The sequence below is a fragment of the Phaenicophaeus curvirostris genome, chromosome 3 (genome assembly GCF_032191515.1).
Source record: "Phaenicophaeus curvirostris isolate KB17595 chromosome 3, BPBGC_Pcur_1.0, whole genome shotgun sequence".
NCBI lineage: Eukaryota > Metazoa > Chordata > Aves > Cuculiformes > Cuculidae > Phaenicophaeus > Phaenicophaeus curvirostris.
In genome coordinates, this window is record NC_091394.1 from 72962811 (window position 1) to 73034899 (window position 72089).

Genomic DNA, 72089 nt, shown 5'->3' on the forward strand with positions numbered 1-72089 from the left:
GGCAAATGAGCAATTTACCAACTTGACTGTCTGTTCTTTGTTTAGAATCTTGCAAAATTTTCCCTTTAGGCTGTTATTTTGAAAGTTTCATTCGTAACAAAGACTGGGAAAAACTAAAAAGCAAAATTTTTAATTCAAGTGTCTTTCTGCTTTGCTCCTTTCAGAATTAAATAAAATACTATAACCGGGTTAAGAATACATTTTAATGACACCGTTGTTCTGAATTTCGTAATTTAATGTACATGAGAAAGCTGCTACTGTAAACACTACAGACCACTATGAATTAAATATTTTAATAATGTGTACACAATACAGTATCTTTCAATATATTCAAAGGCTGCTTATCACAACCCTAATTTATGATCATCACACTTATGATCATATAAGTAGTGTTCAAGCAGATCAGGAAAAGTAAGTTCAGCTGGAAGTAGAAAAGAGTGAGCTTTTTGCAGTGGTTCACTTGTGAAGGCAGGCTGATTACAAAGCCTGGGGAAAACTAAGAAGAGAAGCTCCCCAGACCCTTCCCAAAAATGAATATCCAGCAGAACACTGCAGTAACTGCAGCCTCGTCAGGAGAGAGTGTTTACGTGACTTCAGAATGTAACTTAACAAATGATGGCAAAAAGTTACTTTCCTGAGTTTAAAGTCAGTTAATAAGTCTGTAATGCCACCTACCGGCTGCTTTTACAGTAGTTGTTCATTACATTAACTTTTTATCAAGTTCTTAGTATTTTTACTTTTTACAATTTGCTTTCAGATAAATGAGGAGAAAAAACTATAAATCACATGAATTACTGCTTATTACAGTACAAAATATAATCTGATAGCAGTTTTCAAGCACATCAGTAGCAAGATGAGCAATTTCACACTTGGGCGCTCAGGGAAATACATATATATATACACATGTATACACACACACCCCCCCCGTGCAATATATCTAAATAACCAGTTTGAGTACCCAAATGTGTAACTACACTAAATGCTATAAAGCTTTTATGATCAAGATAATAAGCAGGATGATTCTGTGTAGAGAGTTAGCCAATATTCCGAAGGTCATTTTTCTCCCATGGTAAATTGTTAGTTGAATAGCATAAGAACAAGTAAATAGTACTCAAAAGTAACAGTCCATCTGCAGCAGACATCAGCCTATTTGGCTTTATACTTCATTAATATTTGCTTTCAAAGCATCTATGCTCTATGCTGCTTCGATGCATTTCTCATACAAGAGGATGACTTCTCACAGTGCAATTCTTCAACAAAACAGCAGAAGTTAGTCTATAAACTTACTTGAACTATTCTCTCTGTAATATGCTCTATTAGCTGGTTTTCCCTGAGCCACGATTGTTTGATTAATTTTCTGTTACTGATTTCTTTAGATAAATTACACTACTGTAGCAATATGAAATTAGTTTCATAAATAGGATTCCATCATAAATGTAGTACTATAAGTTATGAATGAATGAAAAAAAAACATTAACATACTCCAAGAGGGGTTTTTTTGTTTTAGTTTTTTGTAAAAAAAAAAAAAATCACTGCCTTTTGTTCCTACTCATGAACAATTTGGAATAAGATGTATACATCACATAACTTTGTCACATTTGATTGAGTTCTGTCCTACAATCCTCAGTGTTGCCATACAGAAGCTTCCAAGTGATTCCCATTTCATTTTTTATGAGTTCTGGGATAATAGGAATGCCTGGAATTGGTGGGTTTTGGTTTATTTGGATTTATATTGCAATACAGAAAGCCTTGAAGGTTAGAAAGCAATTGTTAGAAAGACAGAATACAAACTACATACTGCTAACCCTGGTTAGGTCTAGGGTTTAGGGGTTAGGGGCTACAGGTTAGGGTTCAGGGTTAGGGGTTAGGGTAGGGATTAGAGGTTAGAGGTAGTGTTTAGCATTAAGGGTAAAGGGTTAAGGGTAAAGAGTTAGGGCAAGGGCTTAGGGTTAGGGGTTTGGGTTTCACGTTTATGGTTCGGGTTTAGGATTTTGGTTAAGGTTTAGGGGTTAGGGTTTAGGCATTAGGGTCAGGGGATTGGGTTAGGGGTTTAGTTGTTAGGGTTTAGGGTTTGGGTTAAGGGTTTGGATTAAGGCTTAGGTTTAATGTTAGGGATTGGGGCTTAGGGTTTAGGGTTAAGGGTAAAGGGCTAGGGTCAGGGCTAGAGCTATGGCTAGGGTTTCGGATTTAGGGTTAGGGTTTAAGGTTAGGGTTTACGGCTCAGGTGTTTGGGTTAGGGGTTTAGTGTTTAGGGTTTAGGGGTACAGGGCTTAGGGATTGGGTTTAGGGGTTAGGGTTAGCGTCTGGATTTAGGGTTAAGGGTTTAGGGTTAGGGTTTCAGTTGCTAAAGACTAAAATATACTGAAACATATAAATAACAATGTCAGAAAGACAGAGCTAATTTGAAAAGAACACAAAAAGTCAGAGCTATTCTAGAAAGGTGTGGCATCAGATGGATATTGGTTGATCAGAGACAAAAGATTTGGGAAGCAGCACTATTACCACAGTTTAATGATAAAGAAACAAACAAAAGGAGCTAGTGAGTGAGACAGGAGGTGTGCTGTCCAGCAACACATTTAAGCATGCCAACAGTCTTGGGGGACTCTCACAAGTCCACAAAAACCCATCTGATAGATTTCCAAAATGTCTTTTGGGCCCAAAATAGAACTTGTAGTGGCTAAAAGTCTTACCAGGTGAACTCTAGCCTGCAGCAAGCAGACAGCTAAGAAGTTGAGTACAGATTTTCCTTAACTAATAAAAAAAACCCAGACAAACTGTGTGATCCTAAATCTGTAGACAGAAACCATTCTGAATGAAGAATGAAGTCTATTAAGATTAGTTTCTTTCCTTCTGAACAAAAACCCAGTTCAAAGTTAAGTTCCATAAAGACTCAAGAACATTAACACACTATACTGGGTCTCAACCAGGAGATGAGCATCCGAGTAACAGTTAACCATACAGAAGAAAATCTGTGTTTAATATAACATCCAAACACTTCATAGCTTATCTGACGTTCTCTCCCACTGCCACCACTGCCTACGTTCTGAAGCATAAAATCAGTTACAGCATTACTTGTAACATTTCTGATGGTCATAAAAATTTAGCCCCTTTAAGAAACTTAAATTATTATTTTTTACAATTATTTAGCCACCTTCAAATGAATCACAGCAAGACATTCCAAAGAAGTAATGTGGACTTCTTGGAAAATCCAGAGCTCATCACAACAATGCTAGGCCCTGGTAAATAACAATTTTTCACAATATTTCTGTTTTTCCATGTCAATAGTTTTGCTGTATTAGTGTGTTCCATATATAGAATCACGGCATAGATGGATATCACCTTTAAATGGAGAAAAGGGAGAAATGGAAACACACAATGCTTTATTTTATATGGTACAAAGTTATGCTAGCATGTATTATTTAAAGAAATACCTAGAATAAACAACACTATTTGTGAACAGTAAAATAGACCTGTTTAAGATTTTCAGGTAAAAACTTGCTTGCTGATGAGGGCTTTAGTTTAATAGCTTTTAAACTGACCGACATGAATCTTAATTACTAATAGTTGATATTTACTAACCAATTTATTTTACTGGCTTCCTGCTATGTTAAAACAGGGAAAAAGCAAACTACTTTGAAAAAGCAAGGTGTTAATGATTCCAAATCACTATTTCTAATACAAACCAATGAGCATGCCACATCATCTTTCTCAGAGAAATGATAGTTAAGAGACAGTGCAAGATGATGCAAAGAGAGCATTACTCACACATTTACAGGGGGAGGACAGCAGAATTTTTATCTTAGGCAGATCTACTACAATGAAATTCTACCTCCTCCTGTATTTAAAATAATAAAATCCCACCTATTAAAAAAAACCCCACATAGTCCTAAACCTGGGGTTTCTCCTTAAAAGAAACCATCCAAGACATTTTCAGACATCACAAGCCTTATCTGAACTTGTAATTATATGCCAGGGATTCCTGCAGTATCAGGAGGTTGCACTTAATGAACCAACAATCCCTTCAAATCTTGTGTCTTACGGGGAAATTGCTGGGTTTAAGACAAACTTGGCTGTAGGAAACAACATGACCTTTCCACAAACTTCTTTGTGTCCACAAGCTAGACTGGGTATGATCTAGGAGTGTTTCAGGAATGGTATACTCACAGCTAAAGCACAATCAATGTAAAATAAAATGGAAACATCATTTATAAATGCCTAAATATAGAAGTGTCTGAAACTGGATTCAAAATGCTCATTAAAGCATTGTCTCTGCCTGCTAAGGATTTCAGTCTGCCACACTCTATGCTGGCAGACAGTTGCCATAGAAACAACATTTCTCAGTGTGAACTCCTTAGGGGGGAAGGGGGAGGCAGGCAGCAAGGGCAAGTAATGTACTCACAGTTATTTTTACAATTTTAGAGATTATCTGTAATTTAGAAATCTGTGCAGACATTTGAACTTCTGTTTCATGGGAAGTACTTTCTATGTTTGATCTATACCAATCGTATTTGTAAGACAGAAAATGGTCATGAAGTAAAAAATGATGGCTGGAATGACACCAGTATACTTTATGAAAGAATTTTAGACACCGCAAAATTATAACACTCTAAAATCAGAAGGAAAAAAACACAACCTGTCTGCAACTAGCACATGGATAGGCTCTATTTTAAAAACAAATTTACCCTAGCTCAGACACATCTACAGCTTATTACATATCCATTTAATAACAACTGGAACTATTCTAATTTGTAATCTGAGTCTGATTCAAAGATTACAACCCTAGTCTTTACTCAGCTGATTAATTAAAGTTAATAAGAATACACTTACCTGGCTAAGAATGTTTCAGGAATACATGGGATTTCAGGACTGCAAGATCCAATATTATCCTAAAGCAAATTCATTTACCATCAGTTAATAGGAACCACAAACTACTATGATCACTTGCACACCTATGAAACGACCAAGTTGCTTCAGGCCAATCTGCCAGAGTGCCATGAATCACTCAGTTCATCTTCAGTGAATGCTTGATCTTTATATAAAGACTTGAGGAGACTGGAGAACCTTTCCATGAATAAAACAAAAGTTAGGGGGAAAACTTGCAACGCTTATGGCACTGTGATCCATGAAATAAGCTGTTGAATTGACATATTTTTGCCAAATTCATTAATTCACTGATGTGTCGGAGACTACTGGGCTTTAGTAGCCCAAATTCAGGTAAGATCCTTAAGATTATCTTCTCAATGTTCTTTTTCATGAACAACAGTTTTAAGAAAAATGCTGTAAATGCCATAAGTGCCATAAATCGAAATTCACAGAAGTTGTGTTAATGAATTTAATCCCCAAATTGCATAGTGCAAAATCTACTGATCTCAGAACGTGCCTCTGCTAAGGGGACCTGGAATCTGAGATAAAGTGACAATTCCTTCCCTTCCTTACTATTTTTGTCCATAAATCTTATGGTCTCTGCATAAGGTTCAATTTCAAAAGAGCGAAGCGTAGGGACCGGTGTGGAAGAATGTGTTTCACACCAGCCGTGTCTATAATCTGGTAATTACAGATCTTCTTTTATGGGAATGACATTATACAAGTCCATCAGTTCTGTCACTTCGGGAGCAAAAAGCTCTGACCTAGAGTTATGTAAAAAGAACATCAGGTTTGAATAATGTCACCAGGAAAAAGTCATTAAAGGCTGCACAACCACCCAGGGGACACAGTGCCCAGCTAAAATACTGACACACACACAGAGCAGAACAGGAGTGAGGGTTTATGTAGTTTGGTCTCTAGGATCTGGGCACTTAATTCTACGCAACTGCACCTATGACATGTTAATGCTCCTTTGGATGTTATCAAAGATAGATACGAATTTTTTCCACCTCACACAGCAATACCCCAAAAGGCTTCCAACCACTTCAAAAGTAGCCCAGGAATCTTAAATTATACCAAAACACTTTGCTGTGTTATATGCTCTTTAATAGTCTCCTTCCCTGTGGCAGGGTACATGTTCCATTTCACACCTCAAAATATTTATCTTAACAAAATTCAGCTTTTCCCAATAGATTTTTAAACCATAAGCCACACACTTGGTACTTCGATGCAACAGAGGCACTATTTTACAGTTTCAGTGCTCTTAAGCTGTTGAGTTGATAGAATATTGAGTTCTTAGATGCAAGAACATCACACTGATCTTAAACACAGCAGCCTATCTCAGGTCAGCATGACAAACAAGCAGCTGAGACTGCTTGGCCTAAAATCACTGCACACACTTCATTTTACCTGTAGTTTGAGGGGAAGGAGGGACAGATCTCCATCTCCTGTTCTAGAAACAAAGAAATAGCACTGCTGTTTTTCTGTTGGGTTGGAAATGGAAGCCTTCAACTCTTACTCCACCTGTTTCTCTCTCATACGCAGGTGTTTTTCCCCTGTACTACATGATGGAAGCTGCCCACTCCTGCCCTAGTCTCACTGCAGCTTTTCCATCTCCCTATTATTCTCTAGTCCAAACAAGCAGTTGAAGAGGCACTTTGCTTAAAATTACTGCACGTTTCACATTACCTGAATCTTTTGGTTCTGTAGTCACATGGTGAGAGAAAAAAAGAAAACAAACTACTTCTTTGAATCTTTGTATGTTATTGAGCTCACACATTCAATAACAGGATGCACATCTGTTTTGTTTTACATATAATGTCGTAGTGGTTAGGACCACCAAGTGAGAGGGGACAGGACGGGAGGGGGTGGCCTTGGGCTCCGCCGGGGGAGGTTTGGGCTGGACGTTGGGAGGGAGTTCTTTACAGGGGGGGTCGTTGGGCGCTGGAGCGGGCTGCCCAGGGGGGTGGTTGAGTCACCTTCCCTGGAGGTGTTTGGGGCGCGCGGGTGGATGGGGTGCTGAGGGATATGGTTTGGTGTTTGGTGGGAACGGTTGGACTCGATGATCCGGTGGGTCTCTTCCAGCCTGGTTATTCTGTGATTCTGTGAAATTCTGTGTTAAAGCCATCACCTCACCAGTTATACTCAGCTCTCTTAGCATTTTAAGCATTTGTTCCCATGGCTAGAGAGACTTTGTCCTTGAAATTATGCAGCTTTCAAGTAAAGTAGTATTAATGGCACATATATAAATGAATTTTTCTTTATATATGTTATAGCTATTTACTTAGGATTTTTACAAGAGGTAGAAAAAGAAATACTGCTTATGTTAGCAAATACACAAATAAAATTCTCCTCTCTTTCAGCATCATGGTGGGTCCTCAATAACAACTAGAAGCTGTGGTTCCAAGTAACAATAATGTTGCATTGTTTTTCATTACAATAACATTCATATAGCGTGTACACATTTGCTTGGTTATGAAATTATGATGTAATAGTATTTGTTATTATGGATGTGATCTTTTCCATTTTAAAATATGATAAATTGCACATATATTGCCTTCTCTTCTTGTGACTAGTTCAGTGAAACAATACATTCTAAAAGCTGAAATAAGACAATATGCTAAACTGCTCATTCAAACTGTCACAAAAAATAGCATGTCTTAATTGGTATGACTAAATATTTGTGAAAAGTTTTAGTCTTATGTTAATAAACAATTGCTGCTCAAGGCTGCTGCTTTCTCCTTTTACAGAAGAAACAGGTATGAACATTAATATGCATTTTCTTAAATATGTTATGCTTCAGAGAGGCTGCAAGTCGTTAATTAGGAGAATAAATGTAAGGATAACTTCTTATGTTAATACAGAACTTCATTCATACATGAAATATTCTGTCCATAAGAAGAATTTTTCACAGCCTCTAGCCCCTACCCTTGCAATAGTAAAAATGTCTGTCTGCCTGTCAAGTCACTTTGGATTCGCAGACATAACATTTCACAGGCAATTTGATTTGAACCCTGTCCTGAACACTAGGAAAATATTTTCATTAGATCAGTGGCAGCTCGCTGAAAAGTCATTAGAAAAAACAATGCTAAATAAATAACCATAAACCCTGGAAGCAGAAATACTTTCTTCCCTAAGAAGTCTTGCTGTTGTCCCCTGCATTTGAGCAGTCAGTGTATCCTCCAGCCAAGTATGAAGGGCAAGTGAACTATTGTAACCTCACACCTATCTGACAGGCTGATCAGCTGTACACATGAAATGACCATTCTTTCCACTCATCTAGTAGACCAACGTTACAAACAATACCGAAAAAAGCAACTTGAAAGTCACACATAATCAAATATCTTCTTCACTGTAGGATTTATCTACTTTTTTTTCAACTTGACCAGAACATTACCATATATCATTAAAAGGGGAGAATTTAAACCGCAAACAAGCAATCTACACTGTGGTAAGGTTCAATAGTCCAGAAGCCATGACCAAGACTGAGCTCAAGATGAAGAAAGATGCCACATTTAGGTACCTGCATGCAACCAAAGCATCTCGGCTCCTATTGTATGAATGGAGTCCTGAGGCAAAGTTAGTTGCCTAAACAAAGGCACACAGGTTGTGTGTTATTTATGCCAGCCCCTTGTAAACAACAGAAAAACAGAATATACTTGCAAGCTTACTTTAACTGACTAACAGCTGCTAAACAAAAAAGAAACTTAATTCAAACATGTTTATTTGTATCGTTTAGGGAAAGAAATCTAGTTTCTATCAAATATAACTTCAAAATTTTCTGCACTATTTCAATTACCACTCAACACATTCTCATATAGCTTCATATGATCATTTGTGACACAGGTTAAAAATTTGCCTTCAGTGCCCAAATGATGTTATTGCAGGTCTGAATACAGGTTTTGGAAGTAATTATATTAATACGAAATAACTATTACAGATGCTTGCCAACCGAAGAATACTTTCAGGAAACACTCAAACTACTGCTTTTCACTTCACTATTAAACATTATTCTAATTTAAGGAAAAGAAATATAGAATCAACTACGTATTGGAATACTCATTTACCCATGTAAGATGGGACTAAAACCTGTCTTGTTCCTCAATTTTGCCCGTTACTTTTTGCCCGTTATACATTTCTCATTTTAGTAAAACTGCTAGTCACAAGAGACTTCATACCTTGAAAGAAGGTATGTATCCGCAAAATGGTAAGGAATCTCTTGGGTCAAGATGGAGATTTCAAGTGAAGAATTATAGAATCATAGAATCACCAGGCTGGAAAACACCTCTTAGATCATTGAGTCCAACCATTCCTATCTGCCACTAAACCACGTCCCTGAGCACCTCGCCTACTTGTCTTCCAAATGTCTCCAGGAATGGTGATGCAACCACCTCCTTGGGCAGCCTGTTCCAGTGCCCAATGACCCTTTCTGTTTAAATTTTTTTCCTGATATCCAGTTTGAACCTCCCCTGGCACAGCTTGAGGCCATTCCCCCTTGTCCATTTACCTGTCACTTGGGAGAAGAGGCCAGCACCCACCTCTCTGTGACCTCTTTTCAGGTAGTTGTAGAAAGCAGTAAGGTCTCCCCTCAGCCTCCTCTTCTCAAGGCTCAACAACCCCAGTTCCCTCAGCTGCTCCTCATAAGACCTGTTCTCCAGCCCCTTCACCAGCTTTGTTGTCCTTCTCTGGACATGCTCCAGAGCCTCAACATCCTTTTTGTAGTGAGGGGCCCAGAACTGAACACAGTATTCAAGGTGCGGTATCACAAGAAGAAATCAAGTTAGTCAAGTTTTGGGGGAAAAAATCCCACCAAAACCAAAACAAGCAAACAAAATACCCACCCAAAACCATTAAGCTAGGAGTTCATGCACTAAGACACCTGTGATTTGACACAGCCAGTATTTGTTGTTCCATTATTAACTGATAAGGAGGCAATATGGGAGCAAGTAAAAAGCCCCAGTCAAGTATTTGTTTAGAGTTTACAGTCAGACAAACTATATGGCTACATAACACAGATAATTCAAGGACAAAATTCTTTCACAGCAAAATGTAAAATTCTTTATTTTCACTGTAATTGTATTACCATCTCAGGCATTACAAACTAAACCATTGACTTTTAGAGCATTCAGGCAATTACAGAAATAAACAGGAGTTTCTGTGAGTTTCATGGGTTCCTACTTTCATCTGTAGACATCCAAATACCTCCAAAAATCTTCAAGATATATATCATATGTAGGTCCTTCATTGATGGATTCCTCGCCTTCCGAATAACCTGTCACTTCCTGCATATGTCACGACAAGGGTTGCTCTTTTCCTGTAAGACAAAAAAACCCTCTAATTACTTCAGGTATATAAAAGTTTTCATGGATCTGCCTATAACCCTTTTCTATTCTAGGTACATTTAACAATTTGATATTTTTTTCATTGATGCAAACATTCTACTTTCATTAATCATAGAGACTTAATCTGAAACATTCCTGGTAGACTTTGTCAACACAGTAGTATCAGTTCATTTCAAATGCTGAGCTATGTACAGGTAGGCCTGCGCCCCACATCTCAAAAAACCCCAGTGTCTTTCAGGACAAATGCAACCCACAGACCACCAACTTTACCAACAGCATCTCCCTTGTACAAGTCACTCTAGAAAGCCTTCCATCTGAAAACACAGCTTTCACTCATAGATGGGCATATACTTTGGCGTGACCTCAAAAATTCAGAACTAGGGAAGTCTTAAGATGGATAAGAATCACGTGAATATTCAATTCAGCAACCAAACAGTTGACAACCACCGGCTCCTAAATACAAGCTCATTTATTCTAGTCAATTCAGAAAAAAATAGACTACCACTGACCAAGTTTCACTCTTATAATGAGGAACTAACTTCTGAAGTATGACTTGCAAGCTGATATCACCTTTACATACTAATCGGTCCAGAATACTTGCAGTACCCTTTTCAACACTGTCTCCAAGATTACGCAGCAAAATCACAAGCTTTTGCTTTCTCTTAATGAGAACAGGATTTTCTCCCGTTAGCTTCCTACTCAACCACCCGTACTTCGTGCTTAAGACACCAATGATAGCTATGTGATATACTTTGTTATTCTAACACAACATCCCAACAAATAACACTTTGACATTTACCCACCCCCTTTTGCAGCTGAATAGAACCAAAACCTCAGTGCTTTTTTATCTGTATGTGCAGGTGGGGACTTACATACAGATGACTAACATAAAGAAGAGGAAAGGCTTTTAATAGCAGGTTTCACAATGAGATACTCTTATTTCTAAGACAAGAGTGCATATGACTGGATACGTTTATGACATCATCCTACAGACACAGATCTTCCAGACCTAAAACAATCTCTTAAAACACAGGCAGCTCACCTTGCCTTGCACCAGTTTTTACACCCAAACTGTTTGCAGTTTAGCCATGTCATGAGCAATTTTAGAGCTCATCTGCCCACTGATTCCATTCCATTCCTCTTTTACCTATGCATATAACCATGTGAAAGTGTATATATTACCAAAATTTGCCCCTCTTACAAACTCAAGTGACAGGATGAGGCGGGGAAAAAACATCAGGACATTCAAGAGTTGAAACTTCCCTGTCTGCAGGCAGGGTCCCAGACAAGTAAAGCTGTCATATTGAGGACAAACAGAAAGACGTAAAAATTAAGATCAGGGAAGGCTGACAACCGTCATTTATTATTTTAACTTTGTTTTTCCAAAGAACTGAAATTTTACAAGTTTAAAACTGCCTTGAACTGTAGCCAATACAGCAGTCATTTGTGCATATTTGTCCAGGTTAGGAGTCCTATTTCTAGAACTATACTGTGATGACCTCAAAAGCAGCCTAGGTTGTAGCTTGATTTGATATTATAATGTATCATAATGGCCCAAGAACATTTTCCCACACTTGGTGTGCAGAATGTGAATCATTAGATTTTTTCTGAAGTATTTGAGGAATTATTTCATCTCAAAGGTTAAGGTGGCACTCTTAGGTATTCTTCACACCCATCATTCATTTCTGCTCACTTCTCCCAAACAACACAGACCAGAAACAACAATGACACAAACTGGATTAAGCTCATTAGTAGTTCTATAGTGGACACTGATGCACGGGCAACTTAAACACTAGAACCAGACATTGACCAAGCAGAAATTTATCAAGACTGTTCTCTTTTATTTTGAAAAGACAAGTAATATTCACATAGAATATCAAAGCTATGTACTGTGACTTCACAGTAGAAAGCATTAATATGATGTCATATTGACTTTAAATTTGTAAACATACCTGAGCTTTTTCCTGAAAACAAGGGAAAAACCCTTTTCCTTTGTCTGGTACTCGCCATGGTAAGCTGCCAAATACTGACTAAGGAAGTTATGCACAGAATTAACAGAGATGAACTACACAATCTGTCTTTGAAGGCTCTATCAATTTGGCAGGCTAGTCCAAAGAAAAATGTTTCCTATCAAATGTGTTGTCAAAGCCTCCATGACTATTTTTATAGCTTAACTTAAAGTGAAAAATGCACTTACTGGCTTTTCAAGTACAATTGGATGATCAGGAAGAAACTCTGGCTTCTTCAGAGAGGGAGAAACACTTGAAAGCTTCAAAAGGAAATCTCTGCTGTATTTGATCCTTTCTGTGAATATACAAGATCACAAAGTTCAACATTGTTGTTTAAGGCATTAAGATCGGGAATTCAGAGAACTGATTTTGTTTCTTCTAGATTGGTGGAAATGCTGCCTGTAGAATACAGAAATCAGTTTTAAGAGAAGCAGCAATTTAAGTCTGATCTTGCATCTTAACAATTTGGAGTAAATTACAGAGCATTTAATTTTAACTCTATCAAATTGACCTAGTGCTGAGGATTATTCCAAGCTAATAAGGGTCTGGTGTTTTAATACAGAAGAGCACAAAAGGTGAATCCAACCTTACGCTAGAGACAGACTCCTCATATCTTGTTCTAATTAATAGAAACAGCTCAAACTTGACTTGAAACCTCAAAAGAAAATCCGTTTCTGTCCCACACCAAAGTGGCATATGTTTCTATAGGACAGATAACAAAAACCATATCTCTTTCTTAGAACTAGTAAGTTGATGTCTTTCAACAGTTAAAATTATGACAGCTGCTGCATGTAAACTGGCAAACAAATTCTCACCAGTGAAACAGTTTTGAGAGTTTTATGCTGAATCAACAGGAGTCACAGGCTTTGCTTAGAAAATACACGCTATTGAAGTTTGTACCAGTACGTTTACATTAGCATAGCCTCAGATATTGTAAGTCTATCCATGTCCATATTTTAGGCTGATATTCTTAAAAGAGGAAAAACAAGAAGAAAGGAATTAAGCAAAGAAGGGGGAAAAATTATCTCTGGTCCTTAGTGACAAAAAAGTTTGTTCCTTTAGGAATAATGGGCCTTCAGTAACACTGTTACACAATCACCTGATTGACTGACTACAGTTTTCGTCTCTCAAACTGTAGGCTGTTGACAAGAGAATCCACAAAGACAACCATTAACGGGATCTTTTTCTGCCTTTGACCACAAGTGACTGCAATAACTGCTGAACGTGTGTGAGAGCATGAGGATAAACTTAAAAAAAAAGTTTGAAGTATATGAGCATATTTGAAAATTTACCACTTGGATTTTTCCCCTTATTTAAAAACACATGAAGAAAACAACTTCTGTAAGGCTTTAACAAGAAAGATGGGGGTAGATTTTTTAGAAAGGCCTACAGCAATAGGGAAAGGGTTTATAGTCTTAATCTAAAAGAGGACAGATCCAGGCTAGATATAAAGAAAGTTTTACTGTGAGGGTGGTGAAACACTGGAACACGTTGCCCAGATTGATGGTAGACGCCCCATCACTGGAAAAGTTCAAGATCAGGCTGGATGAGACTTTGAGCAACCTGATCTATTTGATGATGTCCCTGCTCATTGCAGGGGAGTTGGATTAGATGGTCTTTAAAGTCCTTTCCAACCCAAACCATTCTATGATTCTAAGAGAAAACAAGGAATTGACTGAGATAGCAGTAAAAAAACAGTTAAGAATTGCCAAGACAGATAATTGAAAGCACACCAACACTGAATTGGTATCAAATGAAAATTATTATCTAGAACTTAAGGTACAGCTGGAGATAAAAGCTGAGTTCCAGTGGCAATTTCACAGTGTGACGGAAGAGGAGAAGAAGCTAGAGGGAAAATTGGCTGGGGGGGCCACTGTCCAGCTACTGAGTAGGCATCAGTTGGTTAGCAGCAAGTAGTTGTTTTTTTGTGTTCCTGGGTTTCACTTCTCTCTCCTTGTTTTTTAACTTCCATGAATCACCTTAAGGCAAATCAAGGGTGTTCCACTCTGAAGGTGATATGGCCAACAGCCCAGATGAAGTGCCTCTACATAAACGTACACAACTTGGGCAACAAACAGGGGGAGCTGGAAGCTACTGTGCTGCTAGAAAGCTATGACCTGACTGCCATTACTAAAACTGGTGGGATGAATCCCTTGACTGAAGTGTCGCTATCAATGGCTACAGGCTGCTCAGAAGGGATAGTCTGGGAAGGAGGAGTGGAGGCATTACTCTCTGTATCAGGGAACAGAAAAGAGTGTGAAGAGCTGCCCCTGAAGAATAGCCACAAACAGGTTGAAAACTTATGGGTGAGAATAAAAGACTGAGGCAGTGGTCTTTGACATGGTTCCCCACAAAATTCTTCTCTCTAAGTTGGAAAGGCATAGATTTAATGAGTGGACTGTTCATTGGAAAAGGAATTGGTTGGATGCTTGCATTCAGAGAGTAGTGGTCAATAGCTTGATGTCCAGTATGGACCCCTGAGGGGTCCATATTGTGATCAGTACTGTCTAAGACATACATCAGTGATACACACAGCAAGATGGAGGGCATCCTCAGAAAGTCTGCAGATGACACCAAGCTCAGTGGTGCAGTTGTCACACCAGGACAGGATAGCATCCAGAAGGACCTGGACAAGCTGGAGAAGTGGGCCTGTGTGAACCTCGTGAGGTTCAACAAGGCCAAGTGCAAGATCCTACACCTGAGTCAGGGAAATCCACAGTTTCAATACAGGACGGGGGATGATGTGATTGACAGTAGCCCTGTGGAGACAGTCTTGGTGGTGCTGATTGATGAGCAGCTCAACATGAGCCAGAACTGTGTGCTCACAGCCCAGATAGCCAACTGTATCCTGGGCTGCATCAACAGAAGCATGGCCAGCAGGTCAAGGGAGGTGATTCTCACTCTCTACTGTGCTCTCGTGAGACCCCAGTTGGACTATTGTGTCCAGTTCTGGAATGCTCAACATAAGGATATGGAAGTGTTGGAATGGGTCCAGAGAAGGGCCACGAAGATGATCAGAGGGCACCTCTGCAATGAGGACAAAGCCTGGAGAAGAGAAGGCTTCAGGGAGACCTTATAATGGCCTTCCCTACAAGAAAGCTTGTAGCGGACTTATTACAAGGACATGCAGTGACAGGACAAGGGGGAATGTCTTTAAATTGGAAGGGGGAAGATTTACATTAGATATTAGGAAGAAATTCTTCATGATGAAGGTGGCAAAGGCACAGGAACAGATTGCTGAGGCAAGTTTTGGATGCTCCCTCATTGGAGGTGTTCAAGGCCAGCTTGGATGAGGCCTTCAGCAGCCTGGTCAAATGGGACATGTCCCTGTCCATGGCAGGGGGTTGGAATTAGATGATCTTTAAGGTCCTTTCCAGCCCAAACCATTCTATGATTTTCCCTTTCATAATGATTTATTATCATCATTATTATTTTATTTCAGCTATCAAACTGTTCGTATCTCAACCTATGAGTTTTCCTCTCATTTTTTCCTTTCCAATTCTCTTCTGCCTCAATCAGCTTGTGCGGGAAGGAAGTGAGCAGCTATGTGTTGCTTCATTGCCAGCTTGATTAAGCCATGCTAATCAGAAAAAATAACGTGCAGCCCACTCATGTTCAAAGTTCAACTATCCTCCATACAGAAAATACAGCACTGGCACAGATCTCCATTCAATATTTTACCTTTTTTTGCTTCTGATTCATGCTGGTTTGGTTGACAAGGCATCACAGTTTGAGTTAAGATCTTCACTTCAGTCATTTCAGATAACTAAAATAGGAGTAAAGAGTCAAACATTTTTCATATATTCCACAAAATTAAGTCATGAAGCTTTTTTCCTTTAAGCGTATTAAAGCAAGGACATATATTTCTGGGTTTCTTAGTTAAAAATAAAAGTTGTAGCACAGTTTCAGTTGTTGAAAATTTTACTTTTACCAGTCACCAAGATTTTGGACAATTAATACTTTCTGTTCATGAAGAAAACTGGATTCTGTTCATTTTTTCTACTCCTTGCAACTGAATAATAATTCTTTGCAGTATAAAAACAGTCTGAGAAGAAAGAGTCTTGCACAAATCAACCTGTAGTCAGAACTATAGCTATTTATAACAGCTGATGCATCTCTAACTTGAAAGATGAAGGTCCTACAAAATAACTGCAGAAAACTGTACATTAGGAATACCAGTAATGTAAAGTGCTTCAGAAGTTCAATTTGAACCTGTAGAATGCTTATTACTCTTGATAACTTATAATAAAGAAATAGTAGGTAAGCACAGTTGAGACACAGAATGTTACAGTGCTATAGCTAGCTTTTAAAAAGAGCACAATTGTATCCTCCATTTCTCTAATCTCACCCAGAACAAGCCAGACGTTGCTTCTCTGGGGAATAATAAAAGCAGGAAGGACTTCCCTTAAGACCAAAAGACAGACTTGGATCCTCTCACTTAGCAAAAGGTTTGATAAGAATCAAGACCCAATGTCAAGAGTATAATGTTGAGTTCTTTCCAGCTGCCAAAACTTTGAGGTAAGAGTTTTGGAAAGTAGGAAAGCAGCGTTTACCCTCAACAGTTTGTTTTGGCCCCCAAAAGACTCCACAGGTTTGGCTGTAGAATTTTAATCTTATTCTTAGACAGAGATTTTGGGGGGAAAACAGGGGCAAGAAGAACTGAAAATTTTGGGAAGCATTTGTCAGAAGCTGGGCAGAGACAGCACTGAACCTCGAAAGCCACATTGTACCACATCTAAACCCAAGTATTTCTGGCACTAAAGCATTACAGTGCTTCTGGTTTTTTTGAATGCTAAGGCCCATTTATTGCCTGGTCCAGCAGAGTCAATGAAACAGAACTACAGAATGCACTGGCGCTAATTAACTAGTTTTGTGAAGTCTGCTTCCTCAAACAAATTTGTGCCTGTGCTAGAAAAAATTTTTAAAAAAAATTTCCAATGCTACTGATACACAATAAGCAATGACTGAATGTGTACTTTAATATAGTTGTCTTAAATTCAGTGAAGACTAAATAAACACCACACAGACTTCCATAAGACTGTTACATAAGTAACTTGTAAGATGTATTTTTCAACTATTAGTGCATGCAAATAGCAGGGAAAGGCATTCCTGAAACTTCTTTTTAAGATTTCTGACATTGCTGGTTTATAATATATGGCTTCAAGGACACTCCTAGCTGGAAATAGAGTTTACTTTTCACTGGGTCATGTAAGAGATCAGCTGGCTTCCAATTTAGAGCACTCTAAAACACATTCCATCAACTCTGCCATCTACTATTTACTCAATACTCACCCAGTCAACCTTACTCTGCAAACATACTTCAGGGCTGCTAGGTATTTCAGTCTGAAAGTTTATTGCAATGGCTGATGCTGATGAAAAGAAGAGAAAACGTTAAGTATTTTAAAAGTAATCCGTGCTTTTATTTTGTGATACTTGCCACAAGAACACTACTGAAATCCAACTACAAAGATATTATAGGGGCATTCACTCACAACTTAAAAGCTCTAAAGTGCCATAGGATCACTTTCCCAAGAATTTTAAAGAAAGTAAAATTTATCACGTCACTTAGCTTCTGTCCACGTCAACACTGCTCTCATCATTTCTCTGGCCACCAAAAATTTCTAACTTAACAGTAAGTAATAGCTGCAATACTGCAATATCTACAAGGAATACAGGAATTTAAAAACAAACTCAAAATATAGACACCTGACATAAATACTGCATTTTTTAAATTAGGCCTTTTTTCATTTGTTTTAAATGTGTATGAGGGCTAGACAAGAACAGTATAGTGCAGTATATCATACTTGTAATAAAACCTAAAAAATAATCTATTAGTTAAACCATGCGTATTTTATATTTTTAACGGCAGGAGTCAACTAACTCAAGAAATCCCAGTTTAACAGAGAAGCCTGATCCAGCTTTCTGAAGCCAGAATTTCAGATACTGAGACTGAACAACACCAAAAAGAGTTCTGCATAAAGCTAATGTAGTTTAAATTCAGATTTTATTGCAGAGGTGATATAGTAAGATCAGCACACAGCGAGATATTTATACATCACTGTACTTTCAACAAAGGCATTAAAGAAAAAATCCCAGTCACCTTACACATACTTGCTATCTCCTTAAAAGCAACTGTAGCTTTGGAAAAATGAACTGTATGTTAGCCATCTTAGCCAACTCACCTTGTTTTGAAGACAGATGCTGCACAGGTCGTGCTGGCTGAAGGGATTTACCAATAAACTTTTTAGTTAACATTTTGAAGCCTTACACTATAAAAAAGCAGTAGAAATAAATACAGAGCATTCAGTTTCACATACAGACGTTAAGTCAGAAGAACAGTCTATTTACCACCAGTCAGTTGCATTTGACAAGAGGATACACTTTTTTTCAGTATCTAGGCAAGAAAAAGAAGGCCCAATATAACAGCCTTCTTAGATGACAGAATAGGCTGGATAAAATTTGCACGAAGACAGAATCAGACACCTCTCTCATTTTTCCTTCCAACTGAGTGACCAGAACTTCTTCTCAATAAGATTATTTTTTCCCTGTATGTATATCTGTACACTTGGAGAAAAGAGATGGGGACATATGATAGAAATTAAGGTATTTTCTAACAGTTAATCTAATAGGTTAACTCTGAGTTAATTCAATAGGGTTTTAATTAATTAATATCAATGTACAGTCTGCGGGCTACACAGGAGTTCCTTATATCTATCTACATAGACATTCATAATTGTTTTTTAATATCTACCTCAGTTAAGTTAATACATTTTTGCATCTTCCCACTCAGGCTGCTACAGATGCACCAAATTCTGCTAAGGTGGTGCTGAGCTGACAAAACTACTCAAGTAAACCATCAGTCATAGTATCTTAATTTGTAATATCTGTATTTTAATTCTGCTTCCTGCCCCTATCCCTTTTGTCAACTGGGGGATTTCATCATTTCATAGAATCATAGAGTCATAGAATAACCAGGTTGGAAGAGACCCATTGGATCATCGAGTCCAACCATTCCTATCAAATATGAAGGAATTTCAGCTTCTTTTAGAGAAAAAGAACAGCAGAATAAACACGGTATTCATGGTACTGAAAACCTCTTTAAGAGACCTTGTGAGACAAGAGAAGAACTGTTGTAATAAAAAAATAAAAAAATTCAAAGGAAATATCTTGACTTGAGAATTAAAATTAGAGAGATTACTATCCAATTCCAGTATGGAACACGAAAAGAGGAGTTGGGCTATTTAAAATAAAATCCACTATCACTCCCCACTTTAACTGGTCTTTACATTATAGAAAAAAATAAATCACCTAGTTACCATGCTATAATCTTTTGAGCACTGAACTTCTACTATACTCAAGTACCAATTTTCCAACAATTTTCCAACTTTCCAACGCAGGCAGTCTGAACCCACTCAGATGCAGAAAGCAAAATTAGAACAGTTGAGCTAAAGCTAGGAAAAAAGTTCTGGTTTAATCCCCTGGTTTTTTCTACCTACTCAACTGAAAAAAGAAAGATTTGGAAACTGTAGTCAAAAGCAACAATGAAAATGCCAGCAGGTGAATAAACTGAGACATAACAATATGACTTGTGATGAGAGCAAAACAATACATCTCCCCCACCTCGCCAGTTTCCATGAGGAGAATGTCTAGGAAAGCACATAGTTCAAAAGAAAACAAAGAAGAACATGAGAGGAAAAGGGAATTTGGAGTAGGGATGAAGTCAAGTACAGTGTTGTACCAGATCTAGTTCCTCCTTTCAGTTGAAGGAAGAGTCTAGAAAATATCTCAACAAGTCACCCTGCCCGAACTACTGCACCAATAGTGTGTTCCATGTGACTAACACCAACGAAAATGAAGAACGGTTAGTTTCAATAGCTGAAAAACAAACTGCTTCCAGAAAAGACAGCTACTGCTGCCATGCCTCCCGCACCCCAAGACCTCTCCTCACAAGGACTGCAGAGCTTCTCACGACAGCTGCGACTGGTGCCCAGCAGACACCAACCCCTCCCGGTCCCCAGCAGACCCCAACAAGCCCTCTGGTCCCCAGCAGACCCCAACAAGCCCTCTGGTCCCCAGCAGACAGGAGGATTGCTCCATCAACTGTTTTTCTTTGAGCATCTTAACAAGTCGAACGTTCAGAGCAGATGGCTTCCGGGGGCCCACCAGAACCCGTCACTGAAGGCTTTCCTGAACCCGTGGGAGAGAATTAACGCATTTTTTTGTGGCAATTCCCCCCAGCCCTGCAGGAACAGGAGCAGCCAGAGGCTGAGCAGTCCGCCCCGTGTCACTCGGCGCCCCCGGCCTGCCCCCGGGCCCGCAGGCCGCTCTGCTCTCGGCCCCCGGCCCACCTCGGACCGCTCCCCGCCCCGAGCAGCTCCGCTCCCCGAACGGCGTCCCGGGCGCCGCCGTCCTCCCTCAGCGCCGGGCGGGGCCGCGCCTCGCGCGCGGCTCGGGGGCTGCGGCCGCGTGGCGGCGGGCGGCGGGTGAAGGCGGGGCGGGCGTCGCAGGGTCAGAATCACCCGGGTGGGAAAGAGCTCTTGGATCATCGAGTCCGTCCATTCCTATCTGCCCCCAAAACCATGTCCCTCAGCACCTTGTCTACCCATCTTTTAAACACCTCCAGGGAAGGGGACTCAACCACCTCCCTGGGCAGCCTGTTCCAGTTCCCAGTGACCCTCTCTGTGAAGAATTTTTTCCTAATGTCCAGCCTAAACCTCCCCTGGCGCAGCTTGAGGCCATTCCCTCTTGTCCTGTCCCCTGTCACTTGGGAGAAGAGGCCAGCACCCTCCTCTCTACAACCTCCTTTCAGGTAGTTGTAGAGAGCAATGAGGTCTCCCCTCAGCCTCCTCTTCTCCAGGCTAAACAACCCCAGCTCTCTCAGCTGCAACTCGTAAGACCAGCTCTCCAGCCCCCTCACCAGCTTTGTTGCTCTTCTCTGGACTCGTTCCAGAGCCTCAACATCCTTCTTGTGGTGAGGGGCCCAGAACTGAACACAGGATTCGAGGAGCGGTCTCACCAGTGCCGAGTACAGAGGGAGAATAACCTCCCTGGACCTGCTGGTCACGCCGTTTCTGATACAAGCCAAGATGCCATTGGCCTTCTTGGCCACCTGGGCACACTGCTGGCTCATATTCAGTCCGCCGTCAACCAGCACCCCCAGGTCCCTCTCTTGGAGCTGTTGGAACAGATCCAGAGGAGTGCTACAAAGATGATCTGGCTGGAGCAGAGGCTAGGGCACCTCTGCTATGAGGACAGGCTGAGAGAGTTGTGGTTGTTCAACCTGGAGAAGAGAAGGCTCCAAGAAGACCTTATAGCAACCTGTACCTGAAAGGAGCCTACAAGAAAGCTGAGGAGGGACTGTTCACAGAGGTGTGTAGTGGTAGTACTAGAGGCAATGGGTATAAACTGGAGAGAGGCAGATTTAGACTAGACATTAGGAGGAATTTCTTCACCATGAGAGTGGTGAGGCACTGGAACAGGTTCCCAAGGGAAGTTGTGGCTGCCCCATCCCTTGAGGTGTTCAAGGCCAGGTTGGATGGGGCTTTGGGCACCCTGATCTAGTGGGATGCCCTGCCCATGGCAGGAGGGTTGGAACTAGGTGATCTTCAAGGTCCCTTCCAACCCGAACTATTCTATGATTCTAAGATGTAGCTGTTTTAGAGCAAGAGATAACCTGTTTTAGGGCTGCAAGAATTTATTGATGTGCTTAATTGACTTGTGAGATGTAGTTGCCTTGGGTCAGGAGATAACCTGGAGGGAGTCTCCAGGCATGGTTGGATAACCTAAAATACCCCAAACATTCTTTGAGGACTTACATGGTTCTTTGTCTAAAACTAGTATATATACCTACTGTTTTTGTAAGATGGGATGCCTTTTTAATAAAGCCATCTAATTCAGTGCTGAATTATAAAAAAAAAAATATTGCCTTTTCTTTGAAGACTTTGCTGTTTTTAATATTTTACCAGTGAATAAGTGTTTCATAAATAAGGCATACTTTGGAATGACTTTTGAACACAACTGTGAAACCTCCACAACTAGAGTCATGCGGAAAGAAGAGGAAAATAGGCCTGGGAAAAGTGTCAGGTGTGGTTTGTGAATCAGAAAACAGCCCTTGCCAATGTGCCAAATCGCACCAGCCAGTTATACGGCTATGAGGGACCAGAGAATGACCACTAGCTTTCCATCTATGTAAGTGATGGTGTCCTGCGTGTTTTGGAAATTCAATTTTTTTTTTCTTACAACTTGTAATCAGTGCTGACAATGGATACACCTTGCTTACTCCCAAAAGCACAAACTAAAATTCCATGAAGGTAATTTGCTACATTCCATAGTCACCTTACTTACTCTACTTCAGTACACAATGTTAAGGAAAAGTCCTTATTTTTCTGTTAATTGTTTTGGTCTTTTTTAATATTTCATAACACATACTAACTCGGACTCCAGAGATTCAGAAGAGGTAGATAACATCAAGTATGTAATAGTTATATAAATGGCAAGTTCTTAAATAATAGACATTTAATTATTTGTATTCAATGTTAAGATTTATACCCCTAGTTTGTTATATTTAAAGACCTTTTGTTCCACCAAGCATCTTAGTTCTTTGCAGTGATCTCTGAATTTTGTTTTTCTTAAATCAGGTGTGAAAAGTTGAATACAGTCCTTGAAGTAGAGGCTATTATGTAGATCTCTACAGTCTTTTCTCATAACGCATGACCTTCCAGTTAGTTTCCTGAACTGTTCCTCCGTGGTGCATAATCAGATGCTTTTTGCAGACACTGATGCAGTACATCTGCATACTCACTAACTCGCTCACTGCCATTTAAAGTCCAGTTTGAAGCAACTTCTCCCAAGTTAGTTTATACTCAGACCAATCAAGTTTCTCCTGACACATCATCTGTTCTCACGGGATTATCATGTAAAACAGTTACTCCCCTATTCATGTCAACCGTTTCCCTTAGCTAAAACAGCACTAATTGTCAATTATCAATATGGAAGTGCACATAAATATTAAATGTCTGTTGCAACTCCAGAGCAGTTTAATGACAGGGAAGCCTATGGGGCAACCAAGGCGAAGGTACGGTTTCTATGGGGCTGTTGTGATTTTTGAAAGAAGGGTATCAGGTGCTGCAAACTAGATTAACCCAATCCTTTTATTTGTGTACATATCAAAGTGGTATCATGTGCACTAATGTAAAATTACATAAACAATTACATAATTACATAAATAATGCTCAGGATGAATTAAACAGTAAAAACCCCCTCACTTGTGTATTTCAAAGGGGTGGTAGATTGGGCTGCTGCTTTTAATATATAAGGGAAGGAGAAAGGGCAGGAGCAGAAATAGGACATGAGGAAAGGAACGGAGTGTGCCAGATATTTTGAAAGCTTATGGCTTCTGGACCTGCTGTGAAGATGGGAATATTAGGGCTGGTAATGGCTATTTTTTGAGGTGCAGACCATCCCAGCAGGAACAGTTATCACCTCACACATTGCCACCCATGAGCTGGCAATACCAGCAGTAGCTGTGAGGCCAACTTTCCAGCATTCTGGCGTAGGTAGAACGAGTGCTGGACTGCAGCCATATCGTTGATCCCAGCAACCTGCTGTCTTAAACAACTTTGCCTGTGCCTAGAGAGAGTACTGCTTTTGATTGTGAATTGAAATACAAGGAAAACATAAGCTAACATTTTTTCTGCTTTATCAGTTCTATCCCAATTTGCTGATGCTGGTGATTACGCTACTTGAAATTTCTGCTTCGTATGGTATTATGTTCCTATGTTACATGATAATAATCCAGCGTTCTCTGAAATACATGATATAGACAGTAATTAATTTAAAGAGCAAATGACAGGTCTACGCAAGAGAGCTTTATTATTTATATCTAAATATAAAGGTTTTATTGCTGTGTGAACAAAATGCATGTATGTAGGGAAAAAAAACCAAACAACTGGCTTTTTCCACTTGGCAAATTAGTCAGAGAGATTATTTCTTTTCTTTTCTTTTTTTTAAACTACTGCTTGTGCTCCTAAAGGCTGTAGATTGCAGAAAGCCATGCAGTCACACTCACTCCCTTTACTAGATATGGTCCAGGAAAGCATAAAAAAATTATGAAAGAGAATATCAATATTGTACATGTAAAAATGAGCAATTGCACATCTAAATGAGCATGTAATTGTAATTGCACATGATTTTAGTTTTGTAATGGATGACACTTAATAGCAAAGTAACGGCTTTGTGCTGCAATGAAAGAACCCTTGGGTCAGCCTGAGGGCAGACTTGTAGTTGCAAGTTTAAAAAGCCATTTTCAGTGTAATTTGTTATTCAGTTGTTCAGACAAATGTAATCAGTCTGTTTGCGTATGTAATTGTTATTTATTTAGCAGTGCTTTTTTTGGGAAACTTTTTGATCCCTAAAGCCACTTCCAAAGTAATTTTAACACAAAGCAAAAACACACATTATTTTCAATGTTATATGCTTTATTAGTCAGCCAGTCAGACCACTGAGGGACAGGAAAGTACATGTATTTTATGTGTGCACACAGAATGTTTTAGTTGTACGTTTATGAAGTGCCTACTTCAGCTAAACTAGTGACTTGTCCTGTGATGGCAGCAGAGGGAAAGAATGCAAAAGCTTTTCTACCCCTTGCTTTTTCCTGAAGTTGAGCTATTTACTGTACAGATGCTGTGCTTTCAATATATTTGAGAATTCAGAAAATTAATAATTGTTCTTTTTGTCTCAAGGAATATTTGAATTAAAAGTAGGAAGCTGTTGTTGTATTAAGCACTTAACATGTGCAACTAAAAGATATTTGAATGTTTATGATCAGCATAAAATACTATGTACATTACTATATGCAAATATATTTTCTTTGCATACAAAATATCTTTCTCTTCTGTCAACTGTGAGGCTTGTCTTGGACTAGGATTTCATTTTTTTCTTTACAATTAGTTTTCTAGGAACATTAGTTGTAACAGATTCACGTTTTTCTTCAAAATTCCTGATTTCTGTGAATGTGGAGAAAAATCTTGACAATGTGGCTCAAAGGTGCCATTTAAGTACCAGAAAATCCCCAAATAGCAAATGAAAAGAGTTGTAGAAATGAATATATTAAAAACATACAAAAAATAAACATCATTGTTTTCAGGGAGAACTACCTTGCTCATCTCTCCTCACTGAGAGATGGCTGTACTGAATTGCAGAGGTTAATTACTGCACCTAAACTGAAAGGTGTACTCAAGGATGTATGAACTTAACTGCCTCTGTAACTGCAGACACATTTCAACTGACTTCATTTTGTAATTTCTGAAAAACAGCTTGCATGTCCTGCTTCTTGAAGGGGATCCCAGAAGCTACTGGCAGGAGGATTAACAAGCAGAAACACCCACAGAACGTGTAGGCTGTGTTATGTCAGAGAGATTTTACCTTAGTAACAGGGTGTGTCTTACTGCCTGGACTAGGATGGGCACTACGTACTTCCCACAGTTGCCGGTTTGGTTTTGATAGGCAAACCTTTGATTTCTGCCTCTGCTGAAGAAACTCGCATGTGGAGGGCACGCATCAGATGCAGAGCTTTATTTTGCTGGGATTGCATTGACTAGTAGTAGAAGATGCCATAGGATGACTGATCTCTAGAGAAAAACTGCTAGATTGCCTCTAATAGCTTCATAAACTAATTCTGTAGATGAAGGAGGATATCATAAAGTACTGAAATATCAACTGATTGCTTATTGTTTTGTATCAACAAAAGCATAAGAAAAAGAAGTTACAAAAGATTTGTGGTCCTACATGGATCAGTCAATAAAAATTCCTGCAAATCTATCATGCAGGACAACAAAGTTCTTTAATCTATGTACACATAAAATTCCTAGTAGACAAAACCCCCATATATATTTCTCTTGTATGTTTTTATATGTGCACAGGGAAAGAGACTCACACATTCCGTACTTGATAATGGTATCCTGGAAGAGTTCAATTTGCTTTGGGAGAACAGAATTTTGAAATTGTGGCTTAATGAATGTAGTGCAAGTTTTGCACTCTTTTTCTGGGTTTGGGCCAGAATTTCACCTGCTATTGCTGTAAATTCCTTTACTCTGAATTCTTATATCTGATATATCTGTCATAGTTGAACTAAAAAACCTAAAAATCTTTATATATGCTGGAGTTAGTCTCTGAATAAGTTTGAGAGAAATCAGCTCATGCTCCAACAGAATGCAGAATTTCACTTACCAGTATGTCAGTCATAGGAATTGTGTTTATTTCTTAGGCTGTTTGAGATTGTTGTCATAGCTCTTAATAACAGGACTATATCTAGAGTCTTATGACTAAGACATTGCCACCTTTAGATTCAGAGTAAATCAGTATGATTCAGCAAACACCATCAAAACCTGTGGTCATAAATATAGTAAAACGGGGATAGAAGAATCAGGACCAAGAGCATAACAGGATAAAAACCCCGGAGTCTGGAATGTGACACAAGGAAACGCATATTAGCTGTGCAAAGAAGTAGTGATTATAAAAACTAAAGACACTAAAACTATGCATTCATGTTTCTCTGGATTGTGATAAGAATCTGTTTATGTGCAAAAATTGTTATAAAAATTGTTGACAATTTCAGTTTACATGCCAAGTAAGAAATACGATTTCAAGATGACAAAACCTCTGTGTGTTCAGATGTGTGTGTGTATACATATAAGGGTAAGAATGACCTAAGGGAAATTTAAGGAATAGAATATTTTTTCTTACTTATATTGCCATTTAAATTTTAATTTGCTTACAACAGAAAGATATTAATATTTCTATCATTTTTCATTTAGTATCTGTCTTAAGTCAGTTCAGTGTTTTTCTACATGGTAGTCTGTATCTAATAGCTTGTAATGGTGAACTGTCAAGGCAGCAGTGTATAACTTCAGCATGTGTTGATCTTTCTGCATTATGTAATGTGACATCTCCATTTCTGTGTTCTTCTCTGTGCGTGTGTATCAGGCTTTAAAAAGCTTTGTACAGCAAATTTGCCTTTGAGCCCTTTCTGTCTTGGCACCTGTATATATACTGCAGGACCAGGAAGAGGCAGGGGACAAGCCTTAATCTTGTCCTAACACAGAGTCTGAAGCATGCACTTTACCTGCAGCACTGATATTATCTGGCTGCTGTGTGTACTGTTAAAGACAGTGAAAATGCCAGAGCATCTTTCTGTGCTTCACTGCATGGAATTGCAATCTCTGGCCATGCAGACTAGCACAAGAGAACCAAGATAGTGATCTGAGAAATAGCAGTTAAGAGAAATAGAGAACATCTAGCACTGGAAGTTTAATCTACACACTTAGCTGCTCTGTTTCCTCTGCCAGAAACAGCAGTTTGATAGTGTTAGTGAAATAACTCCTGCCTGGGCAAGGACTCCTTGCAATAGAAACTAATTGCCAGATGTAGGAAGGCTCTGGCAAGTGGAGACTTGCATTGGCACGCACTAAGGGAAAACTGAGCATTGTGAGGCTTGCCTTGGCATTGCCTACTGGAGATTACCCTGCTAACAGAAGCCAGAAACTGTACAGTTTATGCTCCAATACACTCAGCGTTTACTTACTTTCAGTTATCTAAGCTTGCCACTTCATTGTATCAATGGACCCATCAAATTTCAGCTGTTTATGTAACCCAAGACAGCAGGTTGTTCTGGCCAAGGTGATTTTTTTCAGCTAGATGTTCTGGTTATTTACTGTGTGCCTCTTAAACACTGACAAAGGCAGGGAAAAAGCAAAGGTCAACAAACAGCAAATGAGAAAAAGGAACAAGCCGTAAACAGAAGAATTATTGCCATCATTAATGAAACACAGACTTAACTAAGAAAAAAAAACAAAACACAAAAAAAGCAAAGATAATGCCAAGAAACATAAAAAAAAAATTAGATAAGGTTCCCATTTCTGTGTAGGAATTACTGTTCATTAATCAGCCCCTTCTCTGAGCATATGCTTACACAGGCATTTGGACTCATAAGGTGGTTACAGGTATTCCTTTCTTTTAATTTATAAATCTTATTTTCTAGGGCTTTAGAAGTATAGGACACCTTGGTCTGGAAAAAAATCATACCAATACATCATATCTTTTTTATTACAGCTTATTTTTTTTAAAAAATGGGGTAAATATTTTTATGAAGAGCTTCAATCCAGATTTAATGTTTATCAGATGAGCGTAGTGAAAGAAATTTGAAAACAAGAAAGCTTCTGCTTATATAGGGTATAGCAAAAATTATTTTTTTTCTCAAAGGTTTTAAACAAGAAAGATTTTAGGCAAGTCTTTTACTTTTCCTGCTGTCTTTTAACTTCCACTGCCAGTTATAACCAAGGTTTCTGCAAAACCTGAATTTTTCTGGAATAGTCTTTCTAATGACATATTAACTGCAGTTTAATCTAGAAATACAACGTTTTCCAATTTATTCAGTTTTTAATCCAAAGTTTCTAATTAAGCATGAAAGCATTTAGGAAGCTGAAGTTTTGAAAGGAGTCTTGCCAGCCAGTCTTTGCTGAAGTCTATTAGTAATCTGTGGAAAACGGTTTCAATGAGAAATTAAACAGCTTGTGAGCTGCTGCAACCCTTTCTCCTCCTCACCACCCTTCCCCTCCCTGCCCCGAGTAGATATACATCGTTTGATACAGAATCACAGAATCACAGAATAACCAGGCTGGAAGAGACCCACCGGATCACCGAGTCCAACCGTTCCTACCAAACACTAAACCATATCCCTCAGCACCTCGTCCACCCGTGCCTTAAACACCTCCAGGGAAGGCGACTCAACCACCTCCCTGGGCAGCCTGTTCCAGTGTCCAATGACCCTTTCTGTAAAGAATTTTTTCCTAACGTCTAGCCTAAACCTCCCCTGTCGGAGCTTGAGGCCATTCCCTCTTGTCCTGTCCCCTGTCACTTGGGAGAAGAGGCCAGCACCCTCCTCTCTACAACGTCCTTTCAGGTAGTTGTAGAGAGCAATGAGGTCACCCCTCAGCCTCCTCTTCTCCAGGCTAAACAACCCCAGCTCTCTCAGCCGCTCCTCATAAGGCCTGTTCTCCAGCCCTTTCACCAGCTTTGTTGCTCTTCTCTGGACTCTCTCCAGAGCCTCAACATCCTTCTTGTGGTGAGGGGCCCAGAACTGAACACAGTATTCGAGGAGCGGTCTCACCAGTGCCGAGTACAGAGGGAGGATAACCTCCCTGGACCTGCTGGTCACGCCGTTTCTGATACAAGTTATGATACAAGTTCTGATACACATAGTTTGAAAGTTAAATGTGAATGTCAGTATCCCGTTCAAAACATTAGGCCTCTGCTGCCCCAAAGGAGGAATTTATTGTTTAGTGTGATCTCATTTCTGGAAAGGGATTTCCAAAGACTCCAGTGGTATCACAGTCTCTTATCAGCAATACCATTTTTTGCAAGATAAATATAGCCTAACATTTGATGTCTTGAATCCAAGTGAAGCTAGCAATATGGCCATTGTTGAAACTGCATTATAGGGACTCTGTACTGAGCAGAAAATGTTATCACTCTACTCAAAAAGTATCAAAGAGAAAGAAACAGTTATATTCATTAAAGCACACAGAATGACAGAGATTCCATGAACATTAATGAAACAGAAAACTTCAGGTTCGCTCAGCTCAGCATATCATTAAATCAGCTCACACCAAGGCTTTCCTTCAAGCTAAGATTAGGATCTGCTGTTATTTGAAAATTCCATTCCAGCTTTCTAGATCAGCCAGCCTGTGTGCTTAAAACCGTGAAACTAAAAGCAGATAATCCTAGCAGGGAAGTAAATTAAATTTCACAAACATAAACATTTAAATTGTAAATTTTATCATTTTATTCTTCCTCTGTCTTCTCTCAGAAAGCATATCAGTATTAGCAATAGTCCAATATGCTTAATACTGTATTAAAAATAAATGAGCTGTTTTGAACATAAAATCATATGGTCATACTGTTTTTTCTGACAGTGCTAGAAATTCTTGCTGCTGTCACTGTACTCATAGACGGCTACTGTTTACAACCAGGCTACTTCTCTGGTGTAGAGAAGGGCAGTCTCGGACCCAACACAGTGCCACGCCGTCTGTGCATGACAGAAACATTTCTTTTTCCACATGCAGTGAAGCACAACGTTGTGTTTTCCACACTCTTGACCTGTTCTGTCTTTCTAATGCTACAAGCGTAGGAAAACTCAATAGTTCATTTGACAAAGCCCGAATTAGAGGAGACAACACTATTCTTTTGATAACTCATCAGGTAGGAAACCTTGGAAAGCTTTCATTTACTGTCTCCCAAAATGAGATACATCCTGAGATTTCAATTCGGATTTCTAAAAAAAAAAAATGGGTTTAAATTAAATTGAAACAGAAGTTCTACAGAGTGATTTTGTCTGGTTTAATGACACTGGTTAATTACTATATTTAACTATGTTTTTTTCTTTTTATTCTGAAAGGAAAAAAAGGTTTATTCACACTATTTTTAACTTTGGTAATCTGGAAAAAAGCATTCTTATTAAGCTTCCTGACATAGATATCATAATACCAGAACTATACAGTGTCTTATGCCTCTGCCATTTTTGCCTTTGCAGAGTACATTACAGTATGTGTGTACATTTGAGCTTTTATTATCAATAATAGCTGCTCCATCAGATTTTCCACATTTGGAAAGAAAAACCTATTCATAAGGTTGTGTAATCTTCTCACTGTAAACAGTCACAAAATGCATTAATTTGCTGCAAGTCTAGTAGTCAATGAAGTCTATTGCATACCACTTCTGATACAGGTGACAGAGCATTTTAAACAAAACCAGAAGTTTTTTGAATAGAAATTCACATTCTAATGATTTTTCAGAACTTTCACAGCATCTGTTCTGTTCAGCAATATGTAAATTTTAGCATTTTGCAAATTAAAATAAAATGCACAAATTTGGGGACACTTCTCGTGTTAGCACTGCATAAGACAGTAGGTACACAGCAATGCTAATAGTAATGAGCATTTCATCAACTTTGTCAGCACTGGTGAAGTGGGCTGACTGCACACAAACTCAGGAAAAAGATCAATGTACAACAATGATGATTTTTTTTGTTGTTGTTGTTAGGCAGATCGCTGAGGAAAAATATAAGCTATTTCATAGCAGGCTGTGTTGGGTTACTATTGTTGTTGTTTAGCACCATACACGCATTTTTTAATTTTTTTTCTTACCTGTATTAGCTTTCTAATGTTATATTTAGACAATTTAAATATAATATTAAATCCAACAGCCTCATAAGTGACATTTACTCATTTATAGTTTTTAAAACACAAAAATTAAGATTGCCCTTGTAATTCTTGTTTCTTAGTTGTTTTGGCCATTTGGGGATGGATTTAACTCTGAATTTCATACTGTCTGCCCCGTTTTGTGGAACATGCAGGGTGACCCTCAGTGCTGTCAAGCCTGGGGTATTTCTGCCAAGAACTCTGATGTTCCTCAGTCACGCAGGATAGTGCTGATGAAGGGAACTTGCAGGGATCACAAGTATGCTCTGAATCTAATTTCTTGCTTCTACAGGTCGTCCAGCTCCCACTACCTGACACAGCATTGATTCATGGAGAGAGTGGAAATGGATAGGGCTCTTAGCAACCTGATCTAGTTGAAGATGTCCCTGCTCACTGAAGGTGGGTTCTACTACATGACCTTTAAAAGGTCCCTTCTGACACAGACCCTTCTGTGATTCTAAGATTCTCTCCATCCTCATCATTTTGCTATGAAGTCAGATGGAAAATGAGTACTCAAAGCGCTTATCATTTTCAATAGTATCATTTCCCACAGACTGTGTTTTCTGCCTATGTTTTTGGATCACCATCCCCCTCTAGGCAACTTCTTCACCCTGACACTCGTTTGTTTGCTTTTTCCTTCCTTCCTTTTGCCTAATTGCAAAGAAAATGGCTCGCAGCAGCAGGAGGCAGTCCTTTTCTTCTTTCACATATAGTAGGAAAGAGGAGTTACTGGGAAGCCACAGGTATTTCCTGCACCTCCAGAATGAAGATACCCATTTGACCAGTTCAGAGGAAACAGGAGATGCCCAGTATAGATCTAGATCTGCCACTTCTAACAAACACGTGCTGAGAACACATAGGTGAGATTTTATAAGCCTCATAACTTAATTGTCGTTCAGCAAACTTGACAGGACAGTTGAAAACGTGTCTGAAATAATACTAGCTGGTCCTGCCAGACTGATCCAAGTCATGGGGTAGAGATAGTTGGAATTTTCTGACTACATGACTTCATTCAAGCATAAACAAATAAACGTTTTTTTACCCTGCTCTTATTCCTGGAAAAAACAGTACTATTTAAACTGAAACTGCACAAGAACTATGCCCGAGACAGACACATAGGATAGAAATTTTTGATCTAAAAGATGTGTTTGACATTATAAGCATCAAGACAGAAATAAGAAACAGGTAAATCTCAGAGAATGGAAACATTAGGCAAGTTAAATTTTTAAAGCACGTATTATAGTTCATTGACTTTCCCATCAAAATAAAAATACTGTGCATTTATGTTAAAACAATACCTTGCATTTATGTTAAAAGGAACGTATAGCACCGTTTCCTTACTCCTGAATAATGATGGTACACAGAGCACTGTAGACTTTCATCCCTCTTCAGCACTGATTAGAGCTGGCCAAGTAATTTTTTTATGGGGGGGCGGGGAGGGAAATCAGAGAATGCCAGTTTGCCAAACTGATTTCTGAAGCAAAGCCTCCTCCCGTGATTGCATTTTCAATGAAATAAAGACAGAGGACTGCTGTGAAAACCTGCATTCCCTCCACTGGCTCATCTGATGGTTTTTTGGGGTTCTTTGCCACACAGCCTGCTCAGCACGAGGCTCCAACCTCGCAGAGCTCCACAGAAGGTATATAACACCTTTCAAAATGACATTCAGTAGAAACTTTGTTATTAAAAGATTCATTTCATCAAAGTGCTTTATGTTTTATCACAGGAATGGTTAAAAATTATATTCGGTGTGCTGTAAAGGCAAGAGTTAAGTATTTCAAAAGTTTAAACTTGAGAAACTGGCAGATACTACACAGAGTAGTATCAGTTACAGACATAAAATAAAAACACCCAAAGAAAAACATGATAATCCCATTACCAAAATAAAGAAGCCTCAAAATACTCCAGTAATACTACACATGCAAAATTTTGGAGGCAAATATAAAAATCAAATTCCCTACCTATTTCTTATCAAGGCAACTATGTTTATTTTTTTAAAAGAACTGGAATTATGACAAGAAATCTGTATTATACATGGATAAGAGACTTCATTAAATAACAGTGAAAGTTCAAAGATATTGCTTTGGAAATATTAGAAATTCATTCTGTGAAGGTAACTTGCTATATATCATTTGGCCTGGAGTCCTAAGCCTGAGAACAACTTTTCTCACAGAGTTATTTTTTTTTACTCAAAGCAGTCTTTAAATTCCATCAGCCACATTATTTTCCTTGGTAAATATTGCAAGAAAAATAAGAAGCATGCCCTCAGAGGTGTTTTTCTAAACTCAGTCTCTTTGTTCCTCCCCCAGTTTTTCATAAACACTAAGCAGCACACTTGAACTCAAGTTGTTAATATAACCATGTCATTACAAGCTGATATAAAGCTATACAAAAGAACAAGTAAAATAATTTTTCTTCATTACAACATACATGTATTGATAAAACCATAATATACAAACCCATACTTCTTATTGATCTTTATTTTTTAGCCATTATTTATAATAAGTATTCTTAAATCCATTTGATGATCATTTCACTAAATCATTGCAATGACATAAAATTTGTCACCAGGGTCAACAATTTTCAGTCCGTAATGTGTCCTATTCATTACTTTTGTTCACACAATTTACCTAAACACACTTCTCACTAATAATCTGTTAAAAAGGAATCTTAAAAAACATTATACAGGACCAAATCCAACATCTCTTTAGCCCTATGTACTTTTTTCCAAAAGCAGCCAACAGTGAATACCTAACGATGACTATAGAAGTAGAAAAAGTGATACAGGGATACCTCCCTGGTATCGTTTTCCAGCTTCCAGCAAAGTGTAACACGATGAGGTGCTAGCTAATCAGGTAACAAGTAGCTTTATTGTTGTAAAATAAAAGCCTTTTTGTGGTTAAAGCTGTACAAAACTGAGCCTAGATATTCTTTTCCTGTTGGCTCAAATAACCATAAAAAAAAAATCTTGCAAATAACTTAAATCTGAATAAATTCCTCTCTCCCTCTCCTTCACAAGCTCCAGTCTTTTGTTCCTTCACCTTCATACAATCTATTGCACATCAATCCTGCCAATAAAATCACTGAAAGAAATCTGAATTAAGGAGGCACTTTTTCAATTTTCAAGCAGGCTTTTCCCCCTGCACTGATGGGTGCACAGTGCGGTTGTTCACGCTCCAGTAGTACAGCTCTGCTGCCAAGCTGTGGTTTACGGAGAGACAATTGAAAGACTGAGAAATGGGGACATCTTAATATGATATAGCTACCTTGACAAACACGGTTTATAACTCCATTATAAAGAAAATAATCTTTGGTATAAAGGAGTATTTAATATAATGACAGTCCAATTTTCAGACATTACACTGTAATAAATATTGTGATTACAATTTTCTGTTGCAAGTAGTATGTCTTTAACACGGATCTACTTGTCCACAACAATTTTTTTTTTTTGCAAGGAAAAGCTCAGGCCCTAGTATTACAAATCAGAATCACATAAGAAGTAGGAAAACAGAGTGGGTTAATTTAATCCAGTTGTTCAGCTTGCTCTCAAGTTTCTATCAGCTAGGAGTGAAAGAAATGATGTAAACTACATCCTAACTTTATAAAAATATTAAATATTTTCAAATAGCTGGCATGTATTTACTATATCCTCCAGTTTGGTAACCACTCTCTTTGAATAATTTTACTGACTTCTTCCTCGACCTTTGTTGGAAGAACATCTCACAAAAATTTTTAGAGGGCATATTGCGTGCAGTGCAGTATTTTTGCCCTGTCAGAAAAAGACACTTAGACTGATCTAACGTGACAAATCATCTTTGCTGCTACTTGCTTGATTATTCAAGTCCTTCTGGTTAGTTGCAGAGATTTTCTAGTACTTGATGTTAAGGTGCTTCCCCTCTGTAAAGATGTACACTATGCTTTTTCCTGGTCTTTCAAACAAGTATTATTTATCATCCATTTCCCAGCAATAACCACTAATGGCTCCATGGCTGCTTTGGCATCTTTTCTGAGCACTTCATGGCGGATTTCTTAACAGGCCGATTTGAAACCTCTGGCTTCTTACAACATGCTACACGACAAAGATCTGATAATTTAATTTTCAAAGACTAGAGGGTAGTGTTTCTTTTTCCAAAGACAACATAACATGTATGAGGAGTACAAACAAAACCAGTAAGACACTCTTTCAGTAGGTTTGTAGTTAAAAAATAAAACATAGTTCAAGGTCTAAAGCGTTTTCTAGTCAAAACCACTCAGTTCCTATATAAATTATTTGGTGGGAAGAAGGGGAAGAGGAGGAAGGAAAAGGGAAGATAAAACTTTAAAGTGCAGAAGCCCTTCATTGTTAATTCAGATAGGTCCTTCCCTCATCTAACACAAGGAGAAGTTCATTAAAAAGCAACAAAATAAATGAGTGATTATAAAAGCTGAAAATTCTTCTAATGGTCAGTATGCACAGTACACCATGAAGTTTTCTTTAACTTAAAGTTTAGAGAAGTTTAATGTACTGAGATGCAGTCCAGCACAGAATGTCATGACTATCTGCAAAGAAGCCTGTTCCACAAATAGCCAGATCTATTTCAGTCTCTTGTAGAGGCCCTTCACATTCTACATTCTTAATTCTCTTACACTTTAAATGATTCGTATGTACCCAGAAGTGGATAAAATGTAACACTACAATAAGTTTTATATTTTAGAGGAACAAACTTCTACATTTCACTTTGTAAAAGGAAGTAGTAGCAAATATCACGCCATTATCTTGATGCAGAAAAAGATAATTACTTTGTTCCTTATCTTCCCTCCTGCTCAAAAAGGTTGAGAAGAAAAAGGAGAAATAAAATAGGAAAAAGTACAGCTTAACACAGGGAGAAAAAGCACACAATACACAGACTCCCTGCTCCCCGCTCCTCCAGCTTAAAGTTACAAATGCAGTGGATCACTTTCTGTACAGCTCCAGCCTACTTATTTCAGGATGTGAAGTGCAGAGAGTATTTTGAAATACAAGACAACAGGAAAGAGTATTCATCAGTTTAAGATGCAAACAAGCACAGCAAATCCCTACAGTGAAGGGATGTAAATAGCATTAGGAAAACAAGAGCATACTACCATATTTCCTCAATAAGCCATTGACTAAAAAAAAGACATAATCCTAAAAGTTGGTCTCATCCCTTATTTACATCCTCATTCTTCCCAAAACATCAATAAAACAGCAATTGGGTCTTGCTCTCTTACATTCCCGAGGCTGATATTTGGCAAAATTGCAGAGCTCACCCCTGCTACACAATCCCTCTGTTTTTCCTGTATCACACTAGGAAATTCTTCCACGTGTATTTTTATTTACATATAAATAAAATATATTAAGTTTGAATAATAATCTTTATTTCTTTATTAGTTTATTTGTAAAAGGTACATTGTAATCCTGAGCTACTGCTTTTATACATTTAGCATCATACAAAGACAGATCATTTACAGTTTGATCATTTACATTTATTGTGCTCCAAAATCCTTATCTGAATATCATTTTGTCCTAGCAGGAACATAGATAATTTAAATTACATGTATCCCTGAAACATCCACATTAATTTACCCATCTGACCCCTTTATCTAAATTACTACAGTTGTCTAAATCATCCAGGACATTCCTTCCGAATTTAGCAAAAACTTGTTTAAAACTATAAAGATGGGCAGTGCAAGAACTGGTCCCTCAATCTTTTGTGAATACATCATTAGAAGAAGCTTTCTGTTTCCGTATTCTCTTGGCAAGTCAGTGCTAAATTGACTAGATGTATTTTGATGGAATGGTCCAAGTAATAGTTTACCCATTATCTTATTACAGCAGTTACCGTGAATTTAACAGTGTCTCCCTTTGCAGTGACCAGTGCATAACTCTCCCCAAACAGGGAAAATCTGACACGATCAGAGGAAAGTTAAGAGGCAACCCATCACCATCTTATTGTCACCTACTTGACACTGAAGTATTATGAAACAAGCCATATGAAATGCTTCCCTTAAACCCTGTAAAGGAACTTGTATGAATAACCGGAGTTAAGTTCCATAATCCGAGCATGGCTTTTAGAATTTGCCAGGTTTTTTTTTTTTTTAAACAAAATAAAAAAAGAAAACAAAACAAAAAAAAAAACCACAAAAAAACCCCAAACAAACCCAAACACCTAAGTCCCAGGATCCTGGAGAAGAAAGCATTTATCCTAACTGAAATCCAACCCTGGATAAAGGGAAATTTATTTTGACTACCAAAATAGCATCTCTCTGCCTGAAAAATCTCAAAGCATACAGTGTTTACAAATGTCCCTCTAGCAACACTGTCACTCTTTTAACGTACACCCAAACCTTTCATTTCCTGAATAAGGTCACTATGATCTCAGGCAAAAGATACAGTAAAGCAGTTCAAGCAAAATGCTTATTGCTTAGGTTTTAAAGCAAGCCACTTTAATTTCAGATAAAATGTTAAGTACAAATGTGAAGCTACTGTAGAAACACTTATAAACACTCTTGCTTTTGAATTCTTACTGATTACCTAGAAAAATGGCAGACGGGTTTTAACATAACAAAGGAAATGTAAAACTTAATACTGTCTGTTGAAAAAAAATTCAACACCTATAAAGACAGAGTTATGAACATGTAAACACAGCTTTAGTATTCAGAGCTAGGGAATCTAGCAGCAAAACAAACTATTTGCATATTATGTAGTGCAATGAACATTTGTTCTTAGAGACCCCCAGTCTTAAAACTACTTGGAACAGAATGGAATCCTTACAGGAAAAGGTTTTAAAAGTGTCCAAGATGAAATATTCAGCTTTACTAGATGTTCATCCGCTATAAGCTAAGAATTTCTCTATGCAAAACTGTGCTCTGGATAACTGACTTTAATGGCTCCCCAGTAGCAGGCTCGAATGAGGCAGATTAAACCTAAAAGATAAGCGATAGCCCAAGAAACATAGGTTGCGTGATATCGCCTGGCAAAATCCTGTGTACCAACCTACAAAGAGAAAACAAAAGCGTCAAACATACAGTGCTATCTGCTCTTCAGGGAATAGCCAATTATATTAAGGGGAACCGGTTGGGCACTTTACTAAGGATAGATCAGATATTTTATTAGTTTAATTTTACACAATTGTAATATAAATGACCTGGGAAGGGATGCAAGGAGTTCTCTAGCAACAATTGCCTGGATCAAAGCAGGGTCAACTCTAAGCTCAGACCAAGTTGCTCAGGGTTTTAGCTCAGCTGGGTCCCAAAAAACTCCAAGGATGGAGGCTAACACAAGGTGGGCACACCTCATGCCAAAATATTTTCATCATTTTCAAACTCAGTAAAGTTGTTAAAAAAAAAACACAGAGAGAAATCTGCTTCTCAGTTCCACTGGAAAACTCCTCTGTAACTCATTTAAGCTCAAAAAACAACAGGCTTATTCAGTTTACAACGTAAGTTAGAGGTATAACAAGAACAACACATATGAATTCAACTACAGACATTTCCTCATATGTAGTTTTCTGGGACTGCTAGGTAGCAACCTGGCTCTAGTAACCAGTACCAGATACTTCAGAGCCAAGCAAGCCAAACAGTTTTCTGAGTAATAGAGTAACAATGTGAGCCTTATAATTTGTAAACAGCTTATTATCTGGTTTTACTCCTTAGTTTGTACAAATTATAAAGGCATATATACATTTCTAACTTTTGGAATCCCATTCCCCTCCACTGCAGTGGAATTTACAGTCCTGGCTATACAGCAATACGTATCTCTGGAAACCCTGAAGTTTTTAGAGCCTTAGCAAGATATTCTGGTACTTCTACAGTGAAGTAAAACTATTTTTCATAAAACTGAAGTTAGAGAGATCAAAAGTCAAATTTAGTATCAGGAAGAATAATCTCTCAAGGTGGCAGAATTTTATTTTTTTTGGAACATTTCATTTTCTGGCTAATTCAGATGATTAAGTCTATGATTTTAATAGAGGTGACAAAACCCACACAAGCTTAGGAGATTTAACTCAAATGCTGGTGCAAGAAGAGCTGCACACAGGCGCAAGTGTATCAGTACATCACTCACAGTTAATCCAACTCCGATGAAGATGCAGATCATTCCAATTGTAATATATGCACAGCAGCGCCTCCGTGGCAGTGCACTTCCAACAGAAGAACTGTTAGAAAATAAATGGTTATTTTAAATTTAAAGAAAACAAACAAACTACATAAATAGTAACCGTTCAGTCTAAATGAGGGGAGGGGAAGAGAATGGCAATACACATAAGCAATCTTAAGTTTATAAAGTTGTAGGCAAAGCCTACAATTATACCAAGCAGTAAAAGACCGAGTTCATGTTTGTGTTAAAGGGCAACTATTGGTGAAGATAACCTAGTATCTAAAAATGTAGGTGCTTACAACAAAGAGTGGTGCCACACCTACAGTTTGAGTGTGCCTCCTGTATCCTCAGCGCACCCAAGTACGTATCATGAATAGCCTTTGGACTGCAAACCTCAAGTTTGCTTTGCAGCTTCTGTGTAGATCATAAGACAATCTTTAGATTTTTAATACATCAATACATGACTTGAATATATTCACTAAATCTCAGTAACTGGAAATTGCTTCTAGCACCCTTAAATGCTATTAACAATAACAACCTGCACTATCTGTTTCCTGGAATAGTCCACTCGGTATTATTTAGCAGCTAAGATGTACTCCACTTCTTGAAGATAAAAAACCCAAACTGTTTCAGACACAAACATGAAAAATGTATCACATTCAACACTTCCAAAGACTGAAATTCTTTAGACACATTTAAGTCAGTTTTAGTAACTTAAAACATCACAAATTCTTTTTACTTTCTGATTCTTTTTTAGAGTTCTACCACAAGTTACGTGAGCTGCACAAATCACTGCTGACAACCAAGGTAAATAAATCCCTTGGAAATTCTGTCACTCGACATCTAGACTATAAACTCCAAGACAGCTTGGTCTCTACCTGCTCTATTAAGCTAACTATTAGACCACTTGAGTCAAAGAGAATATAAAATGCAAATAAAACATTACATCCTCTACTACAGGTTAGAAAATTTTTCCAGAAGCTCGGCATTGTTTAGCAAATGCATCTTGAGTCACATCTGCAATCACATACAGCTATACTAATGAAAAAAATTGGAACACTAAATTTCACTGAAACCCAGTGAACACACGGGTCCATTGAAAACAGTAGATTGGCAGAGGTGCTTTAATGAAATATCATTTATCTCAGAGGTAGTTTTGAAGCATCCCAAAACACGCTATCATTAGTTACATACTTCATCCCATTCTGAGATCAATACACCTTTGGAAATACCGAGATGCTCATACTCTGTGTTCAAAGATGCAAGGAAAGTAATTTTCATCTCATGATAGTTCAATATATTAAAGATGAATGTACAAACAGAAGAAAGCACGGCTGAACTATTGAAGCAGTACACTGGTCATATGACTGACCAAATTTCTGGCTCCAGTTAATTAACCACATAGTAAGGCCTCATATGCTTAGCATGTGACTAGAATTTTTTAAGCATTCATCTTACAAAGCCTTCAAATAGATTGCTTTAAGCAGCTTTACTCCAATATTATTTCTTTACAAGGAATTTCTAAAGCGTTCCAAAGAAAAGAAAACCCACACAGTACTCAAGCTTACGTGCTGAGCTTCATCTGAGCAAGGCAAGGGTTGAATACAGTGACCACTCACAAGCCATCTGTTACATATTTTCAGAAAAGTCCCAGAATTGTTCTGCTCATGATTTCCATGGGGAAATTACTTCTTACCAAAAGCCTAACCATACACATTTGGGTTAGGATTGGGAGTGGGGGTGATTAAGGCAGAAGAATTACAAACCGGGGAAATAATGGTACCTTACCATTCTCCCTCCACTTCTACAACCATTTGATAAGATGAATTTGTTGTCTGATTCCAAGTTACACAATGGAAAAAACCCAAACAAAACAGAATTTTTATAAAAGAGGACATGGAGAATACTCTTCCAAAAGCTGAACTGATGAGCACTGTGTTTGCCAAACTGACCTTAGGTTCCCTCTTTTGCAGGATTTCCTGGCTATGTACTTAGAAAGTTAATTCTATTACAGAGCTGGATACCTGAAGATAAGCTGGTAAAAATGTCATGTTCAATACACCTAAAACACTCACGATGTTTACTGCACTGTATATTTCCCATGGAGACAAAGCTCGTTTTGGGAAAGAGACCTTCGCTTTCAGAGCTATCTGACTTAGGATCTTGATTTTGTAATCACATTTTATTGCAGGTGCCCTGTGCCCTGTGTATTTTCCATCCATATTTCTCTCAAGCTCTGTCCCCTCCTACCCAGTAAGAAAGGCTGGGGAAGAAACCATCATTTCTAATACCACAAAAAAGAATGTAAAGAATGTTTTAACTGACTTTTTATTTCCACAGAAAGCATAGATGAAATAAACTTAACTTCCAACAGTCACATAGCAGACTTACAAATATAAAGCAATCCTAATAAATCTTAATTTATTTTTCACCTCCTGACAGCGATATTCGCTACTGGGCCACGCTAAATAGTCAGGTTTCCCTCTACTCACCCCAAATTATACATCAAAATCCAAGCTACCTTTGAATAAAGACAGCTGAAACCCTACCCTAAAAAACAACCAACTGCAGCAACTTTGACAGGCCCACTGAGAAACAATAAAGCTTGTGGTGAAAAGAACATTTTTACATTGTAGAAGCAGGTCTTCCCATTGTGAGACTAATAAGAGCAAACTCACTACAAAGCTAACCAGAAGACAGCAGTTCTTTCTTTCTGAGCTGCAAAGGCACCTGCCAGACCTCTGGGCAGAGGCAGCAGATAGAAAAGACACCAAAGCCAATTTAGCATCAGGTAGTAATTAGAAGAAGGGAAAACTGCTACTAGGGACAGAGGCTGTTAAAGGAGTAGAGCAGGAAAGAATTCAGGGCGCTCCTAGGAATTCCTATTATTGCCAGGATTTCAGACATGCTTTTAGAAAAGATTTTAAAAAAATTATCAAAATGCCAGTATTTTGAAGATGAACAGCACTGCTTAATTTTGCTACAGTAGTGCCAGGGGTTCTAACACCTCTCTCTTTCCTAAAGGTCCTGCAGACTTTATGCAGCAAAAAGTGTTACAAATGCACTATAGAGAGAGATTTGGGGTTCTGAAATGAAGACTTATACTCTTCGATTCTCTTCCTAGTAACTGAATTAATGATCCTGAAGTTTCTAGATTATTTAATATACAGCTTGGGTAACTGCAGCAAACAAAAAGTAGTTCCTGCTTCATCTTCATTTAATGAGAAAAACCTCAGCCACCTTCCTCAAGCCTCTCAATAGTTTGGGAAATGGGCTGATAAACATCTGGTATCTTGTATTTTGAAACAGAACAACACTAAAACCCTAAAAAAAGAAACACTTTCTTCCTCATTCCTAAGTGTCAAGCTCTACACTATAAAATAAAATGATATTGCAACAATTTTCTCATTAACTACACTTTTTCCGAATGCTGTAGACAGCATGCAGGTAAGGACCTATGTTAGGCAGAACCACTAGGCCTCAGTTGGGCTTCTGCAAACACTTTGCCTCTACTGGCATGATCAGGTTTGTAGTCCATTTCCAAAAAGATTTGGTCATTTACCAAGTAAGTGATTTTATTTTCTTCATCACAACTGATTTCCTACATTTCTCAAACTATTTTGCAAAAAAATTACCGGGGGTGGGGGAGGGGCAAACAGGATGACACAGATGTAAAAAAGGATGTCACAAAACAAGGAGCAGGTAGACAGGATTAAAAACAAACATTCAAACAAAATAATGAAAATTATTTGAGATTCAAATTCTCAGCAGATATCTCCTTGAAACACCTACTGCTGCAGTGATTCAAGGTGCCTTTTGCCTCCCTCTACAATATACTTATTTCAGTGACAATCATCAACTGAGTCAACAGAAGGAATTAATAATTTGGCATCTGACTAGTCAGCTTCAATGACAGAAGCTTTGCATTAATAAGCTGAAATGAAGAACCCCACATTCCCTTTTGACTACTTGGCTCCAGGTAGGACCGCCTCTGACCAAGGGCAGAAATAACTGCAGTGACCTGCTGCTTCCTATTCCATCACTAGAATTCAAAGCTCTGCCTTACCTGTGTTGTGCCCTAAATCCATGCATTAGAAACATTTATGCTGCTGGAAGCGCGGAACTCCTGACCATCACATCTCAAATGCAAGGAAGACACCAAGCAACCCGTCCAAAGCTTAAGTTACAATATTCCATAGTTTGCACCTGAAGCCCAAGGGCAAAATTCCAATCTGTTAAAATCTGTTTTGTATTCTGCAACTGGGTTGCCACTAAAGTTTTAATTCTCACAAATTACACTATTACACTGCAGAGGTGCTCCAGTTCTATTATAAGTGGCAAGCCTTGTATTTTGAAGACAAAAATACTGAGAAATCCTCTGGCTCCACATGGATTTTTAAATTAAAAGCAACATAAATCAAGAAAACTGAGACCAAAAGATCACATGGTAAGACTTTCAGACTGTTGCTTGGAGTGTTTTGTTTTGTTTTTCTTATTACTTGGGTTGAGGTTTTGTTTAGTTTGGTTCTGTTGATTTTTTTAAGGTTTAACAGCAAACAATTTTGTATCTAAAGAGAGTCAAGAAAAAGCTGAGGTCACCTATAAAGTGTGACATGATAAAATATAAAACAACTGCAATTAGCTTAAAAAAACCAACAAACCAAACCACAGAACACCAACCACTCCCCAAAGACTGAATGCAATTACATTCAGTTAAAAATAAACGCAAAAAACCAAAAAAACACCTGCAAATCAACATCCCATCAAAACTGGGAGTTTATTTGACCTAAGCAAACTAGAACACATCCACTATTCCACACCTATTTGGTTACACTCCTGAGGTTAACCCTATCAATAGACCAACTTCTCTACCAAATACTCTAGTAAAAGATTTCAATCCCTGTTGAAAGCCAGGCCATGCCAACACCTACAGTACATTTATCCTAAGCCTCCTGCTTCCTAAGGGACCTGCTGGTTTTCCTGCAACATGGAACACAGCTGTGGTCCTCCATTACCAGCAGAAAACAGCAGAAAACACATTTGCTCCTTTAATTGAAAGTCACACTTGTCTATCAAAGACAGACAAATACTTAAATAAATGAGCAGGACAAGAAAGTATCTATTTAATATCCTGTGGTTGATATTTCATACAAATTTTAACAAAACTTGAATCTAAGTATTCCTAACCTCAGAAAAGAGATGCCAAACAAGTACTCAAAGAAAGCCCCTAACAAAAAACCAAAACACTCTTTACAGCTCTTGTATTCTAAGTTTTCTTTCTTATTGAAGTAATATCAGATGAGTAGACAAGTTATTCCACAGTAATTCACAAACACTGAACAGGCTACTGCATTAAGATGCTTAACACAAGTTACGTTTATGAAATCAATAAAATATCTCTCAAATTAAGACAAGATTATTCTCTTTCCTCCTTTTACAAAAAGGCAATTCAAGTTTGACATTTACATGACACCTGATTAACTGCAAGAAGTGGTAAAATTTCAAGGACATAAGTTGTTAATTTTAGCAGCCTACTCCTGTCTATTGTTAGCAGCTTTTTTTTTTTTTTTTGCCTCTAGCAATTTAACCAGAGTATTTTACTAAATGCAGGTTGGATTTGTCAAAATTACCTATTTGTGCATAAAGAGTGACGAATTCACGGCCACATAACATGCTCCTTAGCCTTCAAATTTAGATGAGTATGACAAAATAATCAGCAGAGCAGACACATTTTACTCCAAATACTTCTACGGAAGAAACACTGGCAACTTCTGCAACAGTTAATTTACATAACCTTGCTTTCCGAGAACTTACATTTTTTTGCAGTGTGGGCATTTTGCTAGTGTGTTAAACCTCAGTTCCATCCACTGTAAAAAGAAAAAATAAAAAGGTTGAAAAACTGGCCTGAGAAAATGTTTGTTGTACTTCATGCTAAATGTCACTGCAAAAACATTTTGATTCTCAGGCTTTCTTTGACTTGTTTCTTGCTTTCTTCCGTAAACGGGATGCCCTTTGTCAGTGGCAACATAGGAGTGGGATTTCCATGTGAACATTTCCCATGACTTGCCTCACTTTTACAAGATTCACTTGACGTAATGCGGTTTCAGCCACAGGCACAGTATGGGCAACACAGTGATATTAATACAGCTTTTTTCTGTAACTTCCACAACCATTAATATACCTCAAATCAAAATAAATGTGTTTTCTTTGGCACAAATAGATGCATTTTCCCATCTTTCCCCAACTCTTGCATCATTTGTGAGAAACAAGTGAAGGGTGCACAGAAAGATTAGTTGAAGAATATTTTTGATAGTAGATGTCTGTACAAGTTTTATATCCACAGAGACTGCTATAGGCTACATGACATTTTTTAAGGTGATATATAAAACTGTACATCATGTGGTCATAACCTTCAGTGCACAGACTAAAACCTATCTAGGAAGCAGCCTTGGTGAAAGCAATCCCTAGAATTACCTCAACCAGAGGATAGAGTCTCATATACTCACTTAATAAAACAGGTTTTGTCAAATTTCGTTCCGTGACAAACATTAAATAAACATTTTAAACATGTTTGCCTTGAACAAGGGGATAAAATTATTGTTCTTCATTCTGCAAGCAGTTATATTATAATAGCAGCTTTCTTCTGCTGCCTTTCCCAAATGGAAGTAGTTAGCAGTTTCCTGGTTAAACTTAACCCTCTTCTCCCCTCTCCTCTTAATTTTATATAAAAGTCACACAGCAGAGACCCCCAGTGCCACTCTGACCCTCCTTATCTCTAAGAAAAACAGAAGTCAGTCTCCTGAAGTGAGTAGTGTTGTCATAACTACTCCCAACACAAATCAAAATCAAAAGCCATCCTTGTAGACAAAACAGCACCCAGCTACAGCACAGCACCATTTAAACATTGAGGATAAACTTATGATTTTATGTGCAAAGAAAGAGTATGAGCAGGTCTTGCTGTAAGCAAGGTTCTGATCTGTGGTATTTAGAGAGCACTTGGGTTTTATTTAGATCCAATGGGGCTAATTCTCCACTAAGAAGTCATCCATTATTTTTCTCCTCATTCTGAACTATGCAATTACAGTACATTTTACATAGTTCTTCAAAACTTATTTGTTTACAAGGACTTGGCCAAACTCATTTGGCATGGCTGTATTTTACCCCTTAATAAAATGAAAGCTTCTATAATAGTGCACACCCAAGTAATGCGTTTTAGAAGCATCAATTCTATTTTCATATTCCTTCCAGAGAACAAAGTTAGCTATTTGCCTGCATCCCTGTCAAAAACTACTCAGTTTTACTTAGTGCTACACAGTAAAAGTGGGATAAGGTGTGGTTGTCAGTATTGGGGATAGAGACAGGCCTCTTCAGGGATCTTCTTCCAGCTTTTAGAACTGCAGTTCCAGAAATAAAAGCAAATCTAAACTCACGACTCAACATTTTATGTATTTGTAATTCAACTTAACTTCTGTACACTAGTTTTATTCCAGGGCAGGCAACTCCATTTCCAAAGTTACTCATTAATGATCTTCCTGGAGTTTTATGTAAGATTTCTTATTATAAGAATGGCTCTAAATATGCACTAAAAAGAGAAAGGCACTGTTATCTATTTTCATTAAGAAACAGCTGGAAGTAAGAGAAGCAGAGTTATGATTCCTTATGCCCATATTGGAAATATCTGAAGAAAAAAATTCAACAAGACATTCAAACCACAAGAATTCAGATCATGTTAGCATAGTGAAGAAAGGTAATTTTCACACACATTCTGCTTCTTGGAGTTTTGGTGGGTTTAGCAGGAGGTTTAGATCATACTTAAAGCTGGTATTTTTACTCACATTCCAGAGGTGCTTTACACTACCTAATCTTGTTTCACGTTGTTAAGAGAACTTAACATGAAAACTTGACAGTTACATGAAATTTAGCTCCCTGCTGACAATACAAACTGTATTTTTTCCCATTGAAACCATACAATAAACAATAGTTGAAATCCTCAGATAGAGGTACTGAAACACAGACGAGGATTTCTGAAAACTCTCAAATGTTTCAACTGTAGATAGTTGAAAATAGACATTTATCAAGGGATTTACTAGAAGAACATGTCAAACTTCCTTTCTAGTGAGCCCAAATAGTTAAAAAAAAACCAGAACAAATAAAAGCAACTTCTCATCTTACCATCTGCTCCCCCCCAACCCCAGGTCCTTTGGGAAAGTAAAATACTTCTGCAGATTAAAATATTGCTAAGTTTTCTAAAGAACTTAAAAGGTTTTTTACTCAGTCATTTTAGAAGAAATACTTTTCATATCTAATTAGTTTTAAAAAATTAAAACTGACAGAAGATAACTGACAAACCACAGTGCTTAGCCTACAGCCTGTAGCTTACATAGCTTGCTCCTGACTTCTTGTCCTCAAGGGTGTCCAACAGCAGGACAGTAGCAGAAGGATGAAGGGGAACACAGGGACACCCTCCCCTGTCTGCCACCATTTTTAAAGTCAACTTAGCCTTCAACAGCCACAAATCATCACAGGAAGAGTCCCCTGGGAGAGGGGTTGTGGTGAATGACTTACAGCTGGCAGAAACAGTAGCTCAGCCACAGCCCAGGTCGAGAAGCTCTCAAAAAACCCCAAACCAGATTAGACTGTGATTCAGCAAGACAGTTAAACTCTCATCCTGCCCTCCTTTTTTGTTCTACCATTTTTTAGCACTTGTCTGAACTCCAAATCTGTCAGAAATAGTGGAAACCTTAACACATAAGAGACTCTTATCAGGTTAACCAGGAAAAAAAAAATCTCATGAACAAAACATGAATAATTAGTGATAGTTCAGTACTAAGCCAGTCTCCCGGTTGAGACAGAGACATTTTAAGGTACTCCGTAGCATGAAGCACATTTTTAATTATTTGTAAATTATTCTAATATGTCCCTCCACACAGAGGCAGCGAAAGCACAGTCTGTACTTATGCTTTCATATAAAAAAAAAAAATCTTGGCAAGGTGGTGAACAAGTTGATACTCTTAAAAGAGCACAGAACAAGCAACTGACAATGTGAACTTTCTACCCCAGGAATTCTAGCATTGCTTCTCTATTTTATTTATTTTTTAACTGCCAAGTAAAGTAAAGGAGATACCTTACTGAGTTGCTGAGAGATGCATCTAGCATTACATATTTGCTTTACACTGGGGAGATAGCAAAGGGCAGATATAACCTCGTAGAAGCTGAGTTTCCATGTTGGATAGAGCTCTTGGGTTTTTGCTTCCCTGCTCACTCTCAAAAACAAGCAATTTTTTTCTTAATTAAAAAAAATTATTTGCAGAATCTCAGATTTGGTAACAGAAAGAGGTAGAAGCATGAAAGTTTGTTTCTTGATAATTCAGCATAAAAGAACACAAGCTTCAAGTTTCCAATGATTTAATGTTTCTTTAAAATGCACCATAAAGTGGTAAATCGGTCTTACTGGCAGACAGGACTATGAAGTTCAAAATGACGCAACTCCTTAAGGAAATCATCAAATCTGAAATCACATACACAAATTCCAAACTAGAAAACTTAGCCTTTTACGGCAGTGTCTAGTAGTTATGGTCAAAATCAGTCTTTATGGGTTTGTGTGTTTTTTCCTTATCTTCACCTAAAGAAGTTCATAATGTAAGCTACAAAATTATTTTGGGCTGCATTTATAGAAAGTAAACAGGGCATAAAGATAAATAAAACACCCATGCTGCTAAAAGCCCCCAAAGATAGGTCAATAACTTAGCAATGAGAATTTTACTTCATAACACTGATTCTCCCCGAGGAAGAGAAAAAAAATATTAACTCACATAGTATAGATGGTCTTCTGTGTTAAGAGACTATATTAAAGCTTAATACTGTACCTCTCCTCTACAGCACCGCTTTTGCCTGTGCAGTTTTAGAGCTGTGCTAATAAACACAATTGCACTAAGAATTAAATTATGATACTGTATCAAACTAGAGTGTTTATGCAGGTACTTAACAGTTTGCAACACACTACTTTATTTAAAAAGGAAAAAGCTAGAAGAAAAAGCAACCTTTAATAAAAGCTCCCTGACTTACAATATGCAGTTGAGATGGCCTTTTTCTTCTGTAGATCCAGGAGGTTTGTTAGTAACATTATTCTATATTGCATACAATAGTCTTACCAGTTAAAGTCATAGGCTTGCATTTAAAAAAAGCAAACAGAGAACCCACTCCAACTATCTCCAGTTACAGCTTACTGTTCTTCAGCAAAGGGTATAATAGGAATATTTGTATTTCTTAAAATATATAGAAAGGATTAGTAGACACACTATTTCTTAAACATCTTTAATGGTTTCTCAGATCCTACATTACTTGTAAATTCACAACCAAATTTTTAGTTTCCCTTTTAAAAAAATGTAAGGGTCATCCCTGCATTCATCATCTGCTATAGTAGTTAAGCCATTGTTGCACACCTCACTGTTCCACAAATCTGAAGCAAAGAGCTGAAGAAACAAGTCTATTCCATTACAGAGCCTATCACAAGCAAATCTTTTTCTCCCTGCTGATACACACCAACATGAACTGCCATCCCCTGGGCTTTCTTTTTCCTTTCACAGAATGCACTTGCATATTCTCTAGCCTTTATGAATCTGACGATCCTTTGTTTCAGGAATGTAACACCACTCTGGTGACTATGCAGGTCCTTCAATGGTACCACTTATTTAAGCCATTTCTCAACCCACAGCCTGACAAACATTCAAGCAAAGCTAGATGATGAAGCCTAAAGCTAACTTACTGTGTACTGCAGAGACTCTTCCTAAATCAAAATTCAAGTATGGCAGTGCCTTAGCCATGTAAAAGGCTGTAAACAGTTCAACAGAAAGAGTATTTTGAAGTTGAAGCATGCAAGAAAAGGGCTCAACTGTCAGCCTCACATATGAACCAAAATCTATAGCTCTGTAACAGCTAACAGATATGCCAATGCAAATGCTTTAATAAAGAGTTTTCAGGGGTCCGTACAGCAATGGCAAAACATAACCATCACAGCAAGCCTAAAGAGAACCTAGAAGTCTACCTTTTCCACCACCATCCACTCTTATATCACTAAGCAATAAGACTGGCTTTGGGCTTTATCCACGCATGCACAGAAAGACACCGAACAGTTTTCAGGAAATGCATTTAAAGATAACTAAACACAGACCATACATCCATAGCACAGAGAAGCTTTACTTCCTGTAAAGCAACAGAGTGAGGCAATATGCTCTTAAAAGTGTTTGCAACAAATAGCTTAAGCGTGAGAAGAAGAATCTGATGCTTTACTTACAAGGAACGTATTTCCACAGTGCCCACATACCACTCTAGTCCCATCTGGTTGAACTGGCAAAGCAGGCTGAGCTGGCTGCTCTTCTGGGATCAGCATTACTGGACCAAGAGTAATGATGCGTCTACTGTGTTAAGAACATTAGATGTACATGTAATTAAGCTAGCAAAAGAGAAGGACAATGCGTTTAAGCAATTAGCTCAGCCATTACCAAATATTTTACACTTTCAAACTATAATCTCCTTTTTAAATAGATGGTGCACCCAGTTTTACTCTCTCTCCAAAACGTTTTCCTTTTCATTTTGGAAAACATCCTCTTTCACTCTAAGATCAGCCACGTAAGCCAGAACCTTGTGGAGATCAAAGACTTGCCGTCACATGGCAGAAACACTCCTCAGGAAAACAAAATCTTAATACCTAGGCTGAGCCAGCCCATGAATTGTAACATACATACCCACGTGAAACTTGGAGAAAGAGCAAGGACTCTCCCATAGCCTAGTTCTCCTTCTAAAGTCAGGTACTCCTCCTTCCCACACTACTGACAACCATGTCAATATAAGCAGCATATCCACATCTGTATAGTAAAAATTTCATTCAAACAAAGTGAACTAAAAAATAAAACCACTTGAGGCTGACTAAATGTAATCAATTTAATTTAAAAAACAGTTTGCAAATATTTGTTCAGTGTATTTCCAGTTTAGTTACTCAATCTGTCCATTCAAAACGGCACTACCCAAATTAACCGACCCAAGGCAGAATGAAGATCAAACTATCTAGCACGAAAAAAGTGAAGATAAAAATTAAAGCATTATTCAACTCGCACTGCCTCTATCTCCAAGCACAACCAAAATTGTATACTGGATGGCCTCGCTTCAGTCTGGAGTCTTCCATTTCAGGCATACTTCCACCTCTCTGCTTCGAAGTACCCCAGTTTTGCTCACCTTCTAGTAAGTCAAATACATAGGTTGTCTTATGGAAACTGCAGAGACACATGCTTTTGAGATTTTAATAAAACTATGGAGTTTCTGATTCAGCTTGGTTACCAACCATAAGATGTATTACAACTGCAGTATCTCCTGAATATTTTTTCACTCAGTGAAAATACTTGAAATGTCTTGAAGTTTTCCTCAACACTCAGTTAGCAAAAAAAACCCAAATCAACACAAGTCTAAAAAGACCAGAATATCAAACAGAATGGTGACTAGGGCGCTTAGTGTGGTAGAGCTTCCATTCAAGCAGTTACAGATCTAGCTTTCATCTGTTTCTCCTGTTAGAGCTGTATCACTTACAATCAAATTACTCCTACCTCAGCAGTATCTTTAACATCCTAAACCCAACAGTAAGAATACTCAGTGTGTCAATTGTGCCTATTAGTTTATATGTTTGTTGTAACAAAAAAGTCAAGAGCTGAGAGGAAGTTGAAAATGCAGCACACCAAAGAAGTGACTAAGAACAACCTGGTGCTCCCTCTCCTATTTCATTTTGAAGTCACCACTCTAAACCAAGCAAACTGATCAACCTGTGTGTTTACAATAATTAAATCTGCAAGAAATTAAGAATGTTAAATCCCAAAACCAAGAAGTTATTTTCTTCTCCGGTGTTTTTATTTTGTTTGTTCCTTATAACGTATCTAAAATGGGAAACGTACATTTGAGACTACCACTAAGTACAGAAATTGAATTTTTTCTTTCTTAGTTTTAGAAAAAAAAGTAAACTTGACACTAACACAACCCATCTCTGCAGAAATTCAGTAATGCTTTCTAAGTGCCCCTGTAGAGAGGCCGAGGCTTGAACCTCTTTTAGTCTGAAGTACTCTAAGAGCAGCATTGCTTTAAAGAAAAACATCTCAAGGCACTTAGTTTTTTATTCTTACCAGTTTGGTCTTGGACAGCCTATTTTCCGAGACGTATCCTTACAGATAAGGAGACAATTACATTGACATCTAACATACTTCTTCCCCGAAGGAGGGTTTTTGATTGGCTAAATAGAACAAAAAAACACACCAGAGAACACACATAAGTCATAGCAATTCCCTTTTTCCCTTGTAACAGTATGATAAAGCAGAACAACTTCAGCAATAAGTTTTGGTAACAGAGAAATACAGTTCCTCTTACAGAGGAAACTTGAGAGTCAAGACAAAATTAGACATCTTCTCTCTGTCTAGAGAAAGAAGTGCAAATTTCATCACCAGAACAAACAAAAGATTCTGCAAACTAATGGAAAAAATATTCATATTTCAGCAAATCAAGGCCTTAGTTTTTTAAAATGTGAGCTTAAGCAGTCATGCACTTAAAAAACCCTGACTAGTTAAAACAAAACAAGCCTCCATACCTGGTACAATAGTTTCATTCAACAATGAAAGGATCAGAGTCTGGCTTTCAATGACTAAGAGAACAGGCAGACATCACTGGACTGTAACCTTATTTTACACTGTACTGATACTATCTTTCTGCAACCTGGGAGTCAAGTTTCTGGGTCTCTTTCATACAGCAAATCACAAGTTTCAGAAGCTGCAAGATACTTTGTTTGGCCTGGAATATTATACATTGGCAGGGATAGGAAGTATTAATAGCATTCTGCATTTCAAAATCGGTGTGGTTTGTTAGCAAGCTAACAAATTGACTAAATAGCAGTGCAGCAGGTAAGACCACATCCAGGGAAGGGTATGAGTTAGTTATTGTTTCTTTCACTGCTCAAGTAATTCAAATCATTTCTCTTCATCCCACCACAACCAGTTTCACCCTCCTTTACAGAAGGGTAATTACTGGAACAGCATCTCTGCTTTTTGTTCTTTTGCCTCAGAAGGAAAAATCTTGTGCAGTCTCATCAACAGCACAAAGCTTTATTCTTGCTGCGTATGGCAATCCTTGTGTCAGCAACCCTTGAACTTGCACACTAGTTGCAGTAGCAGCCAGTTGCGCTGACAGGTTCTTTGCAGGGATGGCAGGAAGGGATTCACCCTTTACGGGTGTGAACAGGAATTCTACTGAAGGCATACTTCAATCTCCCCCCACCTCCCTTCTAATAAAGAAAATGCTAAAAATCCGTTTTACCGTAGCTTCATTGCAAACTGTGCACTTAACAACATGTTGGTGTAGCTTGCCATCCAAATTGATTAGTGACTGGCACACACGGCAGTTTATAACAGGAACACCGCTGGCATCTGGGCTTGCAATGGCAGTATAGGGCGGAGGAAGCTCTGCTGCAAGAGATCAGGAAATCTCAGTGGAAAAAACTAAACAGAGGATCCTAAAACACCATGGGCAAAAACTGCCTCTAATAGTCACAGCATCAAAAAAAGAAAAAATATTTCAAAAAATTTAATAATTAGTATGAACATAAGACAGAAGTAAGGTTGCTTTCCCTTTCCCCACAACTTCTGTGTACCAAACATCAACTCTAGTTGTACATAAAGCATAACAGCATGGCAACCAGACTGTAAGTCATCCCAGAAAAGTGAATCAGACAAAAGGCTCATCTATGCAACCGTATTTTCAAACCAACTTTTTACAGTCTTTAGAAAAGAGGAGAAAAAAATCCTCATACAACACCCAAACCCACCATAGATAAGTAGCAACTAGAGACTGGCTTCTGAAGTAAAAAATACAAGATAAAAGACAACATCGGTAGGCCATAACCACACTTTCAAACATCTGGAGACTGAAACATAGTCAATTACTTATCATTTAGTATCAAATACTACAGGTAAAGATACAGAAAAGTCCTATTAAAGAAACAAGTCTTGGATGGGAGGTGGCACAAATTGGTTTTTTTTGAGTGCAACAACAGCAAATTTATACTATCTTGAAGAAAAAAGATAAACAGAACCATCAGAGCTTACTCTTTTAACAGTTCTAAATATTTTTGCAGTCCAAGAACCAAAGCACAGATGCACAAGGACAGTTTTAGTCACTTAAGATAGGCTCACACAGGGGAGAAAATAGAGAGGCCTCAAGCCCCTGTGGAAGAGGTGATTTCAGCTTTGCCAGTACTGAGCCCACGGCAAACCAGGGAAGAAACACCCAAGATCCTTCTTGGTTTAATCCATGGAATGAAAACAATTCACCCTAGCAACCTCTCATGAGCTTATTACCACAATAATTTGGTGCTTAGTAACACTGGCTTTTATTTCATCGTGAAGTTCAGGATCGTTCAGGTAAGCAAACAAAGAATGGGCATATTTAGTAGTTCACTGTTAGCTTTTTTCATACTGTCAATTGAATAATACTTATACTTTGAAATTATTAGCCTTGGACTTCAATAAATTATTTCACAATTTCAACAAGAAGCCAACAATCTCCAGAGAAGCGATGAGAGATCAACCTACTTTCAGTTTACAAACAGCACTGAACAGGATCTGCTGCAGGGGTAGAGAGGGACATCACAGTCTCCAATTAAAGCTGACAAGCACAAGTATTAAATGTAAACCTATACGAAAATATTCATCACTCCTTCACTCTGTTTTAAAGTGATTGTCATAGGCTGGAGGGATATAAAAAGATATGCCTGCCCTTCAAATGCAAAAAAATAAACTCCATCACAAACCATAGGAGCAGCACTGGTGTTCAGTGCACTCTTTGCTGCTTGGTGTGCAACGATCTGGACCTGTACTTGATTCTAAACTCACAGAGGGAAAGCGGTCACCTTGAGGGTCTCAGAATTACGGCCAATATACTCGAATTATTTCACACAAGAAACAAAATAAACTTATCTGCTGCAATGCAATTCTGTTACCTGAGCAAATGAACTTCACATCCCCAGTTTTGATGTTGCAGAAACCAATTTCCTTAGGAAATATCAAGTAACTTAAGAGTGTTGTTCAGGTTTTTTGTTTCTGAGGAACTACATTCTAAGAAAATATAGGATCCAGTCAAAAATCCTCAAGAACAACAACATTTTGCACTACTGTGATAGCTTATCTTCAGTACAAGGCTGCCACATGCAAGAGGAGACATTAACAAACAATACACAAGATGAAAACCCAAGCCCCACACACTTTAGCAACTGGAAACAATCTCAAACCTCCTGGTTTCCTGCAGTAGCCAGGTATGAGATTCAGATGATGGGAACAGCAGTGTCTTAGCTGCAGGTGGCAAAGCCAAGGCTGCTTCAAGAGGGGGTTGGCTGCAAGCAGCCTGCTTAAGTACTCCTGCAACAAGCAGCTGACACACTTTCTGTCGAGAACAGGTAGCCCTAAGGCAAAAGGAATGTCAGGCAGACTGAACACCAAACTCAGTCAGGAAACCCCTTCAGCTGAATCCCAGGTTTGGTCGCTTTTCAGAAAACCAACCTCAATCGTGTTACCAAATTTCTTTGCTTTGTCCTCTGCATTTAAACTGTGACTTCTCAACTCTTACCAGCTGGGCACAGGGCAGCTGTACTATGGAAAGGCAAGCAGTACCTTGAAGGGTACCAGAATTAAAGAGAGACACAACACCCCCGCCATCCAGCATCCCACACTCCTGGAATAATTCAAGAACTGGCAATTATCCCCTTTTAGACATTTGCAAAACTCCATACCCTACTTGTAAGTGCCCATTCCTAGGATTTTGATAGTTAAATAAGGCATGTGAACACCTGCAGACAGCACCAGCCACTTTTCACACCTCCTTACTGAAGCTGCTCAGCTTCCAGGTAAGCAGACTGTTCCTGTCCTGCTGGCTCAGCAGTTTTCAGACAGCAAGCAAATAATGGCTGCTTTTCAGAATCGTGCTGCAGCAAATAACACTTGCTATGGAGCAGAAAACCAAAGGTATCTTGGCACTGCAACCTTCATGCTTAAAGAAAAAGTGCATTTCGAAAAACACCAAAAAATTAAGCAGCAAAAGCCACCAAAATTAAGTTTAAAGAAAAATATTGGGGGGGGGGGGATTTGGAATTGGGTGAAAAGGAAAATAGAGGTATTGTCTCAGAGTCTGCTGCTCATTACCCCTTAATAAAAAGGTTTCAAAGCACATTAACATTCTTTGTCATGACTTTTTTTTGACAGCTTGAATTTCAGGCTGAAAGGTCCATAATGTTGGATGTGACTGGATGGTAGGCTAGTTTCACATACACATCAGAGGTTTCATGACACACATAACAAAATACTGATTTCCTGCTGCTGACATACCAGGTGACAGTTATATCAGTTTTAAAAAAATAAACTCCAACAGTAATTAGTTCAGCAAGATTAGCAGAGCACCCTACCATGCAGTACATCTGACTCTAACTTATGATTCCCTACGCACTATCACAGGATAGAAATATCAAAACTCAACGTCAGAAATGCACTTTCCTCCCTATGTATTTGAAGGGCGGAAAGTACGCTGAACTACTTATGGCTTACTAGGGTCAAACAGAAATAATTTTGATTTGGGGTTAATTTTGTTTATTGGATTAAAGGAAGAAAAAGATTCCTTAGCCTGATCTGGGAAGGGTTGGATGAGGGAAAGAAAAAAAAAGTTATCTGTGTCAGAAACAGGTAGTACCTAAACACTTAGCCTGAGCGAAGCTGCGGGGAAAAAAAAAAAAAAAGAAAAAGAAAAAAGTGCACTGAATAACCACGTTACTACAGGGAACAGAGCTGACGGTCCACCCTTTGTTTAAGCAAAGTTACTGTGCCCTGTGTCCACGTGGAAAAGATTTTTCTTGCTTGCTTCCATCACTAGGAACAAACAATGAGCCAGTACCAGGATTCAACTACACACCAGCTCACCCTGGAGAGGGTCAGCTGGGTCTCAGCTGCAGCCCAACAAGGGAAGAGGCAGCTACTTTCAAACCATGGCCTCTCTAATTTAAAGCCCAGGAAGACATATTGGGCAAAGTAGATAATTACAGGGATAAAGCTATTAATGTACATTCAGGTGGTAGTTTGGAGGGCAAAGGGCTGCTTCCTCCTTCCTCTGCAGCTCCACATCAGTCAAGTGATGTTGAGCAAGGAACCACTGCGGAAAGCTGAGGTTTGGAAGCAAACCCCATCTCCCCACCAGAATGCTTCCTCTCTCTGCATCTAGACTTGAGCTTAAGGGGAGAGATAAAGACTGCCTGTTAGCTCTAAAGGCGATTTAGCCTGCACAGATCCTTTCACTAAGGAAAACTCGCAGAGCAAGGGAACTAGAGCAATCCAGTCTACATCACAGCTGTGCAAAGTTTTGTTCTGCAGATATCTTTTTGTAAGTTCTGCTGAGCAGTTTTCAAGTGCTGCCTAGCATGCTTGCCTGTGGATCAATCAAACAAGAGAACCTCAACTTGCAAAGATGTTTGACATCAGAAAAGCTCCATGGTTCCTTCTGACTTCTGGGAGCAAGGCACTTATCTCAAGGGCCACTTTGCACCAGTGGTGCCAAACAGGTTAACAGGAGTTACAAGCATGGGCTGAAGGCACAGCAGGACACAGCTACCAACTGAAATGAGGCCCAGCTTGTTTCCAGGTCATGAGTTTTACCCTGCACTCAAACAAGAGTCACTGATCCAATGCATTTTCATTGTTTTTTAAAATCATGAAGACTTTCTTAGAAATAAATCAAAGTGGATGCAAAAGTAAGGACTACTAAGAATAAAAACATCAAATACCAGAATTTAAACTAAGGATTTCTGGATTTTCTAAACTGCAGAACTGAAAGGGTGATGTCGATTCTACACAATTTGACTGAAAAAACCAAAGCCTCTACTGTTTTTCAGGCTGATAATCATTTATGCAATTCAAATGGGACTGAACAGCCAACTGAAAGTGAATAGCACTAGTCGAAAGACATTTTCATATCCCTTTCTGCTCCCTTTCTGCTCTAAAATGCTTAAGTGGAAAACAAAAAAACCCCAAACCCAATGTACTAATATATTTTGTAAATGTCCCGATTTATATTTCCTAAGCAAACAATTTTCACCTACTTATTAAATATTCAGTATCCATGAGCAAGATTATTTTCCTAAACCTGTTAGAGAAAATTAATCCCACATCGTTAGGCCACGATTCCAGATTGCCAGTATCTGCCTTGCTTTAGAGATAAAGCCGAGACCAGCGATGGCCTTGAAAGGCGTTTGCAAGGACACCCTGGCGGCTCCAAGAGCCACACGGCGCACAGCCCCCTCGCTGCTGGAACCCGAGCGCCGCGGCAGCAGCGGGCACCGAGCCCTCGCCTGGTTAATTCCGCTGCTAATTAACCGGGGAACCCCAGCCCTACCATCCCCTTGCGAGCTCCGACACGCGAGCGCGACGCTGCAACGAGCAGACCGGCTCGGGCTCGTTCCGCCGCTGCAAACGATTGTTTTAATGCTTTATTTATCCGCCCCCATTTCGCAGAGTTCACGGCGGAGCTCGGCCCGCCAAGACCTGCGCGGCGGGACCTGTTGTTCCTTCCCCAGCTCGGCGCCCCCCGCCTCGCCGGCAAAGGCGGAGGGAGACCCGCTGGGCCGAGCCCCAAGGCCCGACAGGGAGGAGGAGAGAGGGAGGGAAAGGAAGGAGGGAAGGGAGGGAGGGAAGGGAGGGAAGGGAGGGAGGGAAGGGAAGGAGGGAAGGGAAGGAGGGAAGGGAAGGAGGGAAGGGAAGGAGGGAAGGGAAGGAGGGAGGGAGGGAAGGGAAGGGGGGAGGGAGGGAAGGGAAGGGGGGAGGGAAGGAGGGAGGGAAGGAGGGAAGGGAAGGGGGGAGGGAGGGAAGGGAAGGGGGGAGGAAGGGAAGGGGGGAGGGAGGGAAGGGAAGGGGGGAGGGAGGGAAGGGAAGGGGGGAGGGAGGGAAGGGAAGGGGGGAGGGAGGGAAGGGAAGGGGGGAGGGAGGGAAGGGAAGGGGGGAGGGAGAAGGAAGGGAAGGGGGGAGGGAGAAGGAAGGGAGAAGGGAGGGAAGGGAGAAGGAAGGGAGGGAGGGAAGGGAGAAGGGAAGGAAGGAAGGGAGAAGGGAAGGAAGGAAGGGGGGGAAGGAAGGAAGGGGGGGAAGGAAGAAGGAGGCCCCCGGCAGCCATGCCCCCCGCTCACCTCGGGGGCTGCTGTCCGGCAGGTAGGGCGGCGCGGTCGGGGTGACGCTGCCGGAGCCGGGCGCGGAGAGCAGCGGGGAGCGCTCGTCCACCCCCTCGGCGGCCATGGCTGCGGCGGCTGCGGCCCTTCCCGCGGCCGGCGGCTTGGGGAGGCGGCGGCCGGGGAAGGAGCGCAGAGGAAGGGGCTGGGAGGGAAGGGGAGCGGGGGCGGGGCCGCGGCCGCGGGGCGATGAATGAGCGGGGCGGGCCTGCGCCGGGCCCGGAGCCTCCCTGCCGCCTGCCGGCAGCCGCAGCGCCGCCGGGGCGGGGCGGGGCGGGGCGAGCGGCCCTCGCTCCCACCCTCGCGCGGGGCTGGCGGTGCCGCAGCGCGGAGCCTGCGCTTCAGGGCCGCGGGAGGGGAGACGCGACGACCCCTTTTCAAATAAAGGACTTCTGATAGGTGTTTATAACGCTGTGGTTATGAACGGGAACGCCAGGGAGGTGCTGCATTCGATTTAACTGCTACCAGTCGGCTTTCCCGGGGGGCAGCGAGGGGCTCGACCGAGGCGGGACTCGATGGGGGCAGCACTGCGAGTCGCTCCAAACGCGAGCAGGGAAACCCACGCGTTTTCCCATCTGCTGGTGTTCACCATCTCCCCCGGTGTCACTGAGCTCTCTGAGGGCGTAACGACTTAATTTCCTTCTGCGAGGCAGCCCGCTCAGGCACCATCTGGAAGTCTCCAGCAAAGAGGGGAAAATAGCCTTCCCTTGGTGAATTTTTCAACCTCTATTGCCAGAAGTCAGATGTTTGTCACCTGTGTGTCTTCTCCTCCGTCATCCGTAGGTCAGAGATTGCCAGGCTGTTGTAATAGTAGAAGATAAGCAGTTACTGTGTGCAGAAGCAGAGGTGGCTGCCAAGTGCCCACCGGCATTCCCGAGGCACCGATACCCAGCACCAAGCCACTTCTGGAAACATGGGAGGCATGCAGATGTTTTCATAAGAACTGGGAAAAGATGAGATCACGGCCCGAGAGTTCAGAAGCTGGTCATAGAATCCTAGAATCACAGAATCGTAGACTAGTTTGGGTTGGAAGGGACCTTAAAATCATGCAGTTCCAACCCCCCTGCCATCTTCCCACTAGATCAGGTTGTTCATCCTTCATCCAACCTGACCTTGAACACCTCCAGGGATGGGGCAGCCACAATTTCCCTGGGCAACCTGTGCCAGTGCCTCACCACTATCACACTGAAGAAATTGGTCATATTTCTTCTCTAATAATACATTCTATAGAGTAAAACGGTATTTCTTGTATCATGTTGAGTATTTTCTGTGAGAGCTGTTTTTCACCAAAAGCTTTTGGAAAAAAGATCTTTAGAAAGATCTAGGAAATCAAACTGTTCTACAAAAACAGATTGATGTATTTGAAGGTCAGGAAGAAATAACGCATTAGAGGCTGATGTATTTTATTTCTGTAATATTTAAATTATTCTTTAATAATTATAATATAGAATTAAGCTACAGCAATATTGTGATGGTAAAACGATGTTTTCATAGATTATTTTGATGTTTTAAAAAAACTTTTTATTTTGGATCAAAGTTTGAAATATTGTTAATTTTTTCTCATTTGGGACAAAATTACAGGTTTGAACATTTTTATTTCATGTAGAAATAAACTGCAAATTTGAGTGAGCTCTGATGTTACCACGTAAGGAATAGTATGCTACAAGGTAACTGGTTGTGTTACACCAACTGTCTTCGTAACATAAGAAATGCAGTCGTGCCATGTCAAACCGCTTTTCCCTTGAAAAATGTGTGAACTAACCTGGAAGATGAGTTTTCGGTATAAATTAGATGGAGCTTTCAGTTTCCAGTCTGCTTAAAAAGAACTCTCTCAAGCTCAAATCAATACTTAAAAGCTCAGGACGTATCTTCAGGGCATCTTCAGCCCACAGTTGTGCTAGCATATACCCTGTCTTCAGCAAGTACAGAGCCATGGGCTTTCTTTTGGCGTCCTAATGTAAGAACTGGCATTTGCAACCACATTTCTTTACTATTTCTCTTGTTTGGATAAAGAGAAAATATTTTGTATCTTGTTAAAGCCGCCAACTAGGCAGCACTGAGTTCCACAAACGCGCGGTCCATCCTGCTGCAATTACACTAGATTGTCTGTGTGGGACCTCATTTTCCACTGAGCTGCTGGTCTGTGCCTTAGAAGACTGGAAAACGTCAAATCACTCCTCCCAGGGGCCTGTACTTCAAGACTGAGCCTGACAGCTCACCACTGCTCATACAGCTGAGAATTATTGTCACTAAGCATCCCAGCATGCTGACCTATTCTTGGAAATATGATTGTCATCTAAATAAGTACCCATTCGGGATTAAAAAAAATGCATTCCTCCACCCCCTGTGGTTTGACTTGTCAGAGTCCTTTAAAACTGGTAGTCACCTACCTGAGCTGCTGAACAGTCTACATGGCAGAAATTAGGTAATAGTTCAGTTACCTGCCTCTTTTTCAGTATTTTGAGTCCATATTATCATCCTCACTGGTTTTTTTAATTGTCCCTAGTTGAAAGAAAGAATCAAATTAGTTTAGTATGAGAAAAAACCCTGCAAATGTTGATACTCATTGTCAAATGCAGAAGTATTAATGTACCAATATTGTAGACAACGGCAAATATTTGTTAATCTTGCCTCTTTGTAGCAAGTAATAAGAGCAAAAAATATTGCATGGAATCTTGTTTGTGTTCCCTAGACTTTATTTCAGGTAACCTAGTAAATTTGTGTGTTGTATTAAAAAAAAAACCTTCAATAACAACCTTTTATCTGTCTATTATTTTTATTTTCATAATAATGCTCAGAGACTGCAAGCCTCAATCCTTTGTGACAGGAGCTGTTCAAAGACACAGAGGAATACCCTGACCTTTTAAAAGATAAAAAAAGACAAAAAAAAGATTCAAACTTAATACAGGTTATGCGAATTCACGTAATATCTCACTGATAGCGTAAGAAATGGAATCGAGTTTTTTCTTAGGTCCAGTCAAATGGCTATTTGCTCAAACAAGTTTCTTCCTTATGTTTGAATTAAGAGGAAAGAAAAGCCTAGGATCATTTGTCTCACACGTGGCCCAGCTCCGTGCCACACCATGGCCTGAGCACAGTTTTCAGATGCTACACAGAGTATAATAATCTAAGTAAACAGAAAATAAAGTTTTATTATATGTCCAAACCTTTGGATTGTACAGTCTTGCTTGAGAATGGCTGAAAACAATGAAAAGCCCATGTACTGCCAGTTTTGATAGTGAATAAGACAGCAAAAAAAAAAATACAAATTTGCTTTAACGAGTTTGCATAATTTTTGCCAGTTCAAATAATTGTTAAAGGATCTGGCTGTGGTCTACAGCTAACTGTTAAAATATCTGAATTTCTGGAAATGTCAGATATTGAATATATCCATGCTGGGAAGGAGGAGGTAAATTGGACTAAAGCTTTCTGAGATTGATTTCTGTCTCTTTTCCTGTGTTACTGAAATTCATTAATTTCTCTTCTGCTACTCGGCAAGTATTTTGAATAAAAATAGAAGAAAAAGTGCTTATTCTTACATTTCCCCAGATCCGCTGCATTAGAAAGAGGGACAGTAAGATAATACAGGAACTGGCACAGAGTGCATAGGAGCAGCATACACCGTATACACAAAAGCCTCTCATGATTTTCACTAGAACAGGTATCCTGTGCTGCAAGATTAAGTCTATAACAAGATACAAATTTGTACAGTACACAGTCTGAAAAATGTAATAACATTATTTAGTAAAGTAAGAAATACAGAATATAATAATTAGCATCAGTTATAAAAATAACTAGCTATAGGTTGGCATCTGGGGTTTCAGGTAAGGTCATGCAACATAGCCTAATATCATATCTATGATACAGTATTCAGGGTAGTATTTGAGCACATATTTTGACAGATTGGCAAGTCTTTTTAAAACACTTCTCACTTGTGCCATACCACAACCTAGCACAGACCTCTGACTCAGGATAGGATTGTTAACTGGCATTGATAGGCACAACCATGTGGTAACTGTTACTGTATGGGATGGTTTCTTTTTTGGTTTGGTTTGTTTTGGGTTTTTTTAATATATGTGTCTGTTTGTCATTTATTCACATGTAAAATTATGCAAGAACCATGAAAATGGGAACATCACACAGTTCCATATTTATCTGTACTTTGGAAAAGACTGATTCCTCCCCGTACAGCAGAAATTAGATAGTAGGTCTACAGAGCACAGGAATTAAATATGAACCTCTTATGTGCAGAAGAATTTTATCTCTGGTCCCATCAATACTGCTCGTCCCATTGGATAAGTCACCCTCCCACTGGCAAAACACAGGCAAAGAACACGGTGTTACTCGACTTAGGAGGCTGACAACAACTAATGTTGCAGAAAGTGGTTGTTCCTTCCAACCCACACCTTCCCACCTGCAGGGCTTTGAAGGCAGGAGAGCAGCACACCAGAGCAGCAGGTAGGGTCATGCTCACTGCACTGACAGCCTCTGCTTGTCGCTACCCTGTGTTCCCAAATGTGATGGGTATCATCTGGCCAGTGACTAGACAAGTCTATTTTTGGTAACTTTTTATCCCATATATTCTATTCCTGTCACTACAGAGCACTCATGCAAATGTATGTATGGAGGCTGCTGTTACAAAGCTGCAATTTACTGGATTGCATAAATTTTACTACAGTGGATTGTGACAGACAGAAATTATCATGGTAAAGATGTCTACATTTACATAAAAGGAGACCTCTTCTGTTATTCCTAACTGGAACTGCAATTCTTCTAAAGCTTATTCTTGTTATCATCTTTTCCTGATTGCACATCTGTCATTTCTTTTACAGACTTGGTGCTACGTCTTAGCTAACCTTATTTTTAGAATAATGGAGGAATTTTCAGTCTCAGTTTGGAAGCAGTTCACATTGGAAAATGTAATCTTGATTGGCAGGAAAATTGTTCGTGGGTTTTAAATTCCTTTCCATCCCAGCTCCATACCATCTGAGCACTTTCTTGGCCCTCTTGAAGACACTAGCTGCTTTCAAAAATCTTAATTTAATACATTCATCTCCTTCTAATCACATTACATATACTGAAGGTTCCTTCCTTTATTATTTGTCAGAGTTCGCTACTTAATATATATGAGTGTTTAGATGCTTTCCTTCTGTAAAATCATTCAATTTCTTTGCCAAATGGTCAGTCAAATGGGATCATACTGGTAGCTTTAAAATAACCATTTATTTCCTCTTTTTCCTACATTTTTTTTAACATTCTTTTCTGTTCCGAAATGTAAAAATATTACAGAGATAAATAGATACTTCTAAATGTGTAGACACTTCTAAATGTTGGTATCATATATGATTTTCATTCGCGCTCTAATTTTCAGTTCTGTGGGTGGGGGCTTGGGGGAGACAACAGGGAAAAAGTGGACTTATATTTTTATTTGAGCAGTTTTTTTCAGTCTCAATTGGAGTTACTTGTTAGCCAGGAATACCTCTGAGTCTTTGGTCATGAAACTAAGCAATATCAGGCTTAGTCAATGCCTAGATAAGAGACATAAATGTAAAACAATCAAAGGCCTAAAGTTACTCCTCGTGCTTCAGTAGATAGCACCCTTTACCCTGAGGAAGAGTGGAGCTGCTGTACCCCCCTGGTACCAAGTAGAGAAAACATATAAAGAACCAAGCTTAAAACTGAAGTCAAAGTTCCAACAGCTTTTAATCATGAGCTGTGCCATGACTCATATCACAAGAACAGCAGCGTCTTGTTTGAACTCCAGTTTGGATGATTACTGGTCTGACCTGAATTCTCTTTGCCACATTAGTCTCAATGACCAGCCTTCTTCACTTTCAACCATACCTTGTTTCATACAAAATCTTTATTAAAGCATTGCTCCATTTCAGGAGTGGATGACGTGATTAACATAAGGAATTCCATGATTTGACCACAACAAGAAAAGAGTAATAAAGCCTGTTACTCTTAACTGTTTTTATTTGAACATCAATCTCTACTTCCAAGAAGTAGCAGTTTTGCTGATGATTCATGACAATATTGCAGATTTTATTGTAAAGACTGTTCCACATAGATATCGATTGTATGGATCAAAATGGCCTGGTGTTGCTTTTTAAACTTAACTGCCTTTATTAACATAGTGCTTTAACATGATCAAGACCAGTCATAGTTAGCTGGGGATCTTTGAATCACCAGCACTTCAGAAGTAAATATTTGAATTCAGACTGGGGGAATGAAAATGCTGGTCACAGCCTGTCTCCGAGATAAGCTTGGAGTGCTGGGAGCTGTCAAAAGAGATATAGCTCCTGAAGCAATGTACAGATGTTGGAAATAGGATTGAATGAAATTATTAAAGGGCATCGGATGACTGAAGTCTGACTCTCCTATGGCTCGGGGTTCTGCAAGACTTCTGTGAGTTAGGAAACCTCCACATAACTGTGTGGGAAAGAACAGAGGTTGAGGGGGGCTGAGTTTACTGTAGATACTCAGAAATTAAACTGTTTGCATGCTTGCATCTAAATATTAGCTGCATCTTCAAAACATCTTTACAGGATTATTTTCATAAAGAAATTAGTTTATACAGATATGGAGCCCTACTGTGTATCTCTCAGCATGTAATGCAAGGGTGGCAACAGCTGGTCTAAACACAGCAACCAGTAAAATGGTAATTAACTGTAAAACATAGTAGCAATGAGAAACCAGACAAATTAGCAGCCTCCAGGGATTCCAGCTACTAGAAAGCTGATTTTCCCACTATAAGAATAAAAATGGAGATGTCATCCAGAGGGACCTGGACAGGCTGGAGAAGTGGGCGTGTGAGAACCTCATGAGGTTCAACAAGGCCAAGTGGAAGGTCCTACACCTGGGTCGGGGCAACCCCTGTTTTCAGTACCTGATGAGGAACAACATGATTGAGAGCAGCCCTGCAGAGAAGGACTTAGGATGCTGGTCGATGAGAAGCTTGACATAAACTGGCAGTGTGTGCTTGCAGCCCAGAAGGCCAAACAAATCCTGGGCTGCATCAAAAGAAGTGTGGCCAGCAGGTTGAGGGAAGTGATTCTGTCCCTCTATTCTTCTCTTGTGAGACCTTATCTGGATTGTTGTGTCTAGATCTGGAATCTTCAATGTAAGAAGGATATGGAGCTGTTGGAACGGGTCCAGAGGAGGGCTACAAGGATGATCAGAGGGCTGGAGCACCTTCCCTATGAGGACAGGCTGAGAGAGTTGTGGTTGTTCAGCCTGGAGAACAGAAGACTCAGAGGAGATCTTATAGCGACCTTTCAGTAACTTCAGGTACTTTAGGGGTCTACAAGAAAGCTGGAGAGGGACTATTCATAAAGGCTCGTGGTGATAGGATGAGGGGGAATGGGTATAAACTGGAGAAGGGCAGATTTAGACTAGATATCAGGAAGAATTTCTTCCTTAGAGTTGCAAGTATTTATTGATATGCTTAATTGTCTCTATTCTTCTCTTGCGAGACCTCATCTGGATTATTGTGTCTTGTTCTGGAATCCTCAACATAAGAAGGATATGAGAGAGTTGGGCTTGTTCAGCTTGGAGAGGAGAAGGCTCCAAGAAGACCTTATAGTGATCTGTACCTGAAAGGAGCCTACAGGAAAGTTGGGGAGGGATTGTTCACAGAGGTTTGTAGTGATAGGACTAGAAGCAATGGGTATAAACTAGAGAGGGGCAGATTTAGACTAGACATTAGAAGGAATTTCTTCACCATGAGAGTGATGAAGCACTGGAACAGGTTGCCAAGGGAAGTTGTGGGTGCCCCGTCCCTGGAGGTGTTCAAGGCCAGGTTGGATGGGGCTTTGGGCACCCTGATCTAGTGGGATGTCCCTGCCCATGGCAGGAGGGTTGGAACTTGGTGATCTTCAAGGTCCCTTCCAACCCAAACTATTCTATGATTCTATTTTCAATGTATACTGATAAGATCTAGATACAGGCAGAAAAAGTTGATTTCTGTTATTTTTCATAAAAAACATTTATTTTTCATAAAATAACAGAAATCAACATTTTCTGCCTGTATCTAGATCTTATCAGTATACATTGAAAATAGAAAAGTGGAAACATAGATTATCCTTCCAGTGATGGAAACGATGTGAGAGGCATGTCAATAGTATTATACTCTTCAACAGAAGAATAATTTACAGGTTTTTTTATACAAAACCCAACATCCTTCTAGGAAAGATCAAAACAGAGCCTGGAGCTACTTATCCTTCTCAATTGACCAGTCTTAAGATTGTAAGAAAAAGATGCAGGATGTATTACAAGGAGAAAGAACGCACAATGGTGCAATTAAAGTAACAACTAAATAGAAAAATAAAATACCTTTATTAATACTACAAACAAGCTTTGAGATCCATACAATTGAAAAGATGCCATGAAATGGGTGTATTTACTGCCATTGCAGCATCTTTATAAGTAGTTCTCCTAATGAAGAGCTTTGTAGTGTTACTCAGCAAAAAACTCATGAAACATGATTCCTGTGATCTTTTTACCTGAGGAAAAGAAAGGAAAAAAAAAAAAAAGAAGAGACATTCCTCCACTGTATCTCTGCAAAAGCTATTTTGATGTGCACCATCTCTGGGAGCCAATGACACAGTTTTCTTGTGATCATGCTGTCAGGTTACTCACTTAAGTTATAATATTTCATCTGTACCTGTAGAACTGGAAGACCTTGCATTTTGCTCCTATTTAATGTGCATATAACTGTAGGAATAGTTTCCACTTCCCTTATTACCTGCAGGCAGTTATTGCAATTCCAGCTCTGCTTTCTTTCCATAACCCCTCCCAAATGACCTGCTATATAATTTGAGGCCTCTAGTATGCTGTCTTTTACAGATCACAAGAAAAATGAAAAAACTTCTATAAGACATTTATATGACTTTAGCATCTAATAACCATCAGACTAGGCATCATCTCTGGGCATATTACTAGAATAAGTGACAAAGCAAGAAAGAATTTAATTCTCCAGTACATTTTTGAGAGCACGATATTGGAAGTTGAGGAGGTTGGAGTTCAAAGGTGCTGATTTAGGAATTCCAGGGACATGGAAAATTCAGTTCTGCCGCAGATTCAGCCCCTAAAAGCAGCTTTCTTCCTCCTCCTCCAAAAATAAAAAAAGCAACCCAGAAGGAATTATGCCATTTGTTTCTGTCAGCATTACTTTCTTATAAGTATGGAAAGGGATTTTTTTGTGAAATGTTTAACAAGATGAATGAAAATACAAATCAGCTTTTTTTCATTTATTTCTTTGATTTGGGGGAAACTGATGGATTTTCTCTTTTCTCTCACGACACAGAGAAAAGGTATAGAGAGCTAGCATGTGCTTATGTTCTACAAATACAGAGATAAAAATTCATGAAGCAGTTTCAGAGAAGGATTGAAATATGGCTGTTGTTAAGTACCGACAGTGGTCTGAAAGGTTTGAGGTAGTGCTTTTGTACTTAGAGCACCATAGTTGTAAACTGTACATCTTTATGAGTCCTCCGACCTCTTCTTTTCATTTACCAAGTCCTGGACCCTCTGTATGTCCACCTTTTCAAATAATGCAGCTGTGCTTGTTGTCTAATCATTTGTTGCCTCACTCCATCTCATTCCTCTCCACAATTCAGTGATAAAGCAAAAATCTTTTGCCAAACTCATCAACTGCTTAATCAACTCTTTGTAAATTTTGAACATAGTGGGATAGTTTTCTTTGCAGCAATGTCTCTGTGTGTCAGTCAGAGTATTTGTGCAGCCCACTTGCTTTGGGATTGCACTGCAAAGTTTTGTATTTTGTGTGTTTTGTTAGTCTGTTTTGTCAGTCTGTTTTGTCAGAGAATCATACAATGGTTTGGGTTGGAAGGGACATTAAAGCTCATGCAGTTCCAATCCTCCTGCCATGGGCAGGGACACTTCCCACTAGATCACGTTGTTCAAAGCTTCATCCAACCTGCCCTTGAACATCTCCAGGGATGGGGCATATACAACTTCTCTGGCCAACCTGGTTTTTGCCCCAGTACTCATATTTTTCCACTCCAGGTCCTTACCCTGTTTTACCTCTTGCTTTTGTCCTCCACATGCACAATTCCTTGAATCTCTCCGGTATCTCACTCAGCTTATCCCAGTTTTCTCTTGCAACCTTTGCTTCTTGCCAGAGTTATCTCCCAACTCCACCCATCTGTAACAGAGATCAGTGATTCTCTGTCTCCTTCTCTGATTAGTCCTAGTCCCATTGTTCATCTCCTATTTTTAAAATTCATAGAATCATATAATAGTTAGGACTGGAAGGGACCTTTGAAGCCCATCTAGTCCAACCCCACTGCAATGAGCAGGGACATCTTCAACTAGATCAGGTTGCTCAGAGCCCCACACAACCTGAGCTTGGATGTTTCCAGGGGCATCTACCACCTCTCTGGGCAACTTGTTCCAGTGTTTCATTACCCTCATCATAAAACATTTCTTCCTTATACCTAGTATAAATCTAGCCTCTTTTAGTTTAAAACCTTTACTTCTTGTCCTATCACTACAGGCCCTACTAAAAAGTCTCTCCCTGAAATTACCATTCTTTTGTCAAACACACCTTGTCCAAGTCCTTCCATTTTCTGTACTAGCTCCAGAACTTCCTTCCTCTTGTCACAGCCATGGTCCCTCTCTCCAACCATCACCTCTCTCAGACAATGTTCCTTTCATGGCTGTCAGTCAGAGATGTTCCTTCCCTTCCTGGTCTCCGAGTCTCCGGATGCCATTTTTTAATCTTCTGCTTGTCCTCAGGGCACTTAAGTTAGGCAGATTCCTTTCTTCCCTCCTGGGTTACCCAGCAGATGAGAGTGCTAGAGGTGGACTCTCGTACTCAGTCCTGTAGAGGGTAACAGCAGCGCAGCATTAAGATTACAGAATAAGTCTCACCTGGTACTTCTGCCCTGTCTAGACTGCTCCACCAGCCTGAAGGACCAGTCATGCCTGACTGGAGCAGCGCCATGACTGCTGATGCAATTTCATGTGCTGCCAAGCAACATGGAAAAAAATGAATCTGAGAATAAAAATTTTCTGATAGATGTACTACCTGCAATGACCATACCAGAGGTGCTTCTGGTATCATAGTTAATTAAGGATCTATTCTGGTGGGTGCTTCGTTCTTGTGCGCAAACATTAAATCAGCAGGGTAAAAGCTTACTCCTAGCTACAAGTTCTTTGCATAGCATTGCAGATGAAGGTCTCATTTACAGATCTTAATGTGTAGGGGCCTGTACACTAGATGGAATTTTCAACTATTCACAGACCACCAGCATTTAGGATTGTCACTCAACAGGTTTACTCTTGAACCCCCACTATGAACTCTTAATGCTGTTGAGTCTGAATGCATGTGTTGGTTCTCCGCTCAAGTACAGCAGCAGTTTGTTTGACACCAACAAATATTTTTGGTTAAGTTGTGACAATGGCAGTGAGAATTAACCAGTGGTATGTATGGTGGACAGCAATGGCCTAGACAAGGTATAATCCTATTTCATTGAAATATGAAATTAAATTGCACAAATCACAAATCACAGTACAAATTTTTAGTCATATATTTGTCTTGAAGCCTATGTACAAGTAAAACGCAATTTCAGATGGAATGCCTACTACTGAATGCTACTTGGAGACTCTCAGAGATTTCAGTAACTGTCCAGTTACACTTTTTAGCAGTTTAAGGAGTACCTAGGGTCCCTCTTTCCTTCTCTTTCATTAACATGAGATCTGGGAAGACTGCCTGGCAAAAAAATGTCTGGTTACATGTGACACTTGCTTTCAATTATTTTATAGCAATAGGAGCTATAGTTGGCAACTCTACAGTCTAGACAATAAACAAAGACTGTAGGGAAAATGACAGCAGCCTCAAGGGGTTTAGCAGAGTGTGGATTTTTGGCAAAGATTCTTGCCAAGAGAACTACACCAGCATAATGTGATGACATTGAATGCTAACCCTCTGAAACCTGAATGACAGTCCCTGCTGAATGCATTACATGACTTAAATATTGTAAATTCCAAGTGTCCAATTTTAAATTTTTTTTCTACTGTGAAGAGCTGGTGCTGGGCTTCTTTTTGCCTATTGTTTCTGAGCATTTAGGATGCATTCAAGTCACCTCTTGTCAAACACCGATCACGTCTCAATTTTACACCCAAGAAAACTGCTTAAAAATACAGGCTCATGTTTTTTCATTAAATATTTCCAAATGCTGAGATTTCAGAAAGCAAAATACTGCAAAGCTCACAATACATCTATAG

The 72089-nt window shown here is 39.3% G+C and overlaps 2 protein-coding genes across 3 annotated transcripts; both read right to left on the minus strand.

Moving 5' to 3' along the window:
* Positions 1-9895: 9895 nt before the first annotated feature.
* C3H8orf88 (chromosome 3 C8orf88 homolog) lies at positions 9896-18706 on the minus strand. The gene is made up of 5 exons (XM_069853125.1): positions 18397-18706; positions 17507-17583; positions 15896-15980; positions 12403-12509; positions 9896-10177 (listed from the first exon to the last, which is right to left on the minus strand). The coding sequence occupies exons 1-5, from the start codon at positions 18467-18469 to the stop codon at positions 10139-10141; spliced, it is 381 nt and encodes a 126-aa protein (XP_069709226.1). The 5' UTR covers positions 18470-18706; the 3' UTR covers positions 9896-10138.
* Positions 18707-36780: 18074 nt separating this feature from the next.
* PIP4P2 (phosphatidylinositol-4,5-bisphosphate 4-phosphatase 2) lies at positions 36781-59954 on the minus strand. Of its 2 annotated transcripts, none has more exons than XM_069854348.1 (7): positions 59799-59954; positions 53906-54051; positions 52726-52832; positions 50856-50979; positions 45377-45429; positions 39530-39620; positions 36781-38461 (listed from the first exon to the last, which is right to left on the minus strand). In XM_069854348.1, the coding sequence occupies exons 1-7, from the start codon at positions 59902-59904 to the stop codon at positions 38318-38320; spliced, it is 771 nt and encodes a 256-aa protein (XP_069710449.1). In that variant the 5' UTR covers positions 59905-59954; the 3' UTR covers positions 36781-38317. The 2 variants fall into 2 exon arrangements, with proteins under 2 accessions (XP_069710449.1, XP_069710448.1); XM_069854347.1 differs by having other exon boundaries at positions 53906-54054.
* Positions 59955-72089: the final 12135 nt, after the last annotated feature.

Bases quoted from the DNA above. Each gene is read 5' to 3' on its own strand.
- PIP4P2 (XM_069854347.1), bottom strand. From the start codon at position 59,904: ATGGCCGCCGAGGGGGTGGACGAGCGCTCCCCGCTGCTCTCCGCGCCC. The intron at 45,430-50,855 runs GTAAGTAAAGCA...TTCTTTTTACAG, and splicing joins ACTGTGGAAATACGTTCCTT to TGGATGGAACTGAGGTTTAA. The intron at 39,621-45,376 runs GTAAGTTCTCGG...ATTTTCTAACAG, and splicing joins TGCCCACACTGCAAAAAAAT to TTCTTCTGTTGGAAGTGCAC.
- C3H8orf88 (XM_069853125.1), bottom strand. From the start codon at position 18,469: ATGTTAACTAAAAAGTTTATTGGTAAATCCCTTCAGCCAGCACGACCT. The intron at 17,584-18,396 runs GTGAGTTGGCTA...TCTTTTCATCAG, and splicing joins GCATCTGTCTTCAAAACAAG to CATCAGCCATTGCAATAAAC. The intron at 12,510-15,895 runs GTAAAATATTGA...GTATATTCACAG, and splicing joins TGAATCAGAAGCAAAAAAAG to AAAGGATCAAATACAGCAGA.